The 72,089-nt window shown below is 37.4% G+C and overlaps 1 long non-coding RNA gene across 2 annotated transcripts; it reads right to left on the minus strand.

Annotated features, from left to right (window-relative positions):
• Positions 1 to 3,035: 3,035 nt before the first annotated feature.
• Positions 3,036 to 43,997, minus strand: LOC134476192 (uncharacterized). 2 transcript variants are annotated; one of them, XR_010047750.1, is made up of 6 exons: positions 30,084 to 30,925; positions 27,847 to 27,979; positions 26,322 to 26,359; positions 25,691 to 26,150; positions 6,954 to 7,081; positions 3,036 to 4,034 (listed from the first exon to the last, which is right to left on the minus strand). It is a non-coding gene; the product is annotated as an uncharacterized LOC134476192 (long non-coding RNA). The 2 variants fall into 2 exon arrangements; XR_010047751.1 differs by lacking the exons at positions 25,691 to 26,150; positions 26,322 to 26,359; positions 27,847 to 27,979; positions 30,084 to 30,925 and adding exons at positions 40,607 to 40,757; positions 43,883 to 43,997.
• Positions 43,998 to 72,089: the final 28,092 nt, after the last annotated feature.

Consider the following 72,089-nt stretch of genomic DNA (forward strand, 5'->3'; position numbering starts at 1 on the left):
AATGAATAGCTACTCAACTTGTTTCTATGGACACAGTTACTAGAAACTCTTCCTCAGGTGCTAACTTCTCCCATGTTCTTTATTACATTTATTGATTTGCATATTTTAAACCATCCATGTCTCTCTGGGATGAATTGCACTTCATTATGATGTATGTTTTCCATGAGCTATTGGAGTTTGTTAGTATTTTGTTGATAATTTCTGCCTCTGTGGCCCACGGGGAGATATAGCCCCACAGTCCTCCTTGTCTTATCATTGTTTGGTTTTGGTGGAAGGACAATGTTGGCCTCATAAAAAGAAGTTGGCAGAATTCCTTCCATTTCATTTATTTAGAAGGGTTTTAGAAGAACTTGGATTAATTCTTAAACATATTTTAGAATTTAGCAATAATACCAGCAGTTTCTAAACTTTTTTTTTTAATGTGAGGGACTAATCTCATTACAGACTGTTCATTTGTTTACATTTTTTGTTATTTAATTGAGTTTTGACAGGTTGCATGTACTGAGGAATTTAGCCAGTTCTGCCAGGTTATCCAGTATTTAAGCACATAATTTTTTATAGTAGGTTCTTATGACTTTGTCTTCTGTGCTAACCATCATTTAGAGTCTCCCTTTTTATATCTGGTTTTACTTGTATCTTTTTTTTAACTTGGCTAGCAGTCTAGCTATATTTATCTATTTTGCTCATCCTTTACCAACAACTCTGTACCACTGATCTTTTCATTGTTTTTAGTTTTGATTTCATATATCTCTGCCTTGATCTTCATTATTACCTTCCCTCTATTAATCCTTTTGTACTTCTGGTTTGTACTTTTCTAAATCCTTCAGGTGCTCTGTAAGGTTGTTTATTTAAGACCTTTTTTTCATAATGAATGATTTTACTGCTTCCAATTTTCCTCTCAGTACAGCTTTAGCTGTGTTCTACAGGTTTTGATACGTTATGCTGACATTTTCATTTCTTTCCAGAGATTTCTTCAATTTTTAATTTCTTAAATTATCCATAGGTCATATAGAACATGTTATTCAATTTCCATACGTATTCGTACTTTCAATTACTAGGAATTTGTAGTTGTTTCCATGTGATCTAACAAGTTACATGATAGCACTTCAGTTTTTTCACGTTTATTGAGACTTGGTGTTTTTATTAAAGTTCTATTTATGATCTATCTTTTAGAATGTTCCACGTGCTGATGAGAATGTATACTCTGCTGCTGTTGGATAAAATGTTCTGCAGATGTCTGTTAGGTCCATTTATTCTACAGTGTGATTCAACACAGATGTTTCTTTGTTGATTTTCTGTCTGGATGATCTGTTCATTACAGGAAGTGGGCACTGGAGTCCTCAACAATTACTGTTTTGGGGTCTCTCTGTCTCTTTTTAGATCTCATATTTGCTTACATATTTGGGTGGCCCTGTGGTTGGCACATATATAAAATTGTTCTATCTTCTTGGTGCATTGATAATGTTATCAGTCTACGGTAACCCTCTGTCTCATTTAAATGTTTTACTTGAAGTCTGCCTTACCTGCTATGAGGTTAGCTCTTCCTGCTGCTGGCTTTTAGTTTCCACTTGTGTAGTGTATCTTTTCTTTTTCCAGCCCTTTACCTTCCATCTACATGTGTCTTTACCAGCAATATACTATAGCTGTATGCTTCTTACAGGCCCTATATAGAATTTTCGTATCATTGTCATATTTGCTGAGATATTTAGAGAGTACATTTTATTAGCTGCGTTTTTTTCTCACTAGAAGTATTTTTATTAGTATATATGTGTAACACATAATAAATACATTCAAAACAGGGACCTAGTACATATACATCTTGCATCTTGACTCCTCTCACCTCTCCTTTCCCTCCCTAATCTCCCATCTTCTCCTGTCTCCAGATCCCCTTCCTGTATCTGCAGAGTAGACAGGATAGAGCTGGTCTCACTTTTTCATCCACTCAGCCCATCTATGACTTTGATCAGTAAATTTAATCCATTTATATTTAAGGTTTTTGTTAATAGGCATGAACTTCTTCCTGTCAATTTTATATTATTTTCTGCTTATTTTGTACATTTTTTATTCTTTACCAACTTTCTTGTTTGCTTTGTGACTTAGCTATTTTCTGTCATGTAAAGGTCTCATTATTTTGTCCCCCCACATGTTTTTTTGCAGACAGTTTTATACCTTCATATGTTTTCATCACTGGTGGTTATCATCCTTTTGTTTCTAGTGTAGGACCCCCTTAAGTATTTCTTTCAGGTTCAGACTAGAGGTGATAAATTCCCTTAGGTTATGCTTATCTGGAGAAAAGCTTTATTTCTTCATTTCTGAAGGATAACTGAGCTGGGCAGGGTACTACTGGCTGACAGGTTTTCCTGCTTTGGAACTCTGCTTGTATCATCTCATTCTCTTCTGGCTTATTAAAGTTTCTATTAAGAAATCTGCTCTAAGTCCAAGGGGCATCTCCTCATATGTGACTTGATACTTTTCTGTTTTTAGAATTCTCTTTGTCTTTTGAAAATTTTAGTATAATATGCCTTCATGATATTCTTTGTTGTTTGACTCTAATGGGATTTCTTTGATCTGCCTATATCCAGGTGTCAGTATCACTTTGAAAATTTGCACTGTTTTAAATTAAACTATTATTTCATTAAATGACTTTTAATGCTTCTCCCCTTTCCCTTCTGGAATTACCATGGTACAAATACTTTTTTCACTTAATGATACCCAATAAGTCTTACAGCCTTGTTTGTTTTTTTAGTTTTTAATTTCATTGCTTTACTTCTTTTAAATTTTACTAACTAAACACAGGGCAAGCTGTGTTACATCCCCAGGTCTCTTTTCTTCCTTCGAGACAGGGTCTAACTCACTAAGTTGCCCGAGCTACACTTGAACTCACGATCCCATCCTCAGCTTCCCAGAGTATTGGGTTACATGTATGTACAGCAACACCTGGTCACTTTTTATTGCTTCCAAGTGTGTTAACTCCAAAGACCTGTCCTAAGGTTCAGAAATCGTTTCTTTTGTTTGTTTGAGTCATGGAGGCCTCCCATTGTTTAGTCACTGAAGATTTTAGCTCCAGGATTTATGACTCTTTATTTATCTCCATAGTGAATTTTTTATTCATATCTTAAAATGATTTTCTCATTTTCTCAGTACTGTCTATCTGTATTCACTTGCATCTCACTGAGTTTGCTTGATCATTATTTTGAATTCCTTTACAGAAATTTCATAATTTCCTTCAAACTAGAGTCTACTTTAGAAGTTTTCTCTTTTCCTTCAGGGTTTCCTGCTCGTGTGGCACTAATTGCTGTCTGATCATGCAGCACCACAGCCACCTCTTCCAGTTTTATGCAGATTTTAGGAAAGGAATTTTCTTTAATTTTTTTTTGTTTGTTTGTTTCTTTGGGCTAGATGGGACATAAAGGGTCACTTGGGTAGCATTACAGTGAGCTCAAATGTGTCATGTACAGGTATTTGGTTTTATCAGATTTGATATGATATATGCTTATCTATTTGTGAGGATAAGCATCTGACACACACTATATAGGGAAATAAAGATTTATTTTGGTCCATGATTTTAGAGGTGTTAGTCCATGGTCAGCTGACTGTCATAAATATCATTTCTGAAGAGCATGGTGAGCGAAATCCTTTACCATGAGAATCAAGAAGCAGAGAGGAGCTCTTCAAAGAGCCTTCAAAGACACACACCCTACCCTACTCCCTCCAGTTAGGCCCCACCTCCTAACAACCCAGTCAGCTAATGAACTAATTAATGGATTAAGTCACCTCTGCTTGATCCAGTCACATCTCTAGGACCTACTGCTGTGCTCTGCTATACTGGAGATCAGTATGAGTCTTAGAGAACCCTTTATCTTTAAACAATAATATTTCATCCCTGGTCCATACCGACTTTTGTCCATTTCAGACTGCAAAGGTATTTAATTCTTCTTCAAGATCTCAAAATTGTAAAAAAATCCCAGCATAGCTCAAAGGTCCAAGTCCACCATATTCTTTGAGAATCCAGATATACTCTTAACTGTAAGCGCCTGTAAAAAATCAGAAAGCAAGTGTTATGGTGGATACATTGTGTCAACTTGAGAAGTTTAGAAGTTTACCTGAGAGACTCACCAGGGAGCCAGGATCCACACTTTGTAAATAGCTTCATCCTGAGCAAGAGGAGGGCACAGAGATTTTGTAAGTGCTGCATCCTCCCTGGAAGGGTGGTGGTGGCCTTGGTACAATATAAGAAAGAAGAGGCTTGTTTACCCCTTTTTGCTCTGGCTGCTGCCTTGAACTGTTGCCCCTGTGTCATGTTACCCTGCCTTGGAGCTAGCTGATTATAGACCGAAACCTCCACAAACAGTGAGCTAAATAAACCTTTCCTCCCTTCATTTTGGCTGTCCAGTGTTTTGTCCCAGCAATGAGAGAAAAGTAACCAAGGCAGCAGTTACACACTTCCAAAGTACAATGGCACAGAGTAAACATTACCATTCCAAAAGGAAGGAATAGGGTCATATGAAGGAACAGGATCAAACAAAGAGTAAAACTCAGCAGGACAAAATTAAATCCTGTAATGCCATCTCCAGCACCTGGGGCATGTGATGGTAACATAAATTCCTCAGGGCTTTGATAGCCCATCCCTCTAGCTGAGCTGATTTCAGCACACACAGTCTCTCACTTGGGCTGGTTCTGCTCAGGGCCTGTGATGCTCCCCCTTCCCAGTATCTCCATCCTCCTACAGCCTCCAGTGCAGCTTCACACAGCATTTGCTCCTGAGTTTTCTGCAAGGATTCTAACCTTGTCACACTTTGTTTGGCTTCCCAGGTCTTCTTTGAAATATCAGGAAAGTCCCCATGACCCTTTGATTCTTATATTCTGCTTTCCAGGAAAATGAGCATTATGGGGCTGATGCCCAGGTCTGCCATCAGTTTGAGCAGTGGCTGGGCCCCCTTGGACCATGGCTTCTGTGGCCTTAGAGTGGCCTCTATGGAGTCTTCAGCAAGCAGGGCCCCTTGAGGCTCTCTTCCTAAAGTATTTCAAAGATGTTTACATTTTTACATCTTTAATTTTGGTTGTTTTCTGAGATGTTCTCAAGGCATTTTGTCCAGATTCAAAGCTCTTGGATTTTTTTTTTTTAACCACCACAATCTTTACCCCAACTTTACACATGCTTTTTTTCTAGCCAAACTGTAAGGTCTTCAAATCTTTCTACTTCGATGTTTGTTTCTAATTCTCACTGAAATCTCACTGAAAGTAGCCAGATACTCATGCCACAGCCTGAATGTTGTACTGTCTTGAAATTTCATCCCCCAGATAAGTTAGTCTGTTACCTTTAAATTCAATCTAATACAGAGTCTTGGGAAATAGACAAAATTTAGACAAGTCCATTTCCAGAATGTAACATTCTTGGTCCAGGAGTCCTCATTCCTATGTGAACCCTTATGAATATAGTCTTTACTATTTACCTTCCTGTAAGCATCCTAGTTTTGGAACCCAGTAAGAACCACCCATAAACCTCTGTTTAGAACACATGAGGTTTTCTTTAGCCCACTTCAAATTTTCCAAACTCCTCCCATTAGACAATTCCAAAGGCTTCTGAAGCCATCGTTATATATAGTCACACCAATCAATATACTTCTCTGGTACTGATTTCCTGTACCAGTCACATTTCTATTACTGGATCAAAATATCTGACATGCACAATTTAAATTAGAAATGTTTATTTTGGCCCATAGTGTCAGAGGTTTCAGTCAATGGTTAGCTAAATCACAGGCAGAAACATCATGGTAGCCAGGAAACAGGGAAATAAAGAAAAAAATTCCAAAAAGTTACGTAGCCATAATGTCCCTCAGTCACATGGGGAAAGTGTTAATATGCCTTAGATTTATATTGGTAGTTATACTTCTGAAGCTGTAGGCCATGGATGAGACCTTTCCCGAGTCTCAGTAGTTATGCTTGAGTGCTTTGAGGGATTGTGTCCCAAATAGCTATTGAGTGAAAAGAGGTCTTTCCTTATTCCCACAGTACAAATAAAGGTGGTACCAATGTTTGGGGCACTAACGCCACATTCCTGGATCTTTAGAACCCAGAACTTTTCCCTGAAAGACTTTCCCTCATTCCCTCATTAAAAAGACATTTCCTCTTTCCCACCAGGTGAGCACAGACAGTCCTTGGGCTTGTAGCTGTAGCAACCACTATGCCTGAAAATGAAGAGTGTGAGGCAGCTGTCTTTGACACTTAAGAGATGAGGGAGACAGATGTCAGTCCCTGAGTCAGGATGGCATCTAGAAATGTCTGTCATAGCAATGTGAGTTTGGATTTGGAAAGACCTAATGCGGGTTCCCTCTTTGGAGTAGAGAAGTTACTCTTAGACCAGCTACTACTACTAGACTAGCTACTGACTGGATTAAAACCCTGAGACGACTATGGGAGAGTTTCTGGCATTTTGCTGCTAACCTCTTCCCAGGAGGAGTGAGCCTCTTGCCAGCCCCTCCTCCCCAGAGAGCCAGTGTTGAGGTTGCAGCTTAATTCATTCCTTTCTCTAGACTGCCTTTCTAGCACTCTTCTTCAGGTTCCTGTGACTTCTTTGCTAATCTGGAGTTCTCCCTCAATTACTCTCCTAAAAATAAAGGAGTTTTCTTTGTTTCCCTGGTTCTTCTCTGTGGCAGAGTAGTGTACAGGGAAGCTCTATCTACCCATCTATTTCTTTTCTAAAAGAAATACAAATGGTCAACAAATATATGAAAAAATGGTCCATATTTTAAGCAGGGAAATGCAAATTAAAACCATGATTCCATCTCACCTCAGTTAAAGTCACCAAAAAGAAAAACCAAAAAAAACTAATGCCAGTGACTAGTAGATAAAAAGAAAACCTTACACAAGCTCTACTGGTGGGAGTGTAAATTAACACAGCCCCTATAGAAACCATTATGGATGTTCTGCACAATAACTAAAAATAGAATTACCTTGATTCAGCTACACCATCTGGGTATTTATCCAGAGGAACTGAGGTCAGCAAAGATGTGTGCAGATTCATATTTATTGCAACACTATTCCCAATAGACAAGACATGCAATCATCCTAGGTCTTATACCTGAATAGACAAAGATAAAATATGAAAGATTATCTTATTCACTTGACCTCTACATAAAGGATAAATTAGATTTCTGTCATGCTTTTCAACAAATAAGCAATAAAGGTTAGCCATTTTTAATGTTGATACTAGTAATAGTATATATGAAGTCTAAAATGAAATACACAGAATAAAAAGTGTTCTCTAAAAGATTGAATTGTAAGTGGTTAAAATATATAATTTCATTGTTTATCTTCATTTTAAGCATACTTAAACAATATCATGTATGGAATAAACAACTTTTTTTCTTCATTTTCAACTTTTATTAGTATAGAGGACCCTTGACTTACAAACTCAATTTGTTTCTTAAGGCTGGTTGTAACTCAATTTAGTGGTTAAGTCAAGACTATTTTTCCCATAAGAATTGTGGAAATACTCATAATGGAATATGAACCTCCCAAAGGATGTCTTAACTACTTCATATTAAAAAAGGATTGTATAATGTACATAATTTACCAGAAACACCAATAATTTTCCTAGTGTATTCACTAAAAAGTTACAAAAGGTGCCTAGTTTACCAGAAACAATAATTTCATGCTGTACTTGACATTCAAATTCACATCTTTGGCTTTCAGGAAGGGAGGATGAAAGGGAAGGTGGTTATTGTTTGGAAATAGAGTCCTCTTCCATAAGAACATCAAGGATCTGGCTGTTTGGGGTCCTCTCTCGCCTTGGGAGAGTCTGTAGCCCCCTAGAACCTGCTTCTGGCTCATTAGATTTGAATGTTTTGAGAACTATAAACTGGTCTAAGTGTTATGGTTTGTGTCTAGATGTTTCCCCAAAGCCTCATGTGATCATGGGGGCAGACTTCTAGAGCTCATGAATGATTAATGATACAATGCTGGAATTATAGGTATGAGTGATACACCCAGGTAGGTGTGGCCTACATGCAATATAGGGGACAGAGAGAGTCTTCTCCCTGCACTCTTCTCCTTTTGCCCTTGCTGCTTTTGCTGTCCAATTGTCATGAAATGTTGCTCCTCTGCCATGTGCCACCATGCCTTGGACCCAGCAGATAATGGACTGAAACCTCCACAAACTATGAGCTAAATAAACCTTTCTTTCCTTAACTTTGGGCATTGGCTATTTTTTCTCAGCAATAAGAGAAAAGTAACCAAGATACTGAAGTTATCTGCTTCTTCTTTTCTTCAACACTGTTCTGTAGTATATCCTGACCCTGTCATTAAGCAAGTGAATACAAAGATTTTTTCTGAATGGGTCTTCTCTACAAATGTTTGTGGATCTGTCCATTTTTTTCAACATTTTCTTTATTTTAGAACTTTGCTACACTGCTTGTTGATCCCCCTCTTCTTCAGAAAAATTTTTAGCTGGCATTCTGTGTTGCTACAGCCAGAAGTTTCTGAAATTCCTCTGTAGACAATTCCTGAGTGTTCCTGCACCCATTCATCAACATTAGCACTGGTCTACCTGCAACCCTATGCATGCTTATATAGAGACAGTGTCACCAACTACAGAGTAAATTGAAGATGCAAGTTGCTCTACACAGCTTTCAAAGCCTCTCTTCTATATAACTTTAGGCTATACTGTCTTCCAGGCTGATCTCAGTGTCCTTAGAGAAACATGGCCCAGAATATCTCAAATTAACCCCACACGTGAAAAGACATTGTAACATTCCTTCCAGAGCCCTTTAAGTGTTAAACTGTACCCAAAACCCTTTGGAAGCACTTCAGGAACAATTCAGTGGTGTATAATTTCTTAAAGTTAGCTATAACTTACTGGTCCGTAGGCTGCAATTGAGGGGTTATATTAGAAGGGAGAAATTTAACCAAGAGTTACAAGATTTCTTCAGCCAATTCTTTTTCCAAGTGTCATGGATGAGCAGGAGCATGATGAGGAGAGCCTTGAGTGGTAAACCTTTGTCCTCTAGATATTTCATAACAGTAGGACAGAAAGCCTCCCTGATCCACTCAAGAAAGTGTACTCTTGTTTCCCAGGCTTTTGCATAAGTTCTTCACATGACCCCTGGCCTATTCTTCATGATTTTATTTTTTCTGAAAACTCGAGGTCTCAGAGTGATAAACCAGGAGGGGCTTTATCCTGAGGTCACCACTCTCATTGGCACATAGCAGTAAAGTTAGCCTGTCCTTTAGAGGCTTGTGGCTTGGTATTTTCTTCTCTTCCTGGGTAATGTGTATTACCCTGGGCATTTTCTTCCAGAAAAGGCCAGTTTCATCACCATTGAAAACTTAATGAGAGCAAAGTCATTTCTCTGTGTCATCATTGCAAAGTAGTGTATGTAATTTTCAGCAGCCCTTTTATCAGCACTGGTCACTTCACCATGCCTAGTTACACTATGAACCCCAGTTCTCACTTTAAAATTGTGAAACTTCCCCTAATAAGCATGACATGTTTCACCATTATCACTCACTGATGGATTTTCCTTTATGAGAGCTGCATTTATAACTAGATTTTTCACAAATTATAGGCTCAGATATGCTATAACCTGCCTTCTGCTTTTTGTTTATTCATACTAATGGCCTTTCCACCTCATTTAACACTGTTGCTGAAGACTAACTTGAGTAAAACCTTTAGCAACACTAGCTTCCTCATGAAAATCTTTTCTCTGTATGATTATTGAGATGGTGGATTTCAGCATGGTGGACATGCTGGTGAGATTGGTCATGTGAATGCCATTCTCCTATTTCACCATAATTTCCTCCTGTTAGATTGTGATTGCTTCTTTACCCTCCCTTCCTCACTTTGCTTCTTTTCTAGATTTCTGGGGACCATTTTGATAACAATAATTGTAGCAATTACATAAAGTACTGACCAAAATCATACCCACAAACCTGCATATCTGGGCTCACAGTGACCCTTACGTATGCTTTTTTGTCATCATGAATTTTTGTTTACACCTGCGTAAGCAGCGAGCATTCAAGCAGTGAGCATTCAAGTCATAACGCAAGATTTTGGTTGCAAGTTAAACATAAAATTCTGGTTGCATGTGAGTCATAACTCAAGGGTCCACTGTACATTTCTAAAGTACATAATGATTACATTCATTGTAGAGAACTAGTATGTGTATATAACAACTACATTCTTTTACCCTCTTTCCTCCACCCCCTTTCTATTTTTGCTAGAATCAGATTTATTTACAAGTCATTATAAAGTATCATACAGATTTACAAACCAAAGAACATATAAAACACATAAAATAATTTTACAAAATCAAAGTACACTTTTAGATACATTGGCCATGATGAATTAAGATAACGTTTTACATTTTTTTCTATTGACTGCGTTTTATTTTGCACTTTATTTATACATTGGGTTTCCATATAAAAGAAAACACCCAATATTTAAGCTTTTATGTATGGCTTACTTCACTAAACATTATGATCTTAAGGTGCATTCATTTTCCTACAAATAATTCAAGATTATCCTTCTTTGTGACTGAGTAGTACGTTACATATAATTACATTTTTTAATCTATTCTGCTGATGGACACATAGACTTTTTCCAAGATTTAGCTATTATGAATTATACTGCTAAAAATATGAGTATGTATATGCTACCATGATATGGCGTCTTTAACTCTTTTGGGAAGATATCTAGAAGGGGAATAGCTGAGTCAAATGGAATTTCTACTTTTAGATTTTTGAGGAATCTCTGTACTTCCTTCTATAGTGATTATATCAGTTTATACTCCCACCCAGCAGTGAAGAAGGATTTGTTTTTCCCCCCAGACTCACTAGCATTTGTTATTGGTTGATTTCATGATGATGGCCATTCTTTCTGTAGTGAAAAGGAGTCTCACTGTTGTTTTAATTTGCATCTCTTGAATTACCAGCAATGTTGAACCTTTTTTTTTCATGTATTTTTTGGTTATTTGCATTTCTTCTTCTGAGAGTATATATTCACTCCAGATGCCTATTTCTTTACTGAGTCTTTAAATTTGGGTGATCAAAATTTTTTTGAGTTTTTATATTGTTGGTATTAGTCCTTTATCTGAGGAGTAGCTGGCAAAAAACATCTTCCCTTCTGTAGTTGCCTGCTGGTGGTTTCCTTTGCTGTGCAAACGTATATTTTCAAAGGTTTTATGTATCTTATCCTCAGGAGATTATGTCTGTTTTAAGGTTTAGGTCTTTGTCCATTTTGATTTTAGCTTAGTCATGGTGAATGATATGGGCCTAGATTCAGCCTTCAACATGTAGATAGCCAGTTTTCCAAGCACTATTTACAAGAGTGGTATAAAATTTTCTTTGTTGGTTAGGTCCTTTTCTGATTTTGTAATGTGAATAATGCTTGCTTCCAAGAATGCCTTTGGGAGTACTTATGTTGTGATTTCATTGAGGAGTCTGAGGAGTACTGGGGTTATATCATCTCTAAAGTTCTTATCAAATTTGGCAGTAAATCCTTTGTGGTCTGGGCTTTTCTTAGTTGGTAGTTTTTTTAATTAAATTTCACTGAATGATAATGAGTTATTTAGGATTTTTATATATTCCTGGGTCAGCATTGATACTTCTGATGAAGAAAGTTATCCATTTGCTCTGAATTTTCCATTTTATTAAGAGTGCAGGTTTTCAAGGTAGCTACTGCTAAATTCTGAATTTTGGCAGAAATCAGTTGCAATTTCACCCTTTTCATTTCTAGTTGCACGGATTTGGGTCTTTTCATTCCCTATTATGGTAAGACAGGCTAAGAGTTTGTGTATCTTAATTTTTCAAAGAACAAGCTTTTCAATTTATACTTTATATTTTTAGTCAGTTTTATTAACTACTGCTTTCATCTTCATGCTAATTGGGTTTGGCCTGTTCTTATTTTCTTTGCACCTTAATGTGATCATTAGGTTATCTGAGCTCACTCTGTTTTTCTAATGTGGGAATTCAACACTATTCTCTCTTAGGACTCGTTTCATTGTATCCCATAGGTTTCATACTAGCATTAATTGTAGAAATTATCTAATTTCTTTAATTTCATCTGTGATCTACTGATTATTATAGAGGATATTATCTATGTGTTTGCAGACTTTATGTGGTTTATTTTGCTATTGATTTCCAGTTTCAATGCACTATGATCTGATAAGATGCAAGAGATAATTTTGATACTTTTTCATTAATTTAAGCATGTTTTATGGACTAATACATGATCTACTTTAGAGATCTACTTTAGAGAAAGATCCATGTACAGCTGAAAGGAATCTGTATTCTATTGTTGGATAGAACACTCTCCAGATATCTTTTAAGTGCATTTGTTCAAAGATTTGATTCAACTCTGATATTTCATTGACTTTTTTCTCTCTGGTTGATTGATCCATTTGTGAGAGTGGGGTATTGAGGTCCTCTCACTATGATTCTATTTTTATTTTTCTTATTTTTCATGCCCATTAGTGTTTGTTTTACGAAGTTGAGTGCACCAGTATTTGGTGAGGATATGTTTATAATGGTTAACTCTTCCTGTTGAATTGTTAGCTGAACTAATAGGTAGTGATCATGTCTCTTCTGATCAGTCTTAGCTTGAAATCCACTTTGAAAACAGGATAGCAACTCCTGCCTTTTTCTGAGTTCTCAATGAAAGGAATATTTTTTTTCCATCCTATGATGTTTAGTTTGTGAGTTTCTTTTTGAAATGAATATATTTGTTGCATACTGAACATTGTTGGGTTTTGGTTTTTGATTCATTCTGCCAATCTTTGTCTTTTGATAGGGGACTTGAGACCATTTACACTGAGGGTCATGATTGAGAGGTACTGACTTATTCCTGTCATTGGATCATTCATTTTCCTGTTGCTGATTTCCTCATTTTTACCTTTTGCTTAGCTACTCATCCCCTTACATATATATATATATATATATACATATATATATATATTTTTAACTTATTGGCATCGAGGACTTCATTGTCCCTTTCCAGGATATCCCTGAGAATTTTTGTAACTCTAGTTTGATAGTCATGTACCTTGTCATGGAAATGCTTTATTTCTACATCAATTTTAAAGGAAAGTTTTGTATAAGTCATGATTGGAAGTTCTTACCTGTTAGAGCTTAAAACACTTCACTCCAAACTCTCCTGGCCTTTAAGATTTGCATAGAAAAATCTGCTGTAATTCTAATAGGTTTACCTTTACATGTCATTTGTTACCTTTCTCTAACAACCTCTAAAGTTTTGTCCTTGTAAAGGACTTGTACAAAAGTTCTCTTTCGGTCACAGCTACTTGGGGTTCTATATGCCTCACTTACGTGCATGTTTATTTCTTTCTCTAATTTGGGGAGTTTTCTGCCATTATTTCATAAGCAGATTTTTTATGCCATTTATGCTTCATCTTGACTTATTCACATATTCTAGTTATGCTTAGATTAGTCATCTTTGCATAATGTTCTTATTTGTAAGATGTCTTTGAGTAGCTGATCTTTAAAAGGATCATTGTCTTCTAGATCTGAAATTCCTCCTCACATTGGCTAGTTCTGCTGCTCATATTTCCACTAAAATTTTTAAACTCCTGGATTTCTGATTGAAACCTCATGGACCCAGATTATTTTATATTGTGTTGTTAAGGTTTTATATCATTGTGTTTAGTGTGTGTAGCTTTTTATAAGTGTCTTCTAAAGATCCTGCATCTTTGTTGGTTATTCCATTATCTGTTTAGCTATATTTTTTCTAACCCTATTGAGTATCTCTTTGAGCTGTTTTCCAACCTCCTCTGCTATCCTTTCAAGTAATTTAGGTTGCGGTCAATGTATTCTTCCCCTTGGTGCCTCCCAGTGGGAGATTGAATTCAGAGGGAGTTGGGGGTTTGGGGAGATATTTTATATGCAGGCTGATGGATATTTATAGTCTCTACTAGCAACAAAGTCTTAGAGATTTCTTTAGTTGGTTTTCAGTGATGAAATTTGGGTGTGGCTAACTATAATCCTCTGCCACAGACCCAGATCCAACCACCTTGGTTAATTTGGGAAGAGAAGATTCAGTGTAGTTAGACCACCAACCACATTCTACAGGAATGTACTCTCATATTGTTAACATGACAAAGGAGATCTGAATGGTTGGTCTAAAGAAAAGTAGTAACAATTATGTGATTCTGCTAATAATCAGGTATAGTAGCGTCATGCAAGACAAATTAGATATTAATATACTGTAAGAATCAATTATGTACCACCCTTAATCCTAGAGAAGCAATTAGCTTTTATGATACAAACATAATGTATAATAAATGTGACAGTTATATCTTTGTGAATGATAGAAGAGAATTAACACTGATTTAGCAGTTAACAAAAGATCAGCAAAATTTTATGGTTATACTGTTAAAGATACAGGGCACAGAACTATGGGAATGCGAGAGAAAATTTTTGAAGCTTAACTATGACATGAGAAAAAAACTGGTAAGAAATAAAAGAAAAAGATTATACAAGGGTAAAAAATAAGGAGAGAATATGATGGGGAGAGGAGGAAAAAAGAAAAAGATAAAAAGCAAGACCAAAGAACAAATGAAGAGCTGCATCGGCCCCTTCCTGTGTCTGGAGGATTGTGAATATCTCTGCAAGCAGGGAGGGATCGCAGGTTCCTGAGGCACCTCGGCCTGTGGTGAGTGCTCAGCACACTCTGCCCAAATCTCAGACTGATCCGGACCCCCCAGGCTTCCGGGTGCAGTGAAGTGGAGCAGTGGGTTAGAGGCCTCTACATCTGCCTCCCCATCCTGGCTGCACTTGGAGATCTGCTGAGCTTCCAACGGGTGGGCGGGCCCACACTATCAGCTGAGCCCAGCCTGTTTTGCTGCCGCGCCTAGCCATCAGCGTGCAGAGGAGGAGCTGGGTGGATCTGGGTGCTTGTATCGGCCTCTCCGTGTGTCTGGAGGACTGTGGATATCTCTGCAAGCAGGGGAGGATAGCAGGTTCCAGAGGCACTGCGGCCTGTGGTGAGTACCCAAACCCGGCTGCGATTGAAGAACTGTGGAGCTTCCAAGGAACAGGTGGGCACACAGTGTCCCTGAGGCCCAGCCTGTCTGGAACTGCGGAGTTCTGAGCAGGAACAGGAGGGCCATTGGTTCTGCAGGACAATGGCTTGGGGTAGCGTGGTGCCAGAGTCTCAGTAGCTGCAAACATAGAAGGGGATTTTCAACAGATACTGAGGAAGCTTTCAAATAACACTTGAAACACAGAAATATAGGAAAATGACAAAACGAAAGACCAAATTACAACCTCAAACCTCCAGCCCATCTCAAGAAACCCTAGGAGGAATGTATTTAGAAAAAAATATATCCCATCCACCTCATATATCGGACACAATAGCTACTGAAATTGACAAGCAAATCCAGGAAGCTTTAAAGAAATTCAAACTCGAAATAATCTCCCAGATAAAAGAAGAAATGATAAAAGAAATGAAAGAGATTCTGAATATATCTAAAGAAAACACAGATAAAAAATTGGAGGAACTAAACAAAAAGATAGAATCCCTAGACGAGCAATATAAGAAACAAACAGAATACATAATGCAGATGCACAGAGATATACAGGAAATAAAAAACTCCACTGAAAGTTGTAAAAACTGCCTTAATGAAGTGAAGATAGAATTTCAGACCTTGAAGACAGGATTGCAGCTAGTGAACAGGAAAGGAAAGATCTTTTAAAAATAACAAGGAATCAGGAAACAACAATTCAACAACTGCAAGACGATGCAAAGAAGAATAACATAAGAATGATAGGGATTAATGAAAAAGAAGGAGACAACATAAAGGATATCAAGAGGATATTTAGAGAAGTAATAGCTGAAAATTTCCCAAGCATGAGATCAGAAACTGACATCAGGATCAGTGAAGCATATAGAAATCCAAATAGTCATAACCAAAATAAAACTACACCCAGACATATAATAATCACCATCCCAGAAATCCAACACAAGAATAGATTATTAAAAGCTGTCAGAGAGAAAAGAAAGATCACTTATAAAGGAAAACCTATCAGAATCACAACAGACTTCTCATCACAAACAATAAAGTCAAGAAGAGCATGGAGTGAAGTATTCCAGATCCTAAAGCAAAATGATTTCCAACCTAGACTGATATATCCTGCAAGACTATCATTCAAAATAGATGGTGAAATACGATACTTCCATGACAAAGAACAGCTGAAGAACTTCATGAACACCAAACCAACCCTGCAAAAATTATTGAAAGACAGTTTAGATACACAAAGGAAAAAACCACTAAGCAAAGCAAATAATTAAACAGAACAGAAAGATAAAGATGCAACAGCAGAGAGATAACATGTCAACAATAAACCAGCATTTAACAGTAATAACCATTAATGTAAATGGTCTCAATGCACCAATCAAAAGAAACAGACTAGCAGAATGGATCAAGAAACAAAATCCAAACATATGCTGTTTACAGGAAACCCGTCTAACCCAGAAGGATACTCACAGACTGAAAGTCAAAGGATGGAAAACAATTCTTCATGCAGCAGGAATCCAAAAAAAGGCAGGAGTAGCCATTCTGTTTGCAGACAACGTGAACTTTAAACCAACAATGACCATAAAGGACAAAGAAGGTCACTACATACTCGTAAGGGGAAAACTCCAAGAGGAAGAGATAACTTTCTTAAATATATACTCACCAAACTCCAGAGCACCCAGTTATATAAAACAATTATTAACAGAAATGAAAACTCAAATTATCAGTAACACAATTGTAACAGGAGACCTTAATACGCCATTGACACCAAGGGACAGATCAACCAGACAGAAAATGAGCAAAGAAATAACAGAACTGAATCATACCTGTGAACAAATGGGTTTGATAGACATATACAGAATGTTCCACCCAACAACATCAGAATACACATTCTTCTCAGCAGTACATGGATCATTTTCTAAAATAGACCATATATTAGCTCACAGAACATATTTAAACAAATGCAAAGGAGCTGAAATCATCCCTTGCATGTTATCGGATCATAGCGCTCTGAAATTAGAAATTAATGATAAAAGATACTGCAAAAATCCCGCAAACACATGGAAACTGAATAACACACTCTTGAGTAATCAGTGGGTCACAGAAGAAATTAAAGAAGAAATTAAACAATACCTAAAAGAAAATGAAAATGCAGATAAAACTTACCGGAATCTGTGGGATGCAATGAAAGCCGTCCTGAGAGGAAAATTTATTGCACTGAGTTCCCACATCAGGAAAATACAATGAATACAAATAAATAACTTGATGCTACACCTCAAACAGCTAGAAAAAGAAGAGCAAGTCAAGCCCAAAGCCAAAAGAAGAGAGGAAATTATAAAAATCAGAGCAGAAATCAATGCAATAGAGACTAAGAAAACAATCCAAAGAATCAACGAATCAAAGACTTGGTTCTTTGAAAGAATAAATAAAATCGATAAGCCCCTTGCCAACCTTATTAAAAAAAAGGGAAGAAAAAGCTCAAATTCATGCAATAAGAAATGAAAAAGGTGAAATCACTACAGACCCAATAGAAATACAGAAGATCATCAACACCTATCTCGAAAACCTCTACTCTCAAAAGTTTGATAACACAGAAGAAATAGACAGATTCTTAGAAGCATATGAAGTACCAAAGCTAGGTCAAGAGGATGTAAAACTGTTGAATAACCCAATCTCTGTTAATGAAATTGAAAATGTAATTAAGTCCTTACCCACCAAGAAGAGCCCAGGCCCAGATGGATTCACTGCAGAATTCTACAAGAAATACAAAGAAGACCTAATGCCAACACTCCTCAAACTATTCAATGAAATTGAAAGGGAAGCAATCCTTCCTAAGTCATTCCTGGAAGTAAATATTACTCTAGTACCAAAACCTGAGAAAGATCCAACTAAAAAAGAGAACTATAGATCGATCTCCCTAATGAACACAGATGCAAAAATCCTCAATAAAATATTGGCAAATAGGATCCAGCAAATCATCAAGAAGATTATACACCATGACCAAGTGGGATTCATCCCAGGAATGCAAGGATGGTCCAACATACGCAAATCAATAAATGTAATCCACCATATCAATAAAGCCAAAAATAAGAATCACATGATCATTTCTATAGATGCAGAAAAAGCCTTCAATAAGGTCCAACATTTATTCATGATAAAAACTTTACAGAAAATTGGAATAGATGGTCTTTACCTCAATATAATAAAGGCCATTTATGACAAACCAACAGCCAGCATCATACTAAATGGCCAAAAATTCAAAGCCTTTACTTCAAAATCAGGCACAAGACAAGGATGTCCTTTATCACCACTCCTATTTAATATAGCACTGGAAGTACTAGCCAGAGCAATTAGGCAAGAGAGAGAAATAAAAGGGGTAAAGATAGGAAAAGAAGAAGTTAAATTATCATTGTTTGCAGATGACATGATGCTCTACATAGAAGACCCCCTAAACTCCATTGAAAGACTCTTAGATACAATAAATAAATTCAGTAATGTGGCTGGATACAAAATCAATACTCAGAAATCAATAGCATTCCTATACATGAACAACAAAATCACAGAGAGGGAAATAAGAGAAACTGGACTATTCACATTAGCAAGCAAAAAAATGAAATATTTAGGAATTACTCTTACGAAAGAAGTGAAAGACTTATACAGTGAAAATTATAATGCACTGAAAAAGGAAATTGAAGATGATCTCAGAAAATGGAAAGATATCCCTTGCTGATGGATAGGAAGAACAAACATTGTGAAGATGGCCATTCTCCCAAAACTGTTATACAGATTCAATGCAATCCCAATAGAAATACCATCAACATACCCTATAGATCTAGAGAAATCACTCCTAAATTTCATCTGGAACCAGAAGAGACCTAGAATCGCAAAGGCAATTCTAAGCATCAAAGACAAAGCAGGAGGCATCACAATCCCTGACTTGAAGTTATACTACAAAGCAACAGTAGTAAAATCAACATGTTATTAGAATCAAAACAGAGCCGATGATCAATGGAATAGATTAGAAGTTACAACCACAACTACAAACAGACTCAACCACCTTATCTTTGATAAAGGAGCCAAGCAGGTTCACTGGAAGAACGACAGTCTCTTTAATAAATGGTGCTGGAAAAACTGGCTCTCCATTTGCCAAAAACTAAAGCTAGACCCATGTCTATCACCATGTACTAAATTAAAATCTAAATGGGTCAAAGATCTCAATATTAAAACAGAAACACTAAATCTATTGGAAGACAAATTGGGTAGAAACCTTGGAGACATAGGAGTAGGTAGAGAATTCATGAACAGGACTCAAACCGCACGGGAAATAGTTCCCAGAATCAATAACTGGGACCACTTCTTATTAAAAAGTTTCTGCATGTCAAAAGAAATCTCCAGCATGGTGAAAAGAAAACCCACAAACTGGGAAAAGATTTTAGTGAACTCTCTCTCAGACAAGGGACTCTTGTTTAAAACATATAAAGAATTAAAAAAAAACTCAGACCTCCAAAATTCAAAGATCCAATCCAAAAATGGGCATCTGATATGAATACACAATTCTCAGATGAAGAAATGCAAATGGCAATTAAATGCATGAAAAAATGCTCATCATCATTGGTCATTAGAGCAATGCAAATTAAAACCACACTGAGATACCATCTCACTCCTGAAAGAATGGCCAGGATCAAGAAAACCAACAACAAATGCTGGAGAGGCTGTGGGGAAAAAGGAACTCTCCTGCACTGTTGGTGGGAGTGTAGACTGGTACAGCCTTTGTGGAGGTCTGTCTGGAGATTTCTCAAAAAGTTGGGATTGGAAATCCCATTTATACCAGCTATTCCACTTCTAGGCATATTCCCAGAAGAACTGAAAGCATCATACCACAGTGATATATGTGCACCTATGTTTATAGCAGCACAATTTGTAATCGCCAGATCTTGGAAACAACCTAAGTGTCCATCAACTGAGGAATGGATAAAAAAGTTGTGGTATTTCTATACAATGGAGTATTATTCAGCTATAAAGAAGGATCACATTCAGATACTTATGAATAAATGGGCGCAGCTTGAGACCATACTCATAAGTGAAATAAATCAATCTCGCATGTGTGAATACCGAATAGTTTCCCTAATGTAAGTAATGATTCAAATATATAAAAATATGTGGTAATCATGATTCCCCATTATGTGGCCTTGAAGCCTTATAAAATTTTCACTTATTAATTAGAAATGCTTTATTCTGGGCTTCTTGATATGGAAATATTTGAAGCTAGAGTATATGAAGTTTTATCCAAATATTTCAAGGAAAAAGACAGACACTATGGTAACTACTATTAAATCGGGTTATTTGATGGTGAACCACTAGGTTGCTGAAGCAGTCATGTTTTGACTTCTATTGTTATATTGTTATGTCCTGTTTTAACTCAATCTCTCCCTTATTCATTAAAAAAATTATTTAGTTATTTCTTATGTTTGTTTTAATTAACGGGAAAAATTTAAAAAATTGGGATATATAATAGTAACTCTTTTTGATTTCCTATTAACTTGTTTTGAAGTCCTGTAATACTCCCACTATCTTGTTTCGACTGATTAGACTCTGTTCCATTCTGTGCGATAGTATCAAGTTTGAGGGTATAGGCAACTACTTTGAAGGCAATAAGATTCACTAAGATGCCCATTCTGGCTTGACTATTGTCTCCTTTGGAAGTCCTGTAATGTTTACAATGCCTAAGTTTTATTGGTCTTGTTCTCTACTGTTTTGTCCAACTTTATAATATCTAATGAGATAGACAATTCTTTTTAAGGAAACAAGAGACAATGTTGATAACCATTGTTGATAACCTTGTACTCTGTTCTACATCATGTACTATGTCTATCCTTGGTTTTGACTGACAGCTTTGTTTTGCCATATTTGACTTTATTCTCTCCCCCCCCAAAGAAAGTAATAAGAACTAAGGAGTAATAAAATCCAAAATGTGTAAATTTTGTTCTAAAAAAGAGAGGGGGAAAAAAAGAGCTCTAACGGATATAACAGCAAGTGTGTTTAGGGGTGTTAAATAGCTGACTATATTAATGTTTTTGGATCATCGAACAGAGCTGTTTGCAGTTTCTCTGTTTGAATGTCCACTTTGTATTCTTTGATACTGTGATTTGAGCAACTATTTCCAAAATGATAATATGTAATCTATTAACAGGTCATTTCTTACTGTTATGTTTTTTTTTTTTTTTTTTGTAGTTCTGTATTATGTGTACCCTTACACCGCTTTGTTTTGTGTTGTGTTTTTCTCTTTTTCCTCTTAAATAAAATTAAAAAAAAAAGAACAAAGGAAGATTTCCCAAGGCCCAGAAAACTGATGAAGAAGAAAGAAATAAGGAATGAAGAAAGAAAAAAAACCAAAACTAAAAACAATGCTTATACTCACAAAAAAAAAAAAAAAAAAAGAACAAAGAAAGAAATCTGGAACACGTTTTTTCTTCTAGGGTCTATAGTTTCAAGGCAGAGTTGAAGTCAAGTGCTGTCCCTACTCTGGCCATTACTCTGCTGCTGTCACCAGCAAGTGGCAGTAGAACTGGGGCAGGAGCACAGTTCTAGGACTTCAAATTCACCTCAGCTCAGGCTCCCTGATCATGGATGGCTCCCGTGGCACTCTCTGACCAAGCGATCCCAGGAGCATAACATAGGGATCCCTAAAAGGCAGCCAGCCTGTGGGTGCTCTGAGTCCCGGGTTCAGGGGACCCCACCCCTCTCTCCTGGGGACAGCAAGCCTGTGGACTGGATCCACTCACCCCCAGACAGCTTCCCCAGCCTGTTGCATGGGTGTACATCCCTGGAGTCCCTGCTTTCACTTTGTCTCTGTAGATTTGATCTTCATTTCTCCAAGCCAGGACCAGGAGACTGGGAGGAAGTACAGATCGCCCTTTCTTTCCCCACTGTGTGCTGTCTCTTCAGGGAGAGGCTCCATCAGATCCTTCCTGCGTCCTGGAGCCACCTCACTTCTTTTCTTCTCCAATTTTATTATTTTCCAGAGCAACTTAAAATTTTGTCTTTCTTACAGATCATAAAACTGTCTCTTACAAATGTGTCAGTGTGATGTTCACTGGTGTTTGTCTCCTGGGTTTTACTTTTTACTTTTTAAGCAAGCGCAGTCACTTAGCATTTGTTTACTTTAGAGGCAATGCTTGGCACAGCTTACACTACTTAAAAACAAAAAACAAAAGCTCTTCCTGTTTTAGCCATATAAAATTCTTCTTAGAGATTGTTTATCTCCTGGAGAGTTCAGAGGGAAAGAAGAATATCTTTGAAGACAATTATTCTCTTAAACTGTTGGAAAGACAGAAATTTAGATTCCACAGCAACAGAGACCCTGTCTGACAGCTATCTGAGAGGAGGCAAAGACAGAAATGACTTCATGATTCATGGCCAGAGGAGGAGTCTGGACATGAATACCCACCCTCGGAAGAAGGACCTTTCATGAACAGACACGACATCATCTCTGCCACCCAGTATGGTCCTGTACCCAGTTACCAGGGATTTCTGTCATGCTTTGATGCTGAAAAGGTACTGCACTTAAGGTACTGTGTCTTCCAGGAGGGGGATAGAAATACCAGTCATGTTTGGAAGTGATTTTCGCCTTGGCCAAATGTGCCTCGAAGGCATATTTAAGTTGCTTTTAATAAAATAAAACTATTTCCTATCATTCTGATTTATATGGACTAAAATGAATTCCTTTCATCAAAAATAGAATGTTGTCATATGTTGATAGTAATGCAGAGGTGGAATAAAACAGATTATTTGCTTGCTTTCATAATGAAGAATTTGATTCAGAAAAGGGCATTGTCTTGCCTACTGTGACAGCTTACTAGTGGCATGCAGGCACGCTATGGCTCTGATACCCTGCTTCCCATTATACAGTTCTGTGCATTACATCCATGAAGCCTCCATTTTTGCAAAAGAATTGCCACTCCGATGAAATGCTCCAAGAAGATCTATTATTGCCTTGCTAGGCTTTTGATGACAGCAGCAATTTCTCATTACATTACACAACTAATGTGGGTTTGGAGACATCAGAAGATCTCATCACAAAGATTTCAGAGGAGGGAAAGGGTATCACTGAAAGCTTTTCCTTCTGTTGCCAGTTCAGCTTCCCCTCCCAGCATCAAATGACCTCTTCAGAGCTGTGCTGTGTTCTCAAGCCCAGACTGCAGGAGCCAGACACCTTTACCTTCTATTCTGGGAACTGACACATAAACTTGCCTAGTGGCCTCGGTAAATCCCTTGCCTTCTCTGCCTTGGTCAGCCTGGATTACAAGATGATATCCTAATTTTGCTGCAGAAGGGCAGCCAGGTGATGAGAGGCACCAAAAGCACTTTTATGGGACACTGGCCACAATCCTCATTTTGCTCTTCAGATAAATATTTTCTTCATCATTCAGTTAAAAATATGATCTACAGAGAGCTCGGTCCTTCTCTCACATTTTCAGCAGTTTATCTGTATGCATAACAAGGGTTAAAAACAGATACAAAAAGGCAGATATTGTAACAACCACCCAGATACATGTCATTCACTGTCAGACGAATGTCCCCAGTTCATACCTCAGTTCTAGGGGGTGTAAGATGTCAAAGGCAGAGTGAAGACTTTCAAGTTATTAGTAGAAGGATTACTTGAAAAGCACATAGAACTATTTTGGAAAATCACAATATTTAAGAAATTATAATGAGCTCTAAGTAGCTGTATAATAACCTTGTGGAAATTCATCGAACCCAATATTTTTCAAACTTCTTTGACCTCACAGTACAGTTTTTCCTGACACAAAAATTAACCACATTGATGAATTGGTTTCTGGAAACACATTTTTAGGGATGCTAAATTTAAAAAGCTTTCTCAGAAAGGGAAGTTCAGTTTGTCACTAGAGTTTCAAGCACAATCGTATGACAAACTGCCACAAAGCTTCTGGGGAATTCTGTATCTGATAGAACACAGACTCAGGGACTTCTTAAAGTCCCCTCAATTCCCGAGATTTAATGAATCTCTTTCACTCCAAATTAGCAACACTGTATAGTAATTTATATTTTTACTATTAAGAGTAGTATCCTTTATGTCTACTAGGCAGAAATGCCACAAATTGCACTAGACAGATCCTTTAGATTCCTTATTTTATCTGTGTAATACCTCTGAGAGAAAGGTACTATAACTTACTATGTAAATTAAAAAACTTCACTGTCAAAGAACATGAATGAATTACCCGTGGACATGGGGCTAAATAAGCGGCATACCAAAGACTGGACACAATTCTTGGATACCTCTCTAAGTCATATCTGTTTCAAAGGAAACTAGCACCTATAGCTGGACTGGTGCAGCAACCACTCAAAACTAGGAGCTGACATTTTTGGTGTCAGCCTCTATGTCACTAGCAATATAGAAATAATATATTATTTCCCTAGGCTCATGGCCTCCCCCGTTACTGCCATGTATTTCTGATTTCTGGAATAAGTGCAGAGGAGACAGTTACTTATTTCTGATTTCTGACCTGTGTGTGTGATCACTCCTGTCTATTTTGGAATGGTATTCACAGGGATGGATTCTGCTCATCACCAGGTCTCAGATTTTATGAAGTTGCTTTGGGCCAGCTTCCTGCTCGCCTGTTGTGTTCCTCCTCCTGGTCACATCATGGACTTGCTCTTCCTGGGCCCCTTGGGGCCAGTGCTGCCTCGGGACAGGCACTTGCAACTGCCTGCAAACACCTCCTACTGGAGCATCTCATTGCAACACCACCCCTGGTGACAGCCAGCAGGATTTTGATAATGGCAGCTGTATCAGTATTTTTATAGTATCTTTTTCAAAACACCAGTTCCCAAAAATTCTCTGGAAGGAAGCACTCTTGGCCACTGAAACTCTAAGAAGAGGAAAGCATATGCTATGAAGCTCTATGTTTAGCTCTGGGTTTTCAGGATCACTGCACAACCTAGCTTGGTATATTTCAGAGTGTAGGTGCATAATTATCACTGGGAAATATTTTTTTCCCCAAGACACTGACTCCATAGATTTTATGTTTTTAGATTAAATTTCTAGATCTTTGGAAACCTGAATTTCTAAGACTCTGAAGTGCCATGATGCCCCCAGACCCCTTTGGAACACCGGCCCTGATGATGCTGACAGATACAGCCTTTCTCACAGTGATGGCGAACCTTTTAGAGCTTTCAGTGATACAAATGGTCCACCTTGGCATGTGTGCCATAGGTTCGCCACCACGGCTCTAACATGAAGTCTTGGACTCTGGGTTCCCAATCAGGCTCCATCTCTCCTTCACTTTACATGACTATTATTTGTTTACTTATATTTTATTTAAACTCTGCCATTAAGACATAAGCTCCATGACACCTGCAGCACTGTCTTCTTTTTACTGCCAAATCCCAAGCACTGAGCAATTCCTAGAATTATAGAGAAATAAATGAGATATCAGATGGTCTTCTTGCAATGCCTAAGATGCACACTGTCACACACTGTCTAATAATAACCAGACACCAAAAGCAGTAAAGGCATGAACAGACCTAGCTAAAACAAAACACCAGCCCCATGCTTAACCCCTTTTATGGGCACAGGACTATTTGAAGGGCCATTGCAGAGGTTGCTAACCCAAGCGTGAAATGCTTCTCTTCTCTGCCCTCACCTGGAGCTGGGAGGCTGAGGAGAGTAGATCCTCAGTGAGTCAGGTTCTTTGATGGCCCAGTCTTACACAAGGTGCATGGAAAGTTCACGACTTTCGGGGAAGCCATTCTCACACACTTCCTTGTTTGCGACAGAGACATCTTCTGGGTCCAGGTAGGATGGCTAAGGAAGGCCAAGCACATGCCAGCCACCCAGCATCACCACTTCTGGTCCCCTGTGCCTACTTGACCAGTGGAAGCGCTGTGCCACCTGACGGGAAAGAGACATCCATCCTAAATGAGCCCAGACTTCACTCATCCCAGCTTCCTGCAACACTCTCAATTATGTCTCGTAATCAACAGGGACAGTAATCTCAGGGTCTACTATAGACAGGAGCTACCTGGAGCCACTGGGATTGATGCAGAGATACTTGAAAGAAGACTCAGATTTCTATTCAATGATACTCTTCACTTCGCCCCAGGCTGGGAACAACATAGGAGACAATTGGCTATGACTAGACTATCATTGTAGCAAAATGGCCAAGAGAAGTTTGGTTCTTGTTACATTTGCCCATGTTTGAAAAAATGTGTAATAAAAAGTTGAAAACAGTCTCATGCAGTGTGTCATAAAGAAAAACTTCCAGTTCAACTTACCATGCAGATACCACAAGTCAAAGGCAGGTGTGGGGTCCCTGAGATGGAAACATAGATATATTTTGATATTGTTTACACTGTAGATCCAGATAAAGTAATGAGGTGAAGTTTATTCTCAGCAACTGACAGTGTGAGAAGACATTTGTGAAGATTCGCTATCGTTTTCAATGCTTAAACTCTCAGTTATTCTTAGTAAAGTAAAAAGTTTCCCTTGTATTAAAACTATCTTACAGGTTCTTGCCATTAAGTAAGATTTTATCTTTCCTATAATAAGTTTAAGAAGCAAACTTTGTTCTTGAACTTTGGGGAAAATGCATGGAATGTGCATTGTCTCTCAATTCTCACATAAAATAATAATGTAAGTTTTATTACAAAAATATAATATCAGTTGCAACTTTTACTGGAACTAATTCTAATGTAAAGTTAGGTGAAGATTTTATATTTTTAATTAAAAACAAGTTTAAACTGGAAACAAAATAGGTTGAGGAAATGCAATAGATGTTGCAAGGTAGCTCAACAATACTTATTGCTTAACCCCCGTATACACCTAATCTGTCCAGCCCATTTCCACAGGAGGAGGAGACAGGTGCCAGGATTTGTGGACCACCCTCCGTGACCCGCACAACCAGTACAGAGAGCCAGCGTTCAAAGGCTGAGCTAGAGAGGCAGACTCAGGGTAGGATCGCAGTTCCTCCTCCCTGTGTGACCTTGCCACTGAACAGCTTAATTTACTTTCCTAAATCTCATCTCTAAAACAGGGAATGATATTACTTCTCTATCACTGAACCACAGGGAAGGATCGATCAGAGTAGAATCTATGGTTTGAGAGGAGAGGAGATGATGCAGGCGACCTTCTGCAGGGCAGTGTGCCCTTGGAGTAAGGGGACGGTAGGAGGAGGGGAAATGAGAGGGTGAAAATGGAAATCAGTGAGTACTTTGGGTTATTTTACCTCCAAGAGCAAACAGGCAAGAGCAGAGGAAGACAGACTGTCAAATTCAAGCTGTGGGTTTGGTCTGCACCAAGCCTATTCCATTACCAAGGTGCCCTGGCAAGATGCCTCTGGCTTCTGGTAATTGCATTATAAGGAGACACCACATGAAAATAAAATAAACTGTAATTAGGGGTGACACTGAAGCTTACCTAGCTCCACCTAGAAAAAAGCTGGGGAGTAGTTTATAAATGTTAGGAAAGGGAAGAAGATTAGTTCTCAAAACAAGGTCAACTATAGCCCATGTGTGTACGAGAGAGTTTTCTATGCCATGTGATGCCACTTTCATGGATGGGGTTGAGGCAGTGACTTATGCTGTGGTGTCAATACCAGGCCAATCACTGCTCATAGGGCAATGGCTAAACAACACAGAGACCAGGGGAAAGGGTGTTCTCTCCTAATCTGTTACGCTTCAGAAACATCCAGAGGGCAAGGTAGAAAAGCGACCAAACTGTCCACAGGAAGAGACAGGAACAACCAACAGCTCCTGCTCCGCGGAGTTGTGAAAATTAAGTAAGACCATGGCTGTGAGGTACCTGGAACACAGCTGTTCTTGGAGACAAGTGTCAACGTTCCTGGTACTACTGCTGTTCACCTCCTCTAGAGACAGACTTCTCCCAGGGTAAGATATGGTTTCTCCTTGGACCTTATTTTCAACCTTTCGACAGACTGCAAAAATAAACCACAAGCACAAAAGCATTCAACAATGATGAGAACCACCACAAACATGGCAAACGAAAGGCTTTGCATCACACTGCTGATCCCAAAAACTAAAACTCCACACACATCAGCCGTCCCAGTCCAGCTTCTCCTTCCTATGCGCTGTCTCCTCCTCTGCCTTCTCCTGGGCCCTGCCTCACTTAATTGATTGCCTTTTCCCACCCCAGACCCTCTGGTTATTTCCTCACACTTTGTATTCCTAGGACTATCACTTCTTTTCTCCCTGCTATGCAGAGTCATCTCTCACCTGCCCAGGCTTGGGAATCCCGCTTACACATCCCAGCCATTGGCAGAGAGGACCAACATTTCACTACAAGACTCTATTCCAAGACTATTGCAACTTAAAACACACTGTTTACAGCTGGTGGAGTAGCCCAAGCTTGTAACCCCAGAATTTTGAAAGGTGAGGGAAGAATATCGAAAATTTAAATCCCACCTGGGCAACTATTGTACTCAGGGGTTGTGCGGAGAACAATTAGAATCAGGACATGGAGTTTATAATATTTTTATGATGGTCACAAGAAAATGCAGGAAATCCATCAATAACACCAAAGACATAGAATATTTATCCAAGGGCCTAAATCCCATAGTAATGTCCTGCATGAGTCCAGATGAAAATCTAGAACTTATGACAATGCCTCACATGAGTGCAACTGGAGGTCCAGAGCCCACAAGAGCTCATGCCAGTGTCTTTTCCGAATCTGTGCCAGGAAGGCCAAAAGGTCAGCAGTGGAAGCCAGAAAGTCCATGCCATCAGGGTGAAAGAGCTGTGCTGGTGGGATGAGGGTTCTATGCCAGAGCCCAGAAGTCACACTCACAACAAAGACCAAGGCTGTCCTGAAAAGAACCACAACCATATTCAGTGACATGGAGGCCCCGAGCTCCTCCAACGACAAGCACAGTCGGGTACATGCCAGGAAGCCAGTGTGACGAGTTCATCCTAGAGACCAAGCGGCACATGTCTTCCTCTCCAGAGCCAGGAAACAATGTTCAATGTGAGGACCGAGCTTCACCAAGAGAACCAGCGGCTCAAACAGCAACATGTAGGAGAATCCACAATGCCTCAAGACCTCAACGCATTAATGCTTCAATGCATTAGCTTTTCCTTCTCCATGTTCTATTTATGCTGGCAATTTTCCTCAGGTGGGACATCTACGCTCAGTGCCATGCTGATGGAATACAGCTGACGTTAAGTTGACCACCCGTTCCTAATCCATAACAGCAACTTAGCCAGAGCCTGTGTCAGTAGCAAATTAAGTTAAATTTAAAGGCTGGGCATGTAGCTCAGCATCAGCACCGTGTGTTTCATCCCTAGGACTGTGAATGAGTGAATGGCTTAGACGCATCATAATCATCTTCAAACTGCTCAATCTTACAGCAGTTCTTCCCTTCCTCACCTAGGAACTGCTTACTGGCAAAGCTTCACTCTCCAACTTTTACACCAAGTGCCTCTGGCTCTAGTCTGTTAAGGCATCTCACCCTGTCTCTTCTCAAAATCAAAACCTGTATCTCAACTTCTCCGGTCCCTGGATATCAATTAGTTTACATGGACATTCAAACCCATCTTTGTTTGTTATATCAAGAGAAAGATTGTGTGAGAAAAGTCAAAGTAATTAAAATAATGCCAAACTTGAAACCAGACACAAAATAAAAGCTCATCACTTTTCAGCGTCTTAATGGTAAGTCACATGGTGGTCTACACTAAATATGTGTGTGTGTCAGAGCTTCGTACACACGTGCAAAAAAGCAATCTTAAGGCCCAAAAGTTGCTCTCAACGTCTCAAAGGGCTGCTTTATATGAATAAATAAATAAGTGGTATGTTATATTATTCAGTAATCTATGCTAAATCATTTTTAATTGAGATTTATCAAAACAGTTACTTCTTGGAGCATTTCTCTTCTTCACTCTCCGTCTGAAGATTTAATTCTAAACACAGGAGGAAGAAAAGAAAAAAATGATAGCAGACATAACCCAGTCAAAAACTTGGATTTATGGAGTACAACCTTGAAAATATTTTTTTAAAACATCAAGCATGTGAATTAAAGCTCTCACCAGGAAGCTATAATTTACACAGCAAGCACTTGGCAGGTAATTCGAGCACTCTGTGATCCTGGTCGCAAGGGATCCTCTTCACAGAAAACCAGCCCTTGCCTGTGGCACCAGGAGGTGAGAAAAACAGGTTCACTTTGTAGCTAGAATGGGTTGTTCCCCGTTCAATGGGCATCTGATAATAAAAACAAACAAAGAAACAAAACAGAACACAAAAAGAAAAGAAGGTGTTCCCAACCACAGTGTAAACCTGATCCAGATGAAAAGCAAAAGGCAAGGAAGCCTTAGATAGTTGGTCTGATACAGAGAATCCACCAAGGTTGCAAAGTTGCAGGCAAACAAAGTGAAAGAAAATGAAAATACAAGTCAAGGGGAAGCTTTCGGTATTTTAGAGTCATTACTGTCATTTGTTTAGATATTTTTCAAATGCTAATTTTAATTTTAGAAGCGTAGAAAATATGTTATCTGCAATTTTTAAAAATTTTTTGGTTGATGGCAACCAGTAAGGATTTGTACTTCTGTCCCTGAAGATGTATAATATACTCCAACAGCCAGCCTGAGTCCAACCACGCTATCCTAAAGGAAAAATGCCTACTTACACCTGGGCTTTGGGAAAAAGTATAAAACACCATTTTTGCTTAAAATAAAACTAGGTCTCTTTCCCACCCTATGCCTTACCCTCAAAGAACAGACTTTTATAAAAATGAAGATTTTTTTTGAAATTAGGGGTAGTGGTAGATCCCAATGATACTGATTGATTTCTTGCAGGCAGTAATAATTACAAGCATTTGCGAGCCTGGAGAGCCCTATTTCTGGTTGTATAGTTAACTAGTATCTTGATAGTGAATTCTTTGGTGGTATTCACCTTATCTGTAGGCATGGTCTCCAACAGAATGGAATTACTCCCTCTCATTCTGCTCAAACGTTGCTTTCTCACTCTTTGGAACTCTTTGGAACTTGGTACCATATTATCCCTTACTTTAAGTTCATGCTTTTCTCTCAGAAAACATAGAAACTGAAGGTTCTAAAGAACTGACAGACAAGCAAAACCAGGCAATGAGACAAGTCATGAAGCTAGGAATCAAAAGTCCTGGGTTCTGGGCTCCAATTTGGCCTTAACTTACTTGCATTAAATATGGCATGCAGTTTGCACTGTCAAAAGGGCTAAAGAATCTGTCTTCAGCAACAACCACAAAAACCCCAGCGAAGTTACCATCACAAGTCAGAAAGCATAAACTGGTGGCCCTTGGCTTCTTTCTTCCTGTCCTTTTGCATTTGGTTAGTAAGCTAATTTTTTAAGTTAGTAGATTTCATATACAATTGCATGTTTACAGACTTTTCTTGAAAATATGTCACAGCTCATAAAATAAAGCTATGTTTATTAAAAATTGCTTTTCATCAAAAGAGCGTGGGCTCTTGGATTTCCTGCATCCTCACCACTCTCAATGATATGCATATACTTAAGCGAGGTGAATTAAAGCATCTGAGTTTACTGCCCCTAGTCCAGAAGAGGCAAAGGTGGGTGAACAAGTGGCTGTGAGGCAGTGGAGGGCACGGGGAAGCCACAGATGCTGTCAACACTGAGGGCGGGACATGCAGGCACACTTACAACCGCATCACAGCCTCCTGGTAGGCAGCCTCCCCTTCTCTGCTGGATAGACAACAGATAAATAAATAGCAAGAATACATGTGATATATATTTAGATTGCACATTAGACTTTAAAATCACTGCCTAACTGAATGCATTAGCCCGTGTTTTCTGTTTATGTCTCCACAATGCCATGGAAACACAGAGCTGCATCCTAATGGGCCTCTCCTGGCAATAAATAAACAAAGTCTTTGTCTATTCATGTTTCGATTTCTTTCTTTTTTATGTAATTTACAATTTCAAAAAAAAAAAAAAGAACAGATCAGTGGTGTTGTGTTGCCACTTTCCTCTCTGCCCCTTCCAGCTTCCTGTCTTGCAAAGAATACAAAATGCACCTTCTGGTGGTGGCTGAAATCAAACCAGCACTATCAGCATTTGGAGAGCTGTGGACACCCAGCCAGACCCACCGTTCCCATTTATAAAACACCATGATAATTAAACTCCGTAACGAAGCTCTTGAAGCATCTCAGTCTAACCCAAAGAGCACTTCATACAATTGTTTAAGGTCAAAATTGATATAAACAGACAAAGTCTGGTGCATCTCCTTCAGTGTGAAGTGCAGTCCAAGTCCATTTCTATAGACAGCAACCGTGGACAGCCCCCTTAAATGGCTCCTTGGTGCTAGTGACATAGTCTCGCCTCCCTGGCTCCAGGAGCAGACAAGCCCTGGCTACCATACACAGGGGCAGGAGCAGGGACAGAGGCAGGGGAGAAACCTGAAGCTCAAAGTGCTGGGAGCACCGCGCCTCCCAGACCAGCTCTGTGCTGTCTGGCACCTGCTATCCCCTACCACGAGGTAACTCAAGACTTAGAAAGGCAGATTTATATCTGCATGGAGAGCTGGACAGATTTGATTAGGTAGCTCAAACCTGCAGAGTCCCTGGGATCCATAAGCAGGCACCTCAATCACAGGAGGAATGAGATGCAGCGAGCAGGTCACAGGCTTTTTCTGCAAGCCCTCAGGGTGAGTTCCTGCAGGGACTTTGCTAGCCCACTCTGAAGCCAGGCATCACCTGCCTGGCAATCCACCTGGCAGAATTTGCTCTGGTCACATTCCAACCACAGGCACCACATGGTGGACCTCAGGACCAGTGTCCGGCAAGTCATGTCTGTTTTCATCAGTCTCAAAACAGTTGTTTGTGGACCAGGTTTCAGAGCATTTGCAAACTAGACCTATCATAGCATCTGCCCAAGGAGAGACATTTTTCATCTCACATTTTGAATGCTGAATGCTGAATCCCAAGTCAGAAAGCAAAGTGTCCACACAAATGCCTTTCCGGTTAACAATCAAATGTCACGAGCTTTGATTTTCTAAAGTGGTACACAATAACGTGAATCTGAATTATGATTCCATATCCTTTGTAAAATAATAACAATAGCATTATCATAGAACATCATTAGATACTTACCTTGAGCTTCTGAGCTAATATCATCCCCTCGTCACAGATGAGGCAAAGTTTTAAGAAGTAAATAACATGGCCAAGGTCAGAAAGCCAGTAACAGTTGAGCTGGGATGAAAACCCAGCTCTTCTTACCACAAAACTCAGGGCTCTTTCTCCCAGTTTCTAAGCACCTCCTAAGAGCCCTGTACGGGGTTGGGATGTTCTCTCCAAATGGTCTCAACTTTTTAATTTCTGTGGTTCACTTCATCCTAAAGGAAAACTCTATTAGGACTGGATTCTCCTATCCCAGGTGCAAGGAAGAAGAGACAAAATTTGCTATTTTATTTATCAAAGCTTCTCCCTCTTGGGGACAAATCTTTAGTGTATTTTGTTCACAATGTCTCTATATGCTGCCTCTCTCAGATCATCTCTTTGTAGGGCTTATGTTTCTGCTTTGTATCCTGTTTGTCTTAGAAGTTTCACAAAGTCTTTTACAGATAGTCATGGTATAAATGCAGGCATATCTGCCTTATGGTTATAACTGGGCTTTGGGAAAAGCTCACATTCCACATAATTATATAAAAATTGCACAAAAATAATGGGGCTTGTGAAGGAAACAGGCATGAGACAGATGAACTTTAAACCTCTGAAGCATTTTAACAAATATCCTATCTCAAGTAATAGTGATATTAATAAAAGTCCATCTCAATTAAATCTCCTCAGACATACACACTTTAAAATCTCATTTATTCTTTGCATGTTTATATTCTGGTTTTCCGTTTCCTTTTTCAAGATGCCAGCCCCTGGTAACAGTATCCTGCAACAGATCAATTTCATCAAAATCCAAAATATAGGCTAAGGGAAGTCATTTTCATCAGTTTGGGAGAAGGGGGAATGGAAGGCAGTGACACCAGTAGAATTATTTTCACAGATTTCACTGGTTCTGGCAGCTTCCCCAGACAGTTCAACCTAGGCAACACACAAAGGTTCTAGATGACACAGCGCAAGTCACGTTTGCAGTAAAGGATGAAGTCCCTCTATTTGGAGGCTTTCCTTGCTTTCTGTACACACTCCTAAAACTTTCCTTTTTATTGTGAAAAAGTTTGCTGTTGACTTCAAAATATTAGCATGCTAGAGAAATTCCACAAGAGCCACCAAAAATTTCAAGTTATTCTGATATCAGAAACAGACGCTTGTGTGGGGCTTCAGTCCTCTACACTTTTGAAGTCCTTAGAAAAAGTATGTATTTATACTTATGTCAAATTTGGTTGAGCAGTAATTATTCACTTAGAATTTAGAATAAGTGACAAATCACAATGTACCAATTTCAAAATGTTGATCATTGCCAAAATCTTTATGAGTTACAGAAAATCTATTTGCTTACATTAATTAATTGACCTGACCCATTTTTATAAAGCTTTGCTGACTGTTATACACTCTCTGATCATCTCTTGCTATGGCACCTAAGTAAAACTCTTTCCTCTGGAGACAATAAAACTCTATCCCGTTTCAAGTAAAATTGACAAAAATATTCCTTCTCATTGATAGTTTAGAAAAGTTTCTTTTAGAATTCCACCATTTGTTAGTGTAATATTTAGAATCTGTGACAATTTAGAGAAAATGCTTATCAAGTTTCTTTTGCCCATGAGCTGTAAGATTACAAAACTGTGGGATTCTATAAGTTTCTGTGATAGTGACTGGTCTTAAATATCTTGGGATTTTCAATACCTATTAACAACTTAATTGTTGATGTCCTCATTTTGCTGGCATATTATGAGTTATGTTGCCTGTGGTAATAACTGTCTTCTGTGTCAAACCAGCAGAAAATTCAATTTTTTTGCAATATGATCATATGGTTGCATTCGTTAACTGGGTTATCAAAACACCCAAGAGTCTCAGGCATTAATTTTTTAAGAATGTATCTCTTGCTCTCAATTATTAACTATTATTTTAGTAAATTTTACAGAAACGCATCATCATCATATGAATGCGATGATTAAATAGCTTTCAGGTAAACCTGCTTCTGTTGACATAATTTTTCTATTCAATCCTGTAAGAATAGTTTGCATGCAGGAAACTTATAGTACAATGAACAGACTCCTTAAACAAAAAAGTTAACAATAAATAAGGGCATGCCACGGTGCACCTTCTGCCAGTTCTGAAACTACACACATTGAAAAGTAAGTACTGCTAACACCAGCTGATGCTTAGTTAGCTCAAACATAAGGACAATCGATATAAAATAGCAACTTATGGCTGATTAGGTGGGGCTATTTTGGACAATCTTGATTTATTTGTTTTTAATTGGACCAGCCCTTTAACTGAATTGTGGAAACTTCAGAGTGTTTGTTTCAATAGCCTGAATAATGACAGAGACAGATTCTACTAAGGCTCAAGCCGGTTAGCAGCAGACAGATACATTTTGAGAAAAATCTCTCTCAATCTTTTCATGCCTGAACTTGTGACTTTATCCAGTTTTCCAGAATTAATAACCTGGAGAAACATGTTAAATGTTAAACGCTTCAGAATAAGCTAAAACTCAAGGAAGTCTTTCTACGCAGGCAGTAAGAAGAATCCTGTACACTACTCCAGGGCAAAGGAACCTGTAATAGGCAAATCTTATCCATGGGGATGGCTGCCCATAAAGCCATGGAGACAGAGGTTCTGTGTGAGAGGAAAGACCTAAGAAAGCTTGAGTCTCAGACACACCTGTGTAAATACTGCATTGTTTCTCTGGTGTGAGAATACAAAAGTGTGAATAAGGACCAAAATGTACAGTGGATACTGGGAAATAGGAAGACAAAGTTCAAATGACCAGGAGAGCAAGGGAGGGGAAAGGGAGGAAGGAAAAGAAAAAGAGAAAATAAAAGGGGAAAATGGAAACCAAGTTTTTCTAAATAAGGAGGGGAAGAGGTTGAAAGGAGAGGAGGGGCTCGGGAAAAGATAAAGCTTCACGATGATCACGTACAGTGCAAATCTCCTGTAGTGCATGTGATCATTAATACAACTAAAACGTGCCAATAAAATTAATTTTAAAAAGCTAAATCTATGAAATATTTTCTCTTATTAAAAGTTCTTATTCAGCTTTTTTCAAGAAAAGAAAACAAAGGACAGAAAGCCTGAGACCCAGAAGAATCACAGGAATTCAGGAAGACCGCATTCATCTCTGGTCACAAGGGGACTTGGCTTACTGGGCTTGTTGAGAGACCTATTGGAGGAAACTGTTGTCCGGGTTTGTCTTCTCAAAACTCTTCTATTATTCCATGCGGGTAATAAGACAAGCACAACAGCAACAAAAAAGACTTTTTACAGTTTGTGTCACAGGCTTCATAAATCAGCTCTTCATACTGTAGTTCAAAACCCACAGCACAGACGAAGCTGGGCAGCCCGCGGGAAAGAACGGCTCAGACCTTCCCGTCCAACTGCCAATCGCATGAGCAAATGATGTTTTTTCCTATTTTATTAGACTTTTAATTAAATAATACTATAATTGAGTTTTTAATCAGGTAATGAAAATAATGTTTATTATTTTAAAAAACCCACAGAACTGCAAACATCAACACTATTAACATTTTTATGAGATGTTTCCTGCCCTTTTCTGTATCCTAGATTAAAAATAAAGCAGATCTATACATGCTGCTTATACCCTGATGTTTATAATTAGCCATACTGTAATATTAAAAATCCTTCCCTTTTAACAGATATATGTTTCTGGTTCACCATTTACTTTTCGTAGAATACAGTATTGTATGGTATAGTGAAACATTTAAGTGAACTCTTTTTGAACGAAGAATGCATTTATGTTTTTTCTTTTAATAAAAATGGAATTTCAAGGTCAAGGTGTAGATGCAGATAAATTTTTATATACTTTGCAAAATGGATTTACAGAAAATTTAAGTAGTATCAGTCCCCTAAACCTTTCCCAATCTGATCAGGGAGCAATTGTATCCTATTGTAGATAAACACTTTAAATCATAACCTAAATCTAAGTGCTTATGAGGAATATTTTTATATTATTACATAAAATAATGAGTGCTTAATAATCAATTCCCTTTTGTATTCTCTTTTTGAATTTTATTTTAGAGAGAAACAAAATGTTAAAACAAGATAACAGAGTAACATGGTTAATCTGTTTTATGTTTTCAAATCAACCCTCTCTATTCAGAAAACTAGCAATCAAAAGATACCAGCACAAGGTGTAATTTACTCTAGATTCTCTGGAGTACAAAGAAGAGCACTGGTCTCACATCCAGTCTCTTTCTGCCTCTCTCTGCCCAACTCTGCAGTTTCCTCCGAGTCCGTCTCTCTGCGCCCCCTGTTATATGTGGTTCCACCCCAGAGGTGCACTTTCAGCCCTCCGGGCTCTCTCGACATCGTCCTTAGCCTTGGGTCGTCTCACTTCTGTCTATCCCGGACCTGGGCCAGTCCTCCCTACTGCCATGACCTCCTTCCCTACCCACAGCAATATTACTCTGCCGGAAGCCTTGCCCAACCTTCTGGGTTGTTGCCCCTCTCTGCACTTGACTCCCTCTGCCCGGCCACACTTGCTAGCTACCTGTAACAGTGTGGCAAGTGTGGTTGTTTGGCTGTCTGCCCAGTTCTTACTGGCAAATTTTACTTTCCCAACTTTGTTTTCTTAAGGAGCAAAACCCTGGCATACAGCAAATGACCAGTAGCATTACTAAGTAACTCCATCTATAAACTAGGAAGTATTTACTATTCTCCTTCAGCTCAAGTTACAAAAAGCTGATGCCAAGCATTTAAAACCAAACAACAACAACAAACTTTGGATGAAAATATTTCAAATGACAGTACTATGTACTAATGTAATATGTTTCCTTAAGGAAAGAGCTTAATTTCTAATGCAGAACACAAATTAAGAACATATTTTCAAAGAATATAAGAAAAAAGAAATTTCAGCATAGAGTATCCCACAGCTCATGTCAAAGGAAAAGAGCATTTTTCTTTTTTGGTTTTTTTCTCCATTTCTTAAAAACATCAACCATTATTTAAAATTCTCTTCCCATCATTCAAAGAAAGATAGATAGTTGCTCAGAGCTGGTTTTTTGCTTACCTGACCAACAGGGTCAGAATAATAAATCACTCAAACCCTAGGGAATAATAAAATCTTTAATGGATTTGTGCAGTTACTAGGAAAACAACTACAGGAAAAAACCTTCAGGATTCAATCACTTTTCAAATGCTGCACAATACTTAAAGAAGACAACATGAAGATCACAGACAGGTGAAGCACATGAAAGAGGAAAATGTCAGAAGTGGCACTGTCATTGGGGGACAGACAGGATATGGTCCCCATATTTAAAAAATCCTTTGTTTCCCCATGCATAAACAGGACTTCACAGTTCCCCAGGGTCCCCTGACCTCCAGTTCCTGGCAGCCTGTTTCACTTGGGGTGATGATGGTTGTGTTGGCTCTGCTGGCCTGACTGACTGCAGCCAACAGGTCCCCCAGGCTGCCGCTGCCAGCCCTCCTGGGTGCAGGAGGTTTGGTGAAGCCACAAAGCCAAAAGCTCCTACTTCCATGAGGTTGGGGTGGTAGTGAGGGGTTTTGGGAACAATGACCGTGGGACTAAAGCCCCCTGGAGGAATTTGGGACACAAATACTACTGACAAGGAACCAAGGCTAGGACCTTATTTGAGAGAAAGATGTTTTACCAAATATTTACCACACAAAACTCATTGTTTAAGGATGCTGAAGCATTCCAGTCTTCATCCAAAATGAGTATATAAAAATATTTTCCCTTTTCTTTCTCTACTCTTGCTCTTTAGCCTTGAGAAAAATACCTAAAACTTCTATGTATCAGGTGAAGAGTCAGGGTATACTTGCATTTTGTCTGCTTCACCTTAAAAAATACTGGAGATAACTGATTCCAAATTACAGTAACTCTTAAAGGAAATTACAGGTGAGATACAAATTTTACAGGTAGAAAACACAGGTGAAGTTCTTAGAATTGAGCCTGGCACATCATTATAACTTACCAAGTGTTATTTTTGCCCCCCTTCCCCATCAGAGAAAACTAATTACACGTTTTTATGTGTTCACTGCACACAAACTAAGGTAAAATAAAATTAAGGGATTTTATTTTTCTAGAATTGCTCCTTTCATTTTCGCCTTTTTGTAATATAATAATTATCTGTTCACATAATCTTGTAGAACTCTCAACATCATGGAAATAGAGTATGGATACATTTACATCACCCTAAAGACTGGCACCCCAATACAAAGGAGGTGATCTGGAAATAGTCTTAGAAGTTCTGTCACCGCTCAGCAAGACCTTTCAATGAAAGTCTCCCGCTTTGCAGGCTTGAGTGTGGTTTTGCCTCAGTTGGTCTGAAATCCAAGCACATGACAACATTTTTGCTTCTTTTACAAGATTGCATGGAGTTTGCACTCCCTTCATGATCTTGGCAAAAGTTCTTCTGCTAAAATAACATCCAGACGCCTCACCAACACGGTGCGCTGCTGAAATGCCAGCACACTGCCAGTGTGGGCAAAGCTGGGGAGCGACAGTCCCACCTCCTACCTGGCCAGCTTTATCTTCTCACAGTTCCCTAAAGTTTTCCTGGAAGGAGTGTTATTTTTCTGAAGATAAAAATAGTATTTCTAGTTCTAGAAATCCTTGATCCTTTCTTACCTTCCGACTCTAAGCAAGCTCTATAAATGACCTGGCTCCAAATTTAACTAGAAATTCTTACGAAACGTGCTAGACAAATTAAAAACCCTAAATGTAACGTTCATATCTCCAGCATTAAAATAAAAATACCCCATGTTAATGTTGGCTAAGTGCTTTTATTCTTTCAAATCCATAACTGAAAGATGGTCCTGCTTATTTGCCCAACATCAACCTCTATTTAAAAATAGAATTTGAGTTTTTCATTACTTTTTTTTTTTTTTACCATCAGTCACCATCTGAATTCCTGACTCGCATCTGACATACTTAGGACTTCACAGGGCATCATCTGTGCGGACATTGAATTCACTCTTTTGCCAACAACACATAATCAGTGCCTTGTGTGAGTCAGGTTCTGCTCTCAACATTAGGAATACGGCCATAGAAACAATTGCCTTTACTTCTAGAGCACCTCCCTTTCCATGAGAGTGGACCCTAAGTGCATAAATAAGATACTATATGGTAAGCTCCAAGACCACAATAAAGTAACAGCACCAAAAGCTGTAGCATTGTAGGTACTGCTCTAAAGGGGCTCAGGGAAATCTCCATGATGCTTCAGCTAGAGACAAATTCCTAACGGGATAAGGAAGGAGAACATGTGGTTATCTTGGAAGAGAATCCCAAGAAAATCTTGCAGCAGAAATGTATTTGCATATTCATGAAAACCAAGGAGTCAGGCCCAGGCACACAGAGCAGTTCAGCCATGATGATGCATCTGAATGTAACGCAGTGAGTTGGAACCCAGTACAGAGTTCGGAGAGCAAGAGTGAAATCATGTGATTTATATTTTAAACCATCACTCTACCTGGAGTTTGAAGAACAGATTCCAGCAGAAAACAATCACAATAGAAAACAGCAGGTAAGGAGAATTTCCTGGAGACGTAGCAATGGAGAGGATGAGAAGTGATCAGATTCAGGATAGATTTCAGTGTGTGTCCCATTCCACTAGATGTGAGCTGTGAAAGAGAGAAATCCAGAATGATTCCAAGGATCCCACTCTAAACAGACAGAACAGTTGCCCTTCACCAGGAAGTGGAATAGGTCACTTGTTTGGGAAAAAGAAACCTGCGGGCTTGAATGCTACACTGGAGCCGCCTAGGAGAGATCTTGGCTGGCACCTCACATGGGTGGGTGAGTGTGTAAGAATGATGTTAGAAAGGAGATGGAGAAGTTAATCAAATGCCTTCCTCTGACCACAGAATACATCACAATCTGAACTGTGTTGGCCACTTAGTGCTGCAATAATGCATAGAGCAAATGACCCGCAAACTAGGTGTCCCACAGCAAATAGCTGTTTTCCAGACTGATAGGTTTGTAAGTTGGCTGGGTGACTCCACCTCAGCTGCAGTGTGGCTTGTGTTACTAGTGTTACTCACTGTAGGATCTACAAGGGGTCATCACAAAACATTGTGAACTTTCAAACTTCAAAACGATATGTTTAGTAAAAGAATCTCATTAATCACCCTCAAAATATTTTCCATTCCACATTTTTCCACTCCAAAGTCTTCTTTTGTGAGTAGCATTAGTTACACTCTTGTGGCTGCCTCAGTGGCCTGAATCAATCCAAAACATTCGCCTTTCATGGTCATCTGACGTTCGGAAAGAGACAAGTTCACACAGTGCCTGATCCCATAAACAAGGTGAGGGGGGACATGCTGGGAGGTTTTTATTTGATGAGAACTGCTGTAAGACATTTGAATTGGTCCAGAATTTTAAGGCAGCCCTGAAGATACTCAAAGAGGACTTTCAGAACTGCTTCAGAAAATTAAGAACTACTGGATAAGAATATCTGAAGTGAAAGGGAGGATATTGATGGGGATGAGTGGCAGCATGTTTTACAGTGTAATAATTTTTTAAGAGTCTAAGCACACACTGTTTTGACTGCATATCCTATGCTGGTAAGGCTAGGGTACACTCCTCTCACAGTGCTCATGCAAACTGGAAGTAGCTAAGGGGAATACGCAGTACTTGATGGGCTTTGTCTCGAAATCTGGTCACTGTCACTGTCACTGTCACTGTCTCTGTCACCCATGTCTCACTAGCCAATGTAAATCATTTGGTAAAGTCCAAGGCTAAGGGTGTCTTAGTTGCTGGTATTGTTCACTATGAATGATTTTTCTCAGAGCCTCTCATCTTTCAGCCCAATGCATTTCTTCAGTCGTCTACTTCTGAAAAACATTCTACAAATGTATTTGAAGTACTAGGCTTGGCATTTTTTCCTGCCAACTGTAAAAATAAATTAGTATTTTCTAATAATTATACACATCATAATTTAAGCTCCATTTTTTTAAAAAGTGTGCATCAGTGCTTCTCAAACTCATCCATGGGGAAGCAATTTTTTTGTTTCAATGAAATATAAACCTAATTTCATTTTTTATAAAATAAAATTCTATATAACTAATTGCTAAGAATAAATTTTTTTAAAAGATATACAAAATTCAGTCCTATGTCTTCAGAATACTGCTGACTACGTGGTCATTAATGTTTCTAAACAATCTCAATTTCTAAAATTATTGTACTAAAAAGTGTATGGAATAACAACAGCCCACACTTTGAATTTTATAAGAATTGTCCTAGGTGATTCAACCAGGACCTGATCCCCCTGTACCCCCAAGGCTTAGTACCACTGAATAATATTGGCCTGAACAAAAAAACAAGTTGCTAAGGATTTAAAATTTAATTTGACTTCTACCCAAGTTTACTCAAGTGTTAATTCAATTTGCCAGGCATTTTTGGACCCCAGGATTCCATGCTTCAGTTATTAAGTATAAAAGGAAAGAAAAGGGCTACATCAAATAGCCATATGCTGCTTTATGATTTTTGCTGTGTTTGTCTTGATTCTTACAGCTATGCTTTTCAGAGGTTTGGTCCATGCTGTACACACACAAATTACCGAAATCTCCTGGCCACATCCCGAGGTTACCTTAATTGACTGTTATCAAGCTGTGCTTTTTTAAATGTTCCAGCATTTGATCTTTTTAAAATGCTCTGCGATTTAACTGATGTCAAACTGGCTGGTCTAATTTCCTGCTATGTCTTTAGATCCATTTTTTAAAAAATAATTGGGTGTTGAATTAGAGATTTTCTTTCTTTCTCAAAAAAATTGAGTACTAAATTTAGTTAAGTTCTAACCCCAAAAATAAATAAATAAATTTATTCTGTTCTATTAATTTCTGGGCTTGGATTTGCTCTCTCCAAAGTTATAAGCTATTCTAGAGCACAAATAAAACTAAATGGGGTCTACAAGGCTCTGGAAAAAATGTACTTCTTAGACAGTAAGGTATCTGGATGTCCTAGTTACCAAACTCATGAGCGGGCTGTGATAAATACTGACTGCACAGACTAGCATCCAAAATCCTGCCGGTGGGGAAAGGAAGATCGAAGAATTATGAGATTCTTCCTGATGCCAAAAGCCAGGACCTCTTCCTCAAAAAATTCCCAATGGATATTCTGGACCCTCTCCTCCACTGAGGAGTGCTCAGGAACTGAGACTGGTCTCCCAATTGCTCCTCAGTTTGTTTCTATTACAGGAGCTGCTGATCTAGAATAAATGAAACTCACAAATATTGAACATTTTTATTCTCTCTTGCAAATGAACAATTTTGGTTCAACATCTCCAGAACAAGAAATGTTTGTTTGGGGCTATCTCTATGTAATGCCAACAAATCAGCTGATTATTTAGCTAAAGCTGTCCAATAAAAAATAAAATCAGGTTACAAGTGAATGGAATTGTCCTCTCAGTTTAGCCTGAAAAGTTGATACTACAGGTAACTAAGACACAATTGGTTGAAGACATGGTGTTTCATGTATTATATATCATTCTAGCAACCTCACTGAGAAAACATCTCATTCACTTTTCATCTTTCAGGAAAACTTACACTGGTAGGAAATCAGGTAATTGGTAAATAAATTACTAAAAGCCACTTTTTTATTTTTAAAGATGTTTAAAATACTTAACTAAAAAAGTAGATTCAAAAGTGGAATTCAGAACAAGAAAACATTTAAATGTTCATAAAATTAATTAGTCACATTTGACTTTCAGCATTACTTAGAATGATCACTGCAAAAGGAAACACTTCACCTGAGACAGGTCACGTCTGCTCCTGGTGACCACTGGAGTGTCCATGCCTCTGGTCACCTCGCACGGCTCACATCTTCTGGCTCTCAGTCAGGAAAGCCTGGCACTGTCTTAACCTTGAATGAATAAGGAAAGCCTGATTTATGAACTCTGTTTACTGAGTTTACATGCTGGATGCCGCAGGGAAACTCAGAACGGATTTTCCATACTTTGAATTACATTTTTCCATCCATTATTAAATATCATGTAAAAAAATATGCTTATAAATTCAAGTAGAAACAGCAATCAAAATGTATTGTGATTGCACTATATATTAATATGCATTTTACATAAACTGAAATTTCTACTCATAGAGTACATTCGCAAAAGTAGTGATCAATCTCAAAGGAAGAATCTCAACCCAGACTCACATGTTCAACATTGTATAAGAAACTGAAAGTATAAATAAGGTCCAAAAGGCGCAAAAGATAAGCTGCTCAAAAGGAAAGAACAATTGGAATGGGGAAAAGGAGAAAAGAAAGAAGATGAAAAATTATATATATACATATATATATAATATATAATTTATACACAATTATACACACACAATAGCTAAGATAATTGTACTTCTATTAGTCGATGGAAGGGAACAATTAGTGCTTATGTTGTCAGATCGTTTGCATTCCTGTATCTGGTAATCTGAGCAACTATTGCAAAGATAATAATATGCAATATAACAACCATTGTTAATTTCCTATCATCTTGTTATGAAATCCTATGTTTTTCTATGCTTTTATTCTCTTTCAAATAAAAAATTTAAGAAATGTATCTCAATAAATTTGAGAACATTCCTCTATTTATCTGATTCAAGCTTTTATAGCAAAATGGCACAGACTGGATATATTAAATAATAGAATATTTCTCACAGTTCTGGAGATTAAAGGTCCAAGAAATAGGTGTGGTCAGGGTGGATTTCTTCTGAGATCTTTTCCTGGATTGTTCCCCTCCACAGCAAAGAGAAAACCCTGATCTCTATCTCCTTTCACATAAAAGTTTCACCTTAATGAGGTCTCCAAACACAATTGTAGTGGAAATCAGGTCTGCAGCATGTGAGTGGGAACACAGTTCATTCTATTGCATTGAAAATCATAACAGAGCCATGTCAGAACAGTGAGAACCTGTGATAGGCAGTATTAGGAAAACTATGCGTCACTCCATGCTTAATTCTAAGGAGATTAAAATTAAATCAAAAGACAGAAGGCAACTAAGAGGATTAAAACTAAAAGGAGAAATTATGAAGCAAGGGATCAACATTATTAGTAACAGGAAGAAAATTAAAACACCTCTGCAGAGGAAAAAACACAGCATTAAAATAAAAACAAAAACATCATAGAAATGACAAACAGAAAGGATGGCAAAATAGAGAGAGAATATAGATAGATATATTTATATATTATATACACACCATATATAAAATCTATACATTGTTTAGAATGTTGCTAAGATTTTATTAGAGAAATGCACAGAAAAGAAAATACAAATACAAGATAAAGAGACATGACAAAAGTTTATCCTAAATCAAAACAATAATGTTTTATCTCTAATAAGCAATTTTAAAAAAACAAAATTTGGGATCCATGAAGGAAAAATATATTCTAAAACACTGCTAGACTATGAAGATAGTAAGTTTTATGAAAGCATTAAGAAATATATATTTATATATATCAAAACCATTAAAAATATTTCACATCAGTCAAACCCAATGATTCCTTCTTAAGAATGTACTTCTATTAAAAGTCATCAAAAAATTATGTGGTGCTGTTCTTACTTCTGAAGATGACACTTCTGGCTTCCTGTGACAGTTATTTTCATTAAGGGGACCATGGACACCCCATGATTTTAGCTGAATGTCATTCTAGGTGTTTTTGTGAAGAAGTTTCTGGATGGCATGAACATTTAAATTGGTAGGCTGAGTCCAGCAGGTTACCCTCCACAGTGTGGACAGGCCTCATTCAAGGCCCTGCAGACCAGAATAGAAGGACAAGGGTCACCTCCCTGGAGTAAGAGGGAATTGTCCTGCTGAATGGCCTTTGAACTAGAATATCAGTTTTTCTTCTACTTGTGCACCTGAACCAAAATGTAAATTCTTCCTGGATCTAAAGCCTACAGGCTCCAAACCAGAATACAGACACTGGCTCTTCCAGGCATCAGGGCTATGGACTTCGACTGGAAGGAATCCTTCGTTGTTCCTGGGTCACCTTTTTCTGACACCCCGAGGATCTTGGAACTTATCTGCCGTTGTAAAAATGTGAGCCAATTCCTTATAACATAAACCCACATATACACAGACTAGTTCTCTAAAGAACCATGACTTACATACCACCATTCCCAGTTCCTCTTTGTTAGCTGAAATCCATTATGCTTCACTGGGGAACAACAGAGAGAGGGACGTGCCCAGTGTCAGCAAAGAATAATATTAATCAGGACAATTTTGCCATTCTTTCACAGCTGTATCATGTTTGGATGCACCACCTGATTCTAGGCATTGGAATCTAAGGGGAATTCTGATGAAAGCTCTTGGGAATGTTTTTCTCTCTCCTAAAAGAGCCATGAGGTCGTCCTTTCTTTCTTCAACCCTACTGTAACTCTGCAGTGAAGGTTGACCAGTAATGAGGTGCTCAAACCACCTGCAGCAGCATTGTGATCATGAAGAGAAGCTTGTGAGAACCCCAAAGAAGTTGATTCAAATCTTAAGCATGACTGAGCAGTCAAAGAGGCATAACCTTATAATGTAAGCAGCAAATAGCCTACGGCTTAGCTAATAAGGATTTCTTTTAATATTAGATGCAAATATCCAACTTTGCAGCATTTGCTTCTTTTTTATTTATTTATAATTGCTGATAATCTATGGTAAACAACTAAACCACATGGGAATAGTAAAGTAAGCCATAATATATTGCTTCAGTGGAAAATTACCCTCCCATTTTAACAGTTAAAAACTAAAACCATGAGACAACACAGCAAAATGTATCACAAGTGAAGATATTGTTTACAAAATAATGTTATAATTTGATTACTGATAATAAAAAAAGTTAAAAACACATATGCACACATAATGTTAATTGTAAAAAGTATAACAGTTCTATGAATTGCATATCACTGAAATACACTTCAAAAAAAACAAATATTGATTTTGATGCCTTAAAAACATGGTAATGATTTAGACACCAGTCCACATAGGTTACTTTTGCAGGGAGCTTGAACTGAATCTAAGAACTGCTCTATAATAACATATATATTTTTTTTTGAAGTAAGAAAAGTTGAAGCATTATGAATGCTAACATTTATTCAAGGAAACGATATATAAGTCTGTGTTATTTTTATTTTGTAGTTTTCTTCATTAAATTTTAAGTAAACTAAATACAATGCATATACAAGTTGCGTGAGCAAAAGTGAATCATTTTAAGTGCAGTATAATGGAAAAATAGTGATTTCATTTCCTAGAATGAATACCTTTAAATACAGGCTAATATTTGCAAAATATTGAGGGTTTACAAGCCTTGTACATGAATAGGCGCTGAGCTGATTGCTAAGGGAGGTGTTTCCCAGCTCCTATCTTGTCATAAAATTTTGTGACTACAGTCATTAAGCCTCTCTTTATCGGAGAAAACACCTCAAGGGAAACAGAATCCACAGCAACCCACCAGGGGGAGGCACGCAGCTCAGCAGAGAACAGAAGAGAAGGAAGGCCCTTCCTGGACACGGTACCCCTGCTCTCTCCTCCTCCTCCTTCCTGTGCATCTGTGCCCCCTCTGCTAGCCAGACTTCCCTCACCTCTCTCATGCCCATGGACTAAAGCGTGCTCATGTCTACCTTGTGTCGTCCGCAGGGGTGGGGGCCGGAAAGAGACTCGGGAAAGCTCAGCTCAGCTCATCTGGACCTCTGCTCTGGGATGGCCCGCCACACTGCGGTGAGATCGCCCCCCACAAATGCCTGAACAGCGGTGAACCTGGGCGACTGGGAAGGAGCTACTCCCAAAATAGAAAAGCCAAGCAAAAATAACCTATACCAAACTGACACAAGTTACTTCATCTACCTGAGACTCGGTTTTCTCTTGTGAAAAATACTAAATAGCAACAAGTTGATATTTGTGTAAAATTTGAAAAATACTGATCATACCCTTAGTCAATTTTGTGTTTCTATAATAAAATTCTTAAGGCTGGGAAATTATAAAGAAAAGACATTTGCTTCATTTGTAGTTTTGAGGCTGGAAGTCCAAGGTGGGCAGCCCTGTGTCACTGGCCTCTGACGAGGGATTTGGACTGCTTTCTACAAGACAGATGGCGTCACAAAGAAAGAAGTGTATTCACTTCTGGAGACAGAAAAGGCAAGACAGCAGGGGGAGCGGGGAAGGCGTTTCCTTTATAACAATCTGGTCTCTGGGAACTACGTGGGAGCTAACCCACTCTGCCAGACCAGCACTAACCCTTTCCCAGGACTGTTAAGAACCCGGTCACAAGACTTCTTCTCCTAAAGGCTCCAGCACATACTGTTCCACAGGGAACCGAGTCTCAGCACATGAACCTTCAGGGGATAGTCCACATCCACAGCACAGCACACGACACCCAGTATAATATTTTTGGAAATGTGTCATCCTTTAATCCCTTCTTAGTGGTTACAGGGCTTTCCAAATACCCCAATGAGAAAAACAGGACTTGATTATTTGATCATTTTTTCAGGCTTATATCTTGTAATCTGAACAACTACTTGAAGATAATACACAATGTATTCACCACTGTAAATCTATTATTTTGTTTTTAAATTCTGTATCATTGTTGTTTTAATCAAAAATTTATTCCATGAAGAAGTCTCTGATTTAGCAATAAATTATTTTGCATTTTAAAAAAGAAAGAAAAATAACTTAATGATTTCTGTTTAAAATGAGTATCTCAAAGTCACCTGACCATGGAATAACTTGAAGGAACATTTATTACCTGATGATATGTTAAGAATTGCTGCATTTTACTATTTGTATGAGCCTTACATTTGAGATCACAGATACAGTGCTTCTGTAGGAAATATAATTTCTAAGAAAACAATAACTGAACCATAAATCATTTATGTTAATAATTGCTGTCATAGCTTGAAGCCTCTGGAAAATAAAATTGCCTGAATAATAGTTCTTCTAAATCTCTGGGAACTTGGGATAAACTTTTATTGGTATCAGAGCTCCTAGTATCTTGCTGCTTCGTCTGGTAGAACTGGCCTCTTATTGTTTTTTTTTTCTGTTTGTTTGTTTGTTTGTTTGTTTTTTTATTTAAGAGGAAAAAGAGAAAAACACAAAACAAACCAAAGCGGCGTAAGGGTACACGCAATACAGAACTACAAAACAAAACAAAACAAAACAAAACAAAAAACCATAACAGTAAGAAATTACCTGCTAGTAGATTACACACTATTTTCTTGAAAACAGTTCCTCAAATCACAGTATCAAAGAACACAAGGTGGACATTCAAACAGGGGGACTGCAAACAGCTGTGTTCAATGTTCCAAAAACATTGATAAAGTCAGCTATTTAACACCCCCAAACACACTTGCTGTTATATCCGTTAGAGCTCTTTTTCTTTTTTTTTTTTCCCTCTCTTTTTTACAACAAAATTTACACATCTTGGATTTTATTACTCCTTAGTGCTTATTACTTTCTTTGGGGGGGAGGGGAGAATACAGTCAAATATGGCAAAACAAAGCTGTCAGTCAATACCAAGGATAGACATAGCACATGGTGTAGAACAGAGTACAAGTTTATCAACAATGGTTATCAACGTTGTCCCTTGTTTCCTTAAAAAGAATTGTCTATCTTATTAGATATTATAAAGTTGGACAAAACAGTAGAGAACAAGACCAATAAAACTTAGGCATTGTAAACATTATAGGACTTCCAAAGAAGACAATAGTCAAACCAGAATGGGTATCTTAGTGAATCTTATTGTCTTCAAAGTAGTTGCCTATGTCTTCAAACTTAATACTATCATATAGAATGGAACAGAGTCTAATCAGTCAAAACAAGATCGTGGGAGTACTACAGGACTTCAAAACAAGTTAATAGGAAATTGAAAAGAGTTACTATTTATATATCCTATTTTTTTTGAATTTTTTCTTTAATTAAGACAAACATAAGAAATGACTAAATAATTTTTTTTGAAACAATAAGGGGGAGATTGAGATAAAACAGGACATAACAATATAACAATAGAGGTCACAGCATGACTGTTTCAATAACCTAGTACTTCACCACCTTATAACCTGACTTAATAGTAGTTACCATAGTGTCTTTTTCCTTGAAATATTTGGGTAAAACTTCATATACTCTAGCTTCAAATATTTTCATATCAAGAAGCCCAGAATAAAGCCTTTCTAATTAATGAGTGAAAACTTTATAAGGCTTCAAGGCCACCTAATGGGGAATCATGATTACCACATATTTTTATATATTTGAATCATTACTTACATTAGGGAAACTATTCGGTATTCACACATGCGAGACTGATTTATTTCACTTATGAGTATGGTCTCAAGCTGCGCCCATTTATTGATAAATATCTCAATGTGATCCTTCTTTATAGCTGAATAATACTCCATTGTATAGAAATACCACAACTTTTTTATCCATTCCTCAGTTGATGGGCACTTGGGTTGTTTCCAAGATCTGGCGATTACAAATTGTGCTGCTATAAACATAGGTGCACATATATCACTGTGGTATGATGCTTTCAGTTCTTCTGGGAATATGCCTAGAAGTGGAATAGCTGGAATAAATGGGATTTCCAGTCCCAACTTTTTGAGAAATCTCCAGACAGATCTCCACAAAGGCTGTACCAGTCTACACTCCCACCAGCAGTGCAGGAGAGTTCCTTTTTCCCCACAGCCTCTCCAGCATTTGTTGTCGGTTTTCTTGATCCTGGCCATTCTTTCAGGAGTGAGATGGTATCTCAGTGTGGTTTTAATTTGCATTTCTCTAATGACCAATGATGATGAGCATTTTTTCATGTATTTATTTGCCATTTGCATTTCTTCATCTGAGAATTGCATATTCATCTCAGATGCCCATTTTTGGATTGGATCTTTGAATTTCGGAGGTCTGAGTTTCTTTAATTCTTTGTATGTTTTAGACAAGAGTCCCTTGTCTGAGAGAGAGTTCACTAAAATCTTTTCCCAGTTTGTGGGTTTTCTTTTCACTATGCTGGAGATTTCTTTTGACATGCAGAAACTTTTTAATAAGAAGTGGTCCCAGTTATTGATTCTGGGAACTATTTCCCGTGCGGTTTGAGTCCTGTTCATGAATTCTCTACCTACTCCTATGTCTCCAAGGTTTCTACCTATTTTGTCTTCCAATAGATTTAGTGTTTCTGTTTTAATATTCAGATCTTTGACCCATTTAGATTTTAATTTAGTACATGGTGATAGACATGGGTCTAGCTTTAGTTTTCGGCAAATGGAGAGCCAGTTTTTCCAGCACCATTTATTAAAGAGACTGTCGTTCTTCCAGTGAACCTGCTTGGCTCCTTTATCAAAAATAAGGTGGTTGAGTGTGCTCGTAGTTGTGGTTGTATCTTCTAATCTATTCCACTGATCTTCAGCTCTGTTTTGATTCCAATACCATGTTGATTTTACTACTGTTGCTTTGTAGTATAACTTCAAGTCAGGGATTGTGATGCCTCCTGCTTTGTCTTTGCTGCTTAGAATTGCCTTTGCGATTCTAGGTCTCTTCTGGTTCCAGATGAAATTTAGGAGTGATTTCTCTAGATCTATAAGGTATGTTGATGGTATTTCTATTGGGATTGCATTGAATCTGTATAACAGTTTTGGGAGAATTGGCCTCTTATTGTTGATAAGGTTATAAAGAATGTAAGGATAGATTTTCATCCACTGCACCAATAAAGAGATTTCAGAAAGAAACTAAACGCAGGAACTGAAATCAGGCAGTAGTTTCTCAGCACAGAATGGCTACAGAAGTTAAACTTGAGAGCTGGAGAGCCTGATGTTACCTGCAGACCACACAGTTAAACAACAATGTCCTTTTAGTCCCGTCACTTGCTGATCATTTTATACTTAAATTTATACAGAACATCCATATCTTCCACATGACGCACTGATGTAGACTGTAGCTTTGTCCTGCATGATGGCCAAACAATACCTCTTGCTCTTTAGTCCTGTGGGGAATCTCCAGTCACTATCTTTATTACAACACTGCGCTGAAAATGTGTAACTTCACTCCCAAGTTTCAAATCATGTTTTTATTAGTAAGAATTACTTTCTGTTCCCTAGAAAGAGATTTAAAATGCGAGATAATTACAGACTCACACAAAGGGCACATCTAGAGGACCCAGACCCATGTTTTACTCTCAAAACAGACCTAGGCTTCGGCGAACTAATCCATATATTTCTAGTTGCTTTGATCCAGAGAAAGTGATTGCATATTTCCCAAATATAGTTCAAATTCAGGTTCAAAATCCCTGACCAGTAAGTGTGCATCACCCTTATACTGATAGGAAAAATAGAAGCCTACAATCTGATAGGTGCCTCATAAATCTTTTCTGGTCTTTTTATTCCATCAATTTCTAAGGGCTCCAATGCCCATTATGTTAACTCAGCTTCTAGAGGATTTACTTTCTTAACTTGAGTAGAATTCATTCATATAAAATTTAATTTATTTTCATTTACATATCAATTAACTTATCTTTTTTTATAACTCTAATCTATAAATAATGTCACTTTTGTCTGGATTACCTGGATTACCATATAAATGCATCTTGAAAAGAATGAAAGATGGAATTGTTTTTCACTCATAGCACAATAGGGTTACTAGTAAGTAGGTGAGACAGTGGAGCCGTTCCACCACATCACAAAGAACTCAAGACAGCACTGATTTTCCATGCATAGAGCCTTACTGTGGCTGCTTCCTACTTTTAAGAGGTTTTTGTTTTTGTTTTTGTCTTTGTTTTTGTTTTTTGTAAACTCACCACTTGACTTCAGCTTGTGCTACCCTGGTAAAAACCAGACACTGCTATCCCTTTCTTCAAAGGAGGAATGTAAGCAAGGGTGTATTTTTTCTGATCTTTTGTACTTTGCTTCCTTTGTAAACTTCAGCATCCCCATCCCCAAGAACACAATGCTGAGAAAGGAAGAGGGAGAGCTCCTAGGTCGGAGTGGACACACGCTGAGCTGTATCTTTGCTGGTGGATTCACATGGCAATGTGAACCTGATGAGCAGATTTCTCAAAGCACAACTGTGATGTGTTGAAGCTTGTCAAAGCTACCCAGGACTTCTTCAGGTATCATTCCAAATAAATCAAGTTACTCTTCTGACTTCATGATCACTTCTCTACTTGTCTTTGATAAGCCTCTAGCAAGTGAGTTAGATTTCACATATATGCCATATTAAATTTCTCCTTCACATTATCTCATTTAATACTACAATTGTCCTTGGGAGATGTTTTATTATCCCCATTTCACAGGCAAGACATCTGAGATTCTAAGAAATTTACCCTCAAGTTCACAGTGTTACTAAATGACTATAACCATATTCAGGGTCAAGCAAAGAAGAAAACTTGAGTTCTTCCTTTACATTACAATAAATCCTTCTAGGAAAACACTACAATTCAGTTTAAAATTCTCTACAATTCTTTCAATTCCAAGGAGCATGCTGTATTGATCTTTCTAGTCCCATACCTAGAAAAGCATCATCAAATACATTCATAAACAAATGTCCCTTTTTAAAGAACAGCAGCTGTCTATAAACAAGTAACAATTATTTAGAGTGAGAGCAGCAGAGAATTCTTTTTTGAGGATTTTTGTCATTCTACTAACCTTTGTTTAGTTTACGTTGGTAATCATTTGATGTATTACAAATATCTCTTCATAAAACTGTTTAAATAGCATTCTTTCTAAGAAAAATTGTACCATGAAAACTCTTACTTTCTACTTTCTGTTGAGAAAATTTCCAGACTTATGGAAAGGTAGAGCATATTATAATGAACCCTGAATGCACAATGTATCAGGCATTTTTAACATTTTTCCATGCCTGTTTCATGCAGGGATTTGCTAAAGTAGCATGAAGAAAATAATACATGTACCATTTCTTCTTTATGATCTTCAGAGTAAAATTCTAGGGGAAAATCCAATTAGCACATTCTCTAATCACAATACCATTATCACATCTACTATAATTCAAAACAATTTAACAACTAAGACTTTGTATTGAGTTGATACTTTCTCAAAACTGATCTAATCAAACCAAGGTCCCAGCAAGTACTGCATCTTTCTTTTCATCTGGTTGTTATGTCTTCTAAGTCTCTTTTAGTCTAGGAAATGCCCCTCCTTCCTTTGCCTCACTTGTCCTGGCATTGACTTGTTGAAGATATCATTCCAACTTGCTTTTAAAATGTCTGTTTCTACCCAACTGCTTCCTCTTTTAAACTGTGTGTCTTATAGGCTAGAAATTAGGTATAAATACTTGGTGCAGTTTAGGCTTCAAGTCTGTGGCAAGAGTGCATGAAGATGAGTATATCAGCATGATGGCAGAGTTGGAGGTCTCAAACTCCATTACCTACCCCTCAGAAAGTCCATTAGCAGCTATCCACTGGCATCACATGCATATACAGACCCTATGATTGGGAAAAATGAAATATTCAAGTGGTTTGCAGAACCAAATACAAATCCTCCACTATAAGAGGTATAATAGATTTGGTTGCATTCTCTCCATGTCATCCCTCCTTCTCCTGGTACAATAGCACACAGAAAGGGGCCCACACAGCCTATCATTTCTACAGTGCAAAAAAAGGAAACAGAGATGGACATCCAGCTTCCCCTACCCCTCAGAGATTCTTCTTAGGGAACTCACTTCTCTCTTGCTTCATGGGAAAACCTAGTAATGGCACAGGAGGGAAGGTGCACTAGGGTTATATAGAAACAAATAAAGGCAGAATCACTATTCTGACTATGAAGATCTACTGCCCTACATTCCTGGTGGCACTGAATTAAAAATATCAGCAATAACACTTCATGCACAAAGCTGGAGCTATTCAATCTCAAAAACATGGTAGGAAGTTCAATCTAGCTGAGTGCAAAATGACGAGTCCTCATACCTAGTCTCAGAGACTGACCCAAGACTTCCACCTTGGTATGAAAATGACCACATGTGTACCTATGGACAGAGCACAAGGGCAGAACCACCTGAATCAAGGCCAAATAGTAGCTCCACTGACTATAGAATCCCTTCCAAGACTTTCCAGGTCTATTCATTGAAGATCACAATGCACTTTTGTGAAATAAAGAGATTAGACATGCCTGACTCAAGAGCTCAGTGACTCAGGTCAGCCATAGCAGCCTCACCAAGGCCCCTCTCTAGGCAAAGAGATACACAACAGAGTACAGACCTATCATGCAGAGAGGTTGGACCTAACTGTGGAGTCCAAACCATGGCTTAATGCAAGGTGACCATTCTAAGGTCCCAGCTAGGCAGGGAAGCTGCTCAATTCTTCATATCTATGGACTATGGCCTCTGATGCATACACCAAGGCCAGTAATTCTACCTAATAACAGACTTTACCTATAACCCTGTTCAGCTGCAGAATTCAATTCTCAGTGCCACTCTCTCAGGGAATATACACTGTGATACTGATCAGAGGTGACTATTGCTCATTCAAAACCCTCCCCATTACAAATCCCAACCAATGGCCTCCTCAGACCCACTTAACATCAAGGAAATAATAGTAGCCTGGTCACCTAAAGAACTCAACAGCAAGCTCCACCTGCATAAGGCTATTACTAACTAGTCCATTCAGAGTCACAGCCTAAGTAGTGAAGGTCTCTATAAGCAAAAGAACACTCGTAAACTCCAGAAGAAATAGATGTCTCCTCAAATGCATAGACACCAATTCAAGGACACAGGATTAGGAAAAATCACAGAATCATAACATACCAGAAGAAATAAGGCTTTAATAATTGCCTCTAAAGACATAAAGATCTATGAAATAAGAGATACAGAATTTAGAATCATGTTATTAAAGGCAATAAGTAAATTATAAGAATCTGTGGACCAAAAATTAAGTGAAATTGATGAAAAAGAAATAGAAACATTTAAAAATTCTAGATAGGAATAATGCTATAACTGCTAAATTCAATAGTGTTAACAGTAGACTCATCAAAGAAGAAAAAGTATCAGTGTATTGAGATGAGGCTATAAATCATCCAAAGGACAAAATAAAAATATAGACTTAAAAGAATTTTTAAAAGCATATAGAAATTATATGAAATCATCAAGAAAAGTAACTGTCCATCATGACAGATTTTTCCCATGCGCGAGTTAACCTGGCGCTGGACAGCGCCTCCCTCCAGCACTGGACAGCGCCTCCCTGTAGCAATGGACAGCGCATCTTTTTGGCACTACCTCGCACATTTTCACAAGCCCAAAAGTTAAATGTCCCGCTTTCTGCATGTGCCAACATTACTCCAATCAGCTGTCAACAACGTCATTCGGCTCACTCCTTTAACTCCACCCCTGTCAATTCCAAATAAAGCCTGCAATTTTTTCTTGAACCTTCAAGGTGCTTGCCTCTCTTCCACAGCTCTTCTGTGCCCTAAATAAAGAACTCTTTTCTTTCTTTCTCCATTTTTTTCTCCTTTTAAATTTCTCACACTAGAGGACCATAAAAATAATAGTTCCAAGAGAAGAAATAAAAGAGGCAACAGAAAGCATATTCAAAGAAATAATGATTGAAAACTGCTAAAATCTCAGGAAAGATTCTAAAATTCATTCACAGTCAGTGTAAGGGTCTAAAGTCAAACTCACATAGGATTTCACAAAACACAAAATAAACTATTGAAAAACAATGACACCATCACTGAGGCTATTGGGGAAGCTGTGCTGAGTGATCTACCCACACCCAAACATCATCTCTGAGGCCCGCAGGGACTGGGCATCTGTGCCCAGTGACCAGCAGTCATCCAGGAACCCTCAGAGAGGTTCCTGAGGACTGAGAAACTGTGCTGCGCAACCTGTCTACCCTGAACACCATCTCTGAAGCCCACAGAGGACAGGAGTTTATGCCCAGTGGCCCACAATCACTCAAGAATGCTCAGTGAGTTCTACAAGGATTGGGAAACTGCACCCAGTGACCCATCCACACCTGGGAACCATCTCTGAGACCTGCAGGGACCTGGATCCTTTGTCCAACAAGTCACAGTCATCTGAGAATCCTCAGTGAGGCTTGCTAGGACTAGGAGTCTGTGCTCAACACATCCACACCTGGGAACCATCTTGGAGTCCCACAGGATTGAGAACCTGTGCCCAGCAACCTGCAGTCATCTAGAAACCCACAGGGACTGGATGTATGTGCCCAGTGACCCATAGTGAGGCCTGCTGATGGACAGCTTATCAGAAGAGAAAGCAACTAAGACTTGGTATCCAGCTGATTTGGAGGAACACAAGAAAATGCCAAAATGGAAGAACAAAATGCAATCTCAGACTTCCAGCCCATCCCTATTAAATCCAGGAGACACACATGGATGAACTGGGAATTCACACATCTGAAATCTCTGAAATGATATCAAGGGAAGTAAAAAACAACAACTTCAGGAAGCTGTACAGGAGATCAGATCAGAAATAATCACTTAGGTAAAAACAGCAATGATAAACACAATGAAACAACTGGTGAATATATCCAAAGAAAACATAGATTAAAAAAATAGAGGACCATAGAAAAGTGATGGAAAACTAGAGTGAACAATACAGGAAACAATTAGAATACATGAAACAGATTCAAGGAGATAACAGGAAATCAAAAATTCCATCGAAAACTGGCAAAACTACATCAATGAAGCTAAAGGTAGACTCTCAGACCTCGAAGACATGATTGTAACTAGTGATCATGAAAAGAAACAGCTATTAAAAATAAGGAATCAGGAAATAATAGTTCAACAGCTACAAGATGACACAAAGAGAAACAATATAATGCTGGTAGGTGTCAATAAAAAAGGAGATCCCACAAATGACATAAAAAGAGTATTTGTAGACATAATAGCAGAAAATTTCTCAAACATGGGGAAAAGAATCTGACATTCAGATAAGCAAGGCATACAGAACTCCATTTAGCAATAACCAAAATAAATCTACACCTCAACATTTAAAAATCAAGATCCCAGAAATTCAGCATAAGAATAGAATATGAAAAGCCACTAGAGAAAGAAACAGATCATCTATAAAGGCAAGCCTATCAGAATCACAGCAGACTTCTCAACACAAACCATCAAGTCAAAAAGACAATGGAGTGAAATATTTCAAGTACTCAAAGAAAACAACTTCTAACCCATCTTGATGCAACCTGAAAAACTATCTTTCAAAATTGATGAAGAAATAAGATACTAGCATGACAAAAAACAAGTTAAGAACTTCATGACAACACAACCAACCATACTAAGAGTACTGAAAGATATTCTAGAAACAGATAGAAATGACCACAATTCCAAGAACAACAACAGAAACAGCAAGCAACCAACAAGCATGACAAACAATTAAACAGAGGTGTAAAAGTAGGGAACCAACAGCAGGAGGATGATATGACAAAGATAAGCCAGTACATATAAGTTATAACCATTAATGTATATAACCTTGATTCACCAATCAAAAGAAACAGACTGGAAGAGTAGATTAAGAATTAAAATCCAACAATATGCTGTTTACAAGAAACCTTTTAACTCAAAAAGAAATTCACAGATTTAAAATCAAAGTATGTAAAACAATACTAAATGTGACAGAAACCCAGAAAAAAGCAGGAGCAGCAATTCCATTTGCAGACAATGTGAACTTCAAACCAAAAATTATCAAAAGAGACAAAGAAGGTTATTACATACTTAAGGGAAAACATCAAGAGTAAGTGATAACAATCATAAAAGTATATGCACCAAATATGGGATTAATTAACATGAAAAATCAAATAAGTAATAATGTAATCATAACAAGGGACCTTAACACACCATTGTCATAGACAGAGCAACTAGACAAAAAATTTTAGCAAAGAAATAACAGAACTGAATCAAACTCGTGAATAAATGGACTCAGAAGATGTGTATATAGAGTATTCCACTCAACAACATCATATACATTCTTCTCAGCTGCACATGGGACATTCTCTAAAACAGACTATATACTAGCCATAAAACATGCTTCAGTAAATGCAGAATTGGAATTATGCCATGCATATTATCTAATCATATTGCCATGAAATTGGAAATTAATGACAAAAGAAATCATGAAAAATTCATAAACACATGAAAACTAAATAATACCCTCCTGAATAATCAATGGGTCACAGAGGAAATTCAAGGAGACTTTGAATAATATCTATAAGCAAAAAAAATGCAAATAATACTTACCAGAACCTGTGGAATGCAATGAAAGCAGCTATCAGAGGGAAATTTATTGCAGTGAATTCTCACATCAGAAACACAAATAAACAACCTGATGCACACCTCAAGATACTAGAAATAGAAGCACAAGTCAAGCCCAAAGCCCAAAGAAGGGAGGAAATTATAAAAATCAGAGTGGAAATTAATGCAAGTGAGATTAAGAAAACAAGACAGAATTAATGAATCAAAGACTTGGTTCTTTGAAACAATAAATAAAACTTATAATCCCCTAGTGAACTTCATCAAAAAAGGAAAGAAAAAATTCAAATTTATAGAATAAGGAATAAAAATGGTGATATCAATACAGAGCCTGTGGAAATACAGAAGATCATCAATGCCTACTTTGAAAACCTTTACTCTCTTAGGTCCAATAACACAGGAGAAATGGACAGATTCCTAGAGACATATGAATTACCAAAGCTGGATCAAGATTTCAGTTAATGAAACTGAAAATGTAATTAGAATCTTACCAACAAAGAAAATCCCAGGTCCTCATGGATTCACTGCTGAATTCTACAAAAAAAAAATATAGGGAAGACTGAATTCTGACACTCCTCAAACTCCTCAATAAAGTTGAAAAGGAAGAAATTTCTCTCTAACTCATTGCTGGAAGCAAGTAGTATTCTATCCTGATACCAAAACCAGAGAAAGACACAACCAAAAAAGAGACACAACCAAAAAATCTCCCTAATGATCACTGATGCAAAAATCCTCAATAAAATAATGGCAAACAGAATGCAGCAAATCATCAAGAAGATTATACACCATGATCAAGAGAGATTCATCTCAGGAATACAGAGATGGTTCAATATACACAAATCAATAAACATGATACATCATATCAATACAGCCAAATACAAGAATCATATGACCATCTTAATAGATGCAGAAAAAGCTTTTGATAAAGTACAACACTTGTTCATGATATAAAAAATGCTACAGAAAATCAGCATAGATGATCTGCCTCAACCTGATAAAAGCCAAATATCATAAATCAACAGCCAACATTTTACTAAATTGATAAAAACTGAAAACTTTCAACCTAAAATCAGGAACAGGACAGGAATGTCCACTATCACCACTCCTATTCAATATAATTCTGGAAACAATAGCCAGAGCATTTAGATAAGAAAGAAATAAAAGAAGGAATAAGCATAAAAAAGAAACAAGTTTAGTTAAATTGTCATTATTTGCAGATGACACAATACTCTACATAGAAGAGCCCCCCCAACTCCACTGAAAGACTTCTAGATCTGATAAACAAATTCAATAATATAGCTGGACACAATTCAACGTTAAAAATTCAATAGCACTCCTGTATGCAAACAACAAACTCACTGAGAGACAAGAGAAGACACACCCTTCACAATACTCCCCAAAAGAGAAATACTTGGGAATCAATCCAGTTTACTTCTAATGGAGTAAAAGGTCTATACATTTCAGAAAATGAATGCATTACTTATTCATGGATAGAAAAAACAAACGCTACGAAAATGGCCATTCTCCCAAAATTGCTACACAGATTTAATGTAATTTCAATCAAAATCCTATTAGCATATCTCATAGAGCAAGAGAAATCATTTCTAAAATCTATGTGGAACCAGAAGAGACCTAAAATAGCAAAGGCAATTCTGGGCAGCAAAGGCAAAGCAGAAGGCATAACAATCCCTGACTTGAAATTATATTACAAAGCTACTGTGATAAAATCAGCATGGTACTGGAAAGCAGACCTAAAGATCAATGGAATAGATTATAAGATACAGTCACATCTACAAACAAACCCACCAATCTTAACTTTGACAAAAAGCCAAACAAATTCACTAGAAGAAAGACAGCCTTTTTAATAAATGGTGTTGGAAAAAATGGCTTTCTAGATGCCAAAAAATAAAATTAGATCTATGTCTATCACCACTCACTAAACTAAAGTCTAAATGGATCAAAGATTTAAATATTAAAACAGAAACACTAAATTTGTTGGAAGACAAAGTAAGTAGAAATCTTGAAGACCTAGGGGTAGGTAGAGAATTCATGAACAAGAATCAAACCACATGTGAAATATTTCACAGAATCAATAACTGGGATTGTGTCCTATTAAAGAGTTTTGCAAGTTGAAAGAAATTTGGAGAAAAACTTAGAGAATTGTCCCTCAGACAAAGGACTTCTGTCCAGAACAAATAGAGAATTTCTAAAAATCAGATCCCTATGCCAAAAATGGGCATCTGAGATGAATACACAGCACTCAGATAATGAACTACAAATGGCAAATAAATACATGAATACATGTTCAGCATCATTCATCATTAGAGAAATGAAAATTAAAACAAGACTGAGATTCCATCTCACTCCAGAAAGAATGGCCAAGATAAGAAATCAACCAATGACAAATGCTGGCAGGGTTGTGGGGAAAAAGGAACTCTTCTCCACTGTTGGTGGGAGTGTAAGCTGGTTCAACCACTGTGGAAATTAGTGTGGGGGTTTCTAAAAAAGCTAGAATTAGAAGTTCCACTTGACCCAGCTACTCTTCTTTTGGGAATTTTCCAAGAACTGAAAACATCATACCACATGATTTTTGTGCACCCATGTTTATAGCAGCAGAATTTGTAATAGTCAAATATTAGAAACAACCCAAATGCCCATCAACTGAGGAATGAATAAAAAAGATGTGGTACTTTTATACCATGTAGTGCTACTCAGCTATAAAGAAGGACCACATTGAGGCTTTTATAGGTAAATATACAACTAGAGACTATGCTCAAAAGTGAAATAAATCAAACTCACATGTTAACACTATATTGTCTCCCTGGTGTAAGAAACTGAAAGAGGAAATAAGTTTCAAAATCTAAATAGATATTGCAAAATGGAAAGAAAGTGCTCTAAGAAGAAAAATAACAGGGATGGGGAAAAGAGAAAAGACAGAATGAAAAGAAAAAAAGATAGAAATTTTTATGTATACATAAAATGGCTAAGATGATTATACAACTAATTCTATTAGTTCATAGAAAAGAACAGTTAATATACATATGATTTGATCAATTTTGTATGTCTGTATCCAGTAATCTAAGCAGCTTTTTTGAACATAAGCATATGTAATATTATAATCATTGTTAAATTCCTGTCTTACTTTGAAAGCCTGTATTGTTATTGTTTTGAACTTTTGGTTGTTCTTGTAGTTGTTGTCTATATGTCTCTTGTTTCTGTTTCTCTTTTCTGTGTACTCTTCCCTTTAAAATAAAAAAGGTTAAAAGAAAAACAAAGACAAGTAAAAATTTCTGGAAGTATAAAAATGAGCCACATACTGGAGAGAAAAGATCCAGGTAAAATCAGAAATGAATAAAATAGACATTACAACTAAGAGCACAGAAATACAAAGGGTCACAAGAGATTGATGTCATCCATCTGTATCAGAGATTCTACATCCATGATTTCAAGCAACTTTGGATCAAACATGTGTCTTTAAAACTGTGACTCTACTATGTGCAGACATTGTTTTGTCATTATTCCCCAAACAAAACATATAAAACACTATTATAGACCACATTAATTAAGTGTAACACATTACATTAGGTACTCTAAGTAATCTTCAGATTATAAATTATATGGTAGGGTATGCATAAGTTACACATAGGTGCTATGGCATTTTATATTAGAGATTTATACAAAATCATTAGAGCAGGAGATTTTAGTATCATCAGGTGATCCCAGAACCAATTTCCCCACAGACACAAAGAGTGATTTTATGATGAATAAAACAGGCCAACAAAGTGGAAATTCCTCAGAAATGCATCAATTCCAGGAAATAATGAGACTACTAAGACTGAATGCTGAAGAAAGAAAAAATATGAACTTCTCAATAATGAGTAAGGAGACTAAATCAGTACTAGTCGTCCATTTCAGAAAGGTTCAAAGAGCTGATGGTTTTATTGCTGGATTCTACCAAATATTTAAATAACTCCTAAAAATCATTCTCAAGCTCTTCCAAAAAATCAAAGAGCAAGATGAACATGATTACATCAAATAAAAACCTGCTCAGCATAAAATCAATTAACAAAGTGAAGAAATCACCTATGTAATAGAAGAAAGTATTCACAAGCCATATATCTAATAAGGACATAAGCAAAATATACAAGAAATTTAAGCAGCTCAATAGCAAAAAAAAAAAAAAAAAAACAGCCAAATTAAAAACTGGACATGGTAATAAAGTAATGACTCTCAAAAAGCATAAGTGAATGGAAATAGAAATCTGAAGAACTGCCCAGCATTAATACTTACCAGGGAAATGCACACTAAATCACCTCACATCTATCAGAATGGCTATTACCAAAACGTATTGGCAAATATATGAATAAAAAGGAACTCTTTCTTACTACTGATGAAAATGTAAATTAGTAGAGCGATTGTTGAAAACAATAAGGACATTTCTCAAAAAATTTAAAATACTATGTAATCCAAGTATCCAGAGGATTTCTGTTAAGGTATCTGTACTCTCACATTCGCTGCAGCCTCCTTTACAGTGAGTTAGTTATAGGATCAACTGCTGAGTGCCAGCTGATAAATGGATACCAAACATGTATGCACACAAGGGAATGTTCCTCAGCCCTAAAAATGAACATTGAACCACTTACAGCAACATAGATGAACCCGGAATACACTGCATTAAGTAATTACTCTATGATCTCTATGATCTACTACATGAAATACCTAACACAATTGAACCCTGAAACAGATACCACAATAGTGGTTGTGAGAGGCTGGGGGTGGGAATAGTAGGGAAATTTTAAGCAAAAGGTTCAAAGTTTTTAGTCAGGAAGAACAAGATTTTTGAGATGTATAACATATTCTGGTGTCCAGAGTAACAATGTATCACAATACAGAATTATAAAATCACTAAATTTCAAATGTTCTTACTCTAAATAATGATAAATGTCTGAGGTGATTAGTAGATTTATTAGGTTGATTTAATCATTCCACATTTTGAGGGTGTTCACTAGAATATCACTTTGCAGTTCACAAATCTATCCTATTGTGATTTGTTGATTTATAATAGCTTTTTAATCCATGAAAGCAGCCTCCATTATAAAATGGGTCAAAGAAGCCGTAGATTTTCCTCTGCAAGATAATAGTGTACTGGACAGAATATTGCTACACTCCCTCTTTTTCAAGGGTAGATCATCATGATAATAGCAGAAAGCAAATGGGACTGGCCAAAAAGGCTTTACTTCAATTAGGCATTGCTTCTGTCTTTATGCTGCATGAGCATTTCATAGAATGTGCATTTCTAAGGAATCACAATATATCCTAGGTCTCAGTCTTGCTGACCTCTTCTTTACCAAGCTACTTCAAAGCAAATAAAAGGAAAACTACAAGAAAAAGAAAACAAAATTTCCATCATGTATTATCTTCCCATGTGATCATTTATGACAGCTTGAGAATGAAACTGAGCTAAACTGCTAACAGCTATATTTTCCTAAGTGAAGGCTCCACACTGACTGCCAATGGTAAAACAGTACAATAATAACAGAAAAACAATGTGAACTGCTCACATAACACCAAGGCGCTTTTCCAGTGTGCTTTGTTCACTCTTTCTTTCTGTGTTGTATAAACAGCACTTCTGTTCTGGTTGAGAGAGTTCTTTTATTATAGAACAATGCAATTTTTTTTTTCACGGTGACTAGTGTATAAACAGAGCCACAGTCTTTTCATAGTGTACCCCCCCACCTTCATACGCAGCATTAGAAATATCCAAGTAAGAAAGAATCACACAGTGTTTTCTACACAGGAAACCCTGATTTCTGATAACAGGCTCCAACCATATGAGGCCTTGCAGTTCATGACCATTGTGGATAAGGGGTCTGAGTTTCAACACGGTAACCTACCATATAATTCGATGTGCTTTACTGCACATTATTAGGAATATTGGTACTACTAGCAAATTATAGTGGCTAATACTAAAGGTTACTACATGCTGAGCTATATAGAGTCAGTACTTTACAAACATTACCTCATGTCTTGTTTAATTCTCAAAAAAGAGCTAACTGTATTATCAATACTATTATCACACTTTTTGCTGATAAAAAGTGGGATTTGTATAGTTAATATACTGGTGTTCCAAAACCTGTGCTCATTATTCTTCCCACAATTTCACCCATATTTGTATAATAGGACACAGAGGAGGGTATGAATACAGCTTCAGGTTCTCCTAAAGCCAAAAAAATTAACCACTCTATCTTATTTATTTGATCTTGTCATGTCTAGGCCATGACTCCCACAGTCAGAGACTGCATGCAGACTACACACTGGTAAGGTGATATGCCTGGCTCCTGGCCAGGAAGCCACCATGAACGTGTTGTCTGGAAGAACCAGAATCACCATAGATGATCACTCACTGGGTGGAGCTCATGTGTCAACTGTCTCACGCTACTCAGAAGTCAACACTTTAACGTTTATGCCACCACAAAAGAGGAAAGGAAAGTCAGTGAACAGCAGGAGGCGGATAGTGCCACACCAAAAAAGGCATTTCTGTTTCCAATTCTGTGACAGAGGAATAACCAAAATCTTCACAACTATAAGACAAAACCTTGGAAAGTTATATGTGGAATATGACACACATCTTCTTAAGTATGTATCTAAGTAGAAGAAGAGAGAGAATGAGAATATGAATCTCCACTGATCATTTGTGCCTAAGTCTGTGGCTGCATGGCAATGGGCAGTGAGATCAGACACAACTACAGTAACTACGGAGCCTAGATTTTAAAAATACCTCAAAGTTGATTGTAAAATCTTGGTCACTAATTAGGTGGCTGTAATTAAAACTCTACCTGTATCCAGAGGCTCAAGACTCTCAAGAAGCAAGCTCTAGCAGCAAACCCAAAGCAAGAACAATAAAATTTGTCCAAGTGGCAAGTCCCAAGTGGGAAATGTACTCTTCCCTGAGAATTCATAATCATTTATGAGAATCTTAGCTATCAGTGTATACTCCTTCCAAATTTGTGCTTTTTATCAAAATTTATAAAATTTAGTATATTTAAAAAACACACAATTTAAAATATGTTTCTATAGGAAAATTAAGGAAAAGGTGGCATAAAGAAAGACTTCATGAACTAAATTCAGGAGCAAAAAGAGTGTACTATCAGTTGGGAAAGAGCTATCGCAACATTTTCTGCGTGTGTGGCAACCTTTGAATACCTGAGCAGTGGAGGATTGGGGTGTCAGCTGGTAGAGTATGCCTACCAGAGGAGAAGAGAGTTTTCAAGGCTGAAAACAGAGGCTTAGAAGCAGCCTGAACTGGCAGAGTGGATCAGCATCTGGAAGATCGTTCATTGTACACACTGTTCAAACCCCATCTTGCATTATGATGTGAAAGTCCTTTGAGAAGAGGCACTGAAAATGGAAGAAAAACTATTCTGAAGACCCATTCATCCCACAGGGCCTTCCCAGAGCTAACCCAAGTTTAAAACAAAAACGACCAAGTTTCCCTTCAACCCGAATATTTATGGAAACTGGGCTGTCAAAGCTCAACATCCTCAAACTGCACCCACTACCACCAAGCTCAGTTCTGGAAGGATTCTGTAAGATCCACTCTCACTCTAACTTCAAGTAAAGACCTGCCTTTTCCTCAAAAATAAATAAAACTGGCCAGAATCATATTTCTTCCTCCACTGTTCTTTCCCATACAAAGTCTAGATAAATTACAGTTATGAAGTTTATAAAGAAGCAAAAAGATGTAATCTGTAATTTAAAATCATTCAATTCACAGTCAATAGAAGCAAGTCCATAGAAAAGCACATTATTGAAGTTCAAATTCTAGGGCTTTAAAACGACTTTTATAAATATGTCAAATAATTTACAAAAAAAAGATATTATGGAGTATAAATGTGGGTTTTTTGAAGAAAAATAAAAACTCTCAATAGAAACCAAATGGAATTCTAGAACTGAAAAACATAATATGAGAATAAAAGTAAATTAAAAATTTAATTAGTATCTTTGGATACTTAACAATAGATTCAATACCATAAGAAAAAAAATATTAGTAGAAAACAAAGGTCAAAATGGAATAGTAAATAATATTTAATTAATCCAAATATAGCATGAAAGAAACAAAAGCAGATGAAAGAAAATATGGCCAAAGAGTAGGCTTAAGCATGACATATTATCATTATATTATAAGTAAATGGAATAAGTAACTACACATGAAAGGCAAACATTACCATAGTTGATAGAAGGTATCAAGCAATAACTATTGGTATATAACAGTTGTGTGTGATAAAAGTGGAATAGGTCAGGAATCTGAACACAGCAACACATACACAGGCATTTGATATTTTACAAAGGTACCAAAACAATTCAGTGATAAAAGATGCATTGTTTTTAGCAAAGGTGACAGAATATATATCTATAGTTAAGAAAAGCAATGCACTTTAGCTCTTTACCTCACACTATATGCAAAAAGATATATGTTCAGGTTCCTAAGACTAAACCTAAATGCTAATTCTATAAACACAGTAGGAGAAATAAAGACTTTCTTCACTACTTTAAGTTAAAGCAAGATTTCTCAGTATACAAAACACAAAACTCTTGGTATACTAGACTTCATTAAAATTCATTAACACACTATAAAGAAGATTTGAATATCCAGAAAGAGAGAGAGACAGAGCCATATATTCCATATTGACAAGGACACATTTTGAAAAATGCATTATTTGACAATTTTTCACTGTGTGGCCTCAAAAAGCATGCCTATTTACAAAAACTAAGACAGCTACAGTGTCACCAGGTGATATAACCTTATAGGACCAGCAATGCATGTGTGGTACATTGTGACCGAACGATGACTATGCAGTACATGAGAGTGGGAAGTAAAAGAGAAAAAGTAGTTATATACCAAGTCTCCAAAATTCTTCTATATTATGGGTAAAGGAAAAACTATAACCAAAAACATTTAAATGGACAAAAAACAGGACTATATGCATCATTAAATACAAAAAAGACATTCAACATTATTAGTCGCTGAAGAAATGAAAATTAATACTAAGATATAAATCCATCTCCATGGCTAGGATTAAAATATTAAGTGTCACCAAGGATACTCAACAGCTAGAACTCTTACACATCAGCAGCAGGAATTTAAAACGGTATAACCACTGTAAAAACAAACAAAGAAAAAAAACCCCTCTTACCATATAACCCAGTTATACTTAAATATTTCCCCAGTGACATAATATATATATATATATATCCACAAAAGTATTTGTATATAAATGTTCATTATTCATAATAACCAAGTAACATTATCAGGCCCATAATAGTCCATAAACAGGTGAATGGATAAATAAATTGTAGCATATCCATATAATGGGACACTAAGTAATACAAAATAAGTTTATGTTTAATACCTGCGTCAACATCAATACATTTGAAAAGCAGGTTGAGTAAAAGAAGCCAGATATAAACCACTAAGTGCTATAGGGTCCCACTTAGAAAGTTCTGGACCAGGCAAATCTAATGTATATCACAACAAACACAACAATGATGAGAAGACTGATTTTTCAAAGACATGAAGGAATTTGCTAGGGTGATGAACATACCAGTATTTTAACTAGATGGTGTTTAATATGTACATTGTCAAAACTTATTGAAATGACAATCTAAGAATTTCATTTTATATAAAGATCAACACAAATTTTAAAGAAAGTTTCAAGCTAGTTATACCTCTGGGATATTTGGAAGAAAAAAAAGATAGCTAAAAAATGAGTAAATAACATATCTCACAGTAAATGAGTAAATAACATATCTCACAGTTTAAACTCTGTGTAGTTGTGACATTAAATCTTACGTCAAATTTGTATATTTATATATTAATATACAGAGAGAGGAGGGAGGAGGAGCAAGAGGGAGAGAGGGCTAGAGGGGGAAAGGGGGAGAGGGAGGGAGGAGGGAGAGAGAGAGAGAGAGAGAGAGAGAGAGAGAGAGAGAGAGAGATGCCCTTTTAAGTAATAATCAGTAGACAATTTGACTGGTGGAGTTAATAAATTGTCTAATAAATTTCATGAAATAAGAATTTAAAATATTACTAGAGACATAAAATAAAAACTATAAAAAGATAGTGTAAAGGATAACATATTTGAAAATTTCTGCACATAAAAATAATACACTAGTAGCAGTTTAGACACAGTTGAATGAGAAATTAGTTAAGGGGAAGGAAACATAGGAAGCATTTAATCATTCAACGTAGATATGAAAACATGAAAGGAAAGGTTAAGAGACTATGGAAATGGCATAAAAATGTCCAAGTTTTCAAAGATTATATAATTATACTTAGGTAGGAGGAATATATCTGAGAGATCTACTGTCCACTATAGTGACTATAATTCAGTAGGAGACCGTAGTACTCGCAAATCGGTGGAGAGATGATCCAAGATTCCAGGAGATATCTGAGACCATGGATACTATTGATCCCCATTGGTGCTGTTTTTTCTTGAACATACATACCTACAATAATATTTAATTTATAAATTATCTACAATAAAATATTAATAATGAGAGCAAATAATAAAATAATTTTAAATTATTCTGTAATAAAATTTACTTTAAAAAATAAACTATTTCTGAAACTTTTCATTTAATATTTTGGAACATAACCAACCACGAGTAACCACAGCTGAAGAGTGAAACTGGACAAGGGGGAAGCACTGGACAGCACAATCTCACAACTGCTACAAGAAGGGACATGAAGAGTTCTCATCCCAGAAATAATAACTGCGTGAGGTAACGATCTATCAAACAGCTAGATTTAACCATTTAACACTGTACTATATCAAATCATTATGTTGTACATGATATATAAATATAACTTTGTATTTCAATGTATAATATTTTTAAAACAGCAATTTATGAAACTAGAATTTTGTTAGTAATTTTAGTAAAAATAATTTGAATGAATGGGGTCATCAAATTCATTATTATGTACTGTCAAATATGAATACAGAAATGGATTCTATATAATGCAATATCAAGTAAATTTTTGTGTTTAAAAAAACAAGTGATTTTAAAACTAAAAATGCAGTTCCCCATTTTGCATATATTATGGCATTTAATTAATATTTGCTATGAAATAAGTATTATTTTTCCACCTTATGTACTGAGGGGCTTAGAGGGTTAAGAAAATATAAATAATATACACAATTCATGTAGATACTACATGCCAAAGCCCGGATTCAAATTCAGTTCTATCTGGACACTAATTCCATCCCTTTTGTAAACAGTATTTCCCCTCCCCAAAACTATTCAATTTGGGTGACCTTAGTTCCACTGTAACTGACTGATTCTATGCAGAGATATTAGCAAATTGGCTCCAAAGTGCCATGCTTTAGAATTATATCAGCAAAATAAAACTTGTAAAGGACTAAAGCTTTAGTCAAGGCTAATTTCATAAATGGCCATTTATATTGAATATAAGTCTGACTTTTCACTGTATCACAGTAGTTAAATTAAAAACTGGACTGTAGATGTAGGCTAACAGTGAAGTTTTTGCCTACCATGCATGTTTTTAATCCTCATCACTGAAAAAAAAAAAATAACACTAAGCTCTACAGTGGTTAATTCTATGTGCTGATTTCCTGGGCCCCTTTAATGCCCAAACATTTGGTCAAACATTGTTCTCAATGTGTCTATAAGAGGGTCTGGGTGAGATTAACATTTGGTTTGGTAGACTGGATAAATCGGGCTGCACTCACTAATGAGGGGGTCCCCATCTAATTAGCTAAAAGCATGAGAAGAACAAAGGCTGATCCTTCCAGGACCAAGGGAGCATTTGCTCCTCCTGTTCCTCTTGAGCAGGGACATCAGTCTTTCCCACCCTTGGACATCGACTGAACCATCAGCCTGTGCAGGGTCTCAAGCCTGCTAATACTCAGACTAGAATGACACCATCAGTACCTTTTCCTTTTTTTAAACGAAAGAAGAACGAATGAAAATCATGATATAGAATTTCAAAACAAAATAAAAGGAGACTGGCAATGGTTAATGTAGTGCACATTGTTACCTTCCAAGTAGTGGCTCGGATAACAAGATACGGGCATGCAAAACTGATCAAACAATGAGAGTACAAACCGTTTGTTCTGATGAACTAATAGCAATTCAGTAACATAATTATCATACACACACACACACACACACACACACACACACACACACACACGATATATATGTTACAATGTTTTCTCTTCTTTCTTTTTTCCTTTCTCTCATCCCAGTTACTCTTTCCTTTTGAGTAATTTCTTAGTCCTTTGGAATTTCAACAACAGTGATCCTGGGCTTCAACACGCTGACTGGAGATTTTGGGATTGGTCATTCTTCACAACTGCACAAGCCAATTCTTTATCAGAAATTTACACGCACACACACACACTCACACACCTTGCTTTAAAATAATGTTATAGAGGACAAGAAGATGCAGGTCACCAAGCCAACAGTATATTTGCCGTTCTGTCAAAGCCCATTAAAACCCTGTGTCCTCAACCCTCCTCAGGAAGGAGCATTTGAGAGCTGGTGAAACTCGGGGTTAGATCAGGAGACTTCCCCATCCGTATTTAACATACAGTGATAAGACGACAAGCCTTCCAAGAAAAGAGGATTGGTGAACATCCAATTCACCAGCCTCCCAGAAGGACTGGCTGCTGCCCAGTTCAGGATGTGAAGTATGCAAATGAGGCAGTCAGCAGGACTTCCCTTGCCCCACAGGCAGAGAGGCCCAGGCTGACCACCACCCAAA

The sequence above is a fragment of the Cavia porcellus genome, unplaced genomic scaffold (genome assembly GCF_034190915.1).
Source record: "Cavia porcellus strain 051 isolate PalLab524CR breed Dunkin Hartley unplaced genomic scaffold, mCavPor4.1 scaffold_1, whole genome shotgun sequence".
NCBI lineage: Eukaryota > Metazoa > Chordata > Mammalia > Rodentia > Caviidae > Cavia > Cavia porcellus.